Raw genomic sequence first — 72,089 nt, 5'->3', positions numbered from 1 at the left:
TTGAGGCAATATTTTTTGGTTTAGACATCCCTTGAAGAAGACTTATTCCGTCCAATACAGCATTTTAATGTATAGTTTTGAGTTACCTCAGGATTGACCTTCATGAAGGGTAGATGATGGTATAATCCAGACCACAGTGCATAGTTATCAGCCCACATTCTTTCCGGGTAGTTGTATTGACATTCTATGATCATTGACATGAGGCAAACATCACTGATCTCCCTCACGGTTGATGTGTCACATTACACAGAGACAAAGTGGTTGGGTAAGTGCTATTTATTATAAAGTGCTGTAGTGCTATATTTACATCGTCCATGAATGTGAGTCCATTAGTGTGACACCTTCCATTGTGATCCAACACAAGTGTAAAAGGACATGTCATTGGACATGCTGGGGTGAAGTGTCATACAGTGCAGAGGGACAGGATTTATCAATGAGTTAGTGAGAGACAATCACAGGGCAGAGTGACAAGATGAACAGTGGGTTGGAGAACAGTGCTTGAAAGCAGCTGTTGCAAGACTAGCATGTTACAAAGCACAGGACCTTGGTTATAAGTGGCCAGGTGGCAGGGACTAGTGCTACCGGGTACTCTTTTGGTGTGAAGGTGATCTGTTCCACGTCTTCATCTTCTGATGTGTCTGTTGTCTCCTCTACCCTTGGTGGTGGTGAGTGTGAAGGCGCAACACACACCTCAGTGTTTGAAGACGTGGAGTCAGACATCCCGGTAGCTGCCAACTGTGGGGCTATTAAGGGCAGTACTGCAGCAAGGAGGAGTTGCTGGTTCTTAAGAATAGCAGCCACATCACTTTGGTCGGCAGCTAGGTCGGCCCTGAGGGGGTCAATATTGCATTCGTGCACGCGTTGAAAGGTTTGTTGTTGGAGGTGTTGTGTCAACTCTCTTACAGCTATGCTGATTTCCTTCACACTTTGTTGAAGTTCTTGCAAGATTGATGTTCGCCCTTGCATGGCTGCTGCCTGTTCTGCAGTTGACATCATGCACGAACGCACCCCCTCTAGGTTGGCTGCCATATTCTCCATACCCACCAGCACCTCTTGGCCAGCTCCTGCTGTACTCCAACTACAGTTCTCTCAAAGCTGGTGCCAGTGTCCTCAGAGTCCTCAGCTGGGTTGGAGCTGGCAGGTTGAACAATTGTGGTGGTGGGTGGGTCCTCTGGGATGGCTGCTGTATCTGTGCTCCTCCTTGCAACTGAAGGTGGGATCTGGAGGGTTCCAAGGACATCTTGGAGGGTCTGCTGGCTGATGTTTGTCAGCTCGTCATCCATGTCATCAGGGAAGTCCAGGACAGGCATATCCCCAGGAGAGCCATCGTCCTCTGCAATGAGATATTGTGCAATTAGTCTGTGTTGTGGCATTTGTAATGTGACGTGCCTGCCTTTCTATTTGTTGCACATTGTGATATAGGTCCCTGTTCATTGTTCCTGTCTATAATATTAGCATTCTCCCAAGCCTCTGCCCCACCTGCATGTCACTTGTAGTGTGGTCAGTTTGGGGACTTGTCAGCATCACGTCCTCCAGGTGTTGGTTCTGGCCAAATTGTGTATTGCCACCTTCTTGTCCTACTCAACCCTCCGTCTACTTCCATTCTCATGGTGAGGCCTTGCACTGGCTGTGAGTGTTCTGATGCCACTTCCACCACACTTAACAATCTGGAACTGAGCCAGTCTCAGATATTTCACATCCAGCTATATGTTGCTGAGGCATGGCATCACTATGTATAGCATTGGCATGGCACACTACATATGTCCGCATTGGTAGTGTGTAATGTTGATGTTGGGGAATGTTTGCTACATTGGATTGCACTGATGGTCCTAGCAGTGTTCCATTTCCTCTTCTGTCTGTGAGGGTGTATTTCACTAGCCGGTGACATATGTCCTCCCCCTCAATGCTGTTGTCTGAGCAGTATGACATTTGGGATGTTGCATGGTGTCATTGGAGCTATTGTGACCCAGGCACAGGGTGGACCCTGACATATGCAGCATGGGTATGACATTAGTGCTGTGTACCTCATAATGTTTATGACAATAGCTGATGTTTATAGCAACTATGGACATTCACATTTGACAGGAATAAAACATTTGTATTGATTTCAGGGGATTGATAACATTGTCATCCTGAACCCTCTAATTTGGGTGTGTTTGATCCATGGGGACGTTACTGCCATGAGCTACTTGACCTGCACACACAGCAGAGGTGGTAGTGGCAACTGTTGTCAATATTACATTCCACTTGTGGATGTGGCCTGAGACTGTTCTTTAAGCCCTAGTTCATGTAGGGAGAATACCAGCTGTCGTGTGACAGCTGGCCAGTTTTACGTTGTACCCTACCCACCTGGACTGGCTATACCTTTCCAACCTCCTTGGCATGGCAGCATACCCCCATGCAAAGGTTGTTGGTGTTGTGTATTACTCTGAACAGCCCATGCCCCGTGCCGTGCCCCTTTACCCATGCCGCTCCCTGAATATCATGATTTCCATGCATTGTGTAGTAGGTATGTACCCCCCCAGTTGCAGTTAACCATTAGGCATTTTAGTTCCCCATGAGACTTACCCTGCATCTGTGTTGTCTCCTGGTAGTCTGCGCTGTCCTGTACTTGAATCCCTGTGACAGCATTTCTTGCACTCGATGACTGTTCTCCGTACTTCTGCCACACTGTTAATCTTGTCAACAATTTGTTGCCAAATTGACGCTCTCCTACTAATTGGCAATTTAGAGGTGACAAACAGTTGGTGCTGGTGTTCCATCACCTCTTTCACCAGAATTTCCTGCTCCTCTGCACTGAAGCGACACTTTCTTTTCTTCTTCTCCCTCTCCTGGGTCTTGTGTGGGTCCTCCTTCCTGGTTCCTGGTCTGTTGTCATCTGCCCAGGGTCTGTCCAAGCATCTGGGATCCATTTTGGCTCTCCTTAGCACATTTTGCAGTGTTTGCGCTGTTTTTTTAAGAAATTGCGTCAAAAAAAGATGCGGTGTGTGACGTCGTAAACCGGTTCACAGACATTTTTGCCACGTTAACGTCATTTTTCTTTATGACGTGATGCATTGGAATGAGTAAAAAAAAAAGACTCACACCTCTGGTGTGCGCCACCATGCATCAAAGTATATTTTTGACGCCCGAGCGGTGCAAAGAAGTGGCGTTAGCCGGCGGTACATTTTTTTATGTAAAACTGCATTGGCGCAGTTTTGCGTCAAAAAGTATAAATATGGCCCAAAGTGTTTAGTTTAGTTTGGTGTTCCAACAGAGGCATGTGATGTTCAGCCTTCTGGATCTCTCTGTCCAAGGTATGCCGGACCCCAACAATCCCCTGCAAGCAATTTCCACGTGTGACAACCTAGAACACATTCTACTTAAATAGTTGGTTGGAAGTAGCACCATTGTTTTCATTGAAAAAGGTTCCGCTGTGGGAGGCCTGGGAGGCCCGGAAGGCGTGGGTCCCCTAAGCAATCACAAGGAAGATGCCAGAAGGAGATAAGGGGCTGAGGGGTTCCCCAGTGTAAGTCAACAACGTGGTCATAATGATCAGAAACCACCCCACTAAAATAGTCTGCAGTTTGGAATGATGCTGTGAGCACCTGAGAACACAATATACGATCCAGTCGGACATATAAGTCATAGGGCGGGGAATACAAAAAAGAGATCCGTGACATGGGATGAAGAGCTCTCCATGCATGCATCAGCGCCCAATGCTGTACCCAGTCTGTGAATCTAGTAGTCTGACTGTAAAGAAGGGAGCGGAGAAGGGGTTGGAGCGTTCTATTTGGATATCGAGGACACAATTGTAATCTCACCCTAAAGTCCACAGAAGGTGGGTTTTATTGGTTAAAATTCCAGAGAACATCATCCAAAAGGTACCTTGATGAACGTTGGGTGTGTATATGCTCCTGAGCAAAACTGAGATGTCGTTAAGATGACCTTCTAGAAAAGCATAATGGCCACATTCATCAATTAAAGGGGCATATTTACAAGCCCCTTGCACCTCCTTGCGCCACATTAGTGTCATTTTTTTACGCTAATGTGGCGTTAAGGAGGTATTTTCTTCACACCATATTTACAAAGTGGCACTGTGCATGCATTGCACCACTTTCCAACCCCTTGTCTCACATTATGCCTGCGCCAGGCATAATATATGCAAGAGGGGGCGTTCAGGCGCTGAGAGGTCCGAAAAAATGGTGCAGTGAAATTTACAAGATTTCACTGCACCATTTGTTCCACCATTTTTAACACCTGTTCAGAGCAAGTGTTAAAATGACACACCCATTATAGTTAGAGGGCCTCCCTGTACTTTGCTGCACTAGTAAGAGCATTTAGCAGGAGGACATGGCAGGGAAGTGGCAAAGTGTCTATCCAACCATTCCCAGTTCTCTTCGGGTTAGTAAAAAATGGGCTCCGCCCTGATGCATGATCTTAAGCCTAGTGGGGAAAAACAGTGAGTATTTAAACCCTAGCTGTCTGAGGCATCTCTTGGCTTCTAGGAAAGAGGTCTGTTGGCATTGCACTGCGATTGTGTAGTTCGAGAATATCATCATGTGTTGATTCTTCAGTAGAAGAGAGCCTTTCAGTTGGGCTGCACAAAGAATGGCATTCCAGTCCCAGTAGTGGAGGAGCTGCACCAGCATAGGCCAGTGTGTCACCCCCAGTTAAGCATCGCACCAGGACGTGGCGCGCTCTTTTCAGTGAAAAAAAGGCAGTGAAGTCCGCGGCAAGGACAAATGAACAAAACCAAGGGGCATATTTATACTCTGTTTGCGCCGGATTTGCGTCGTTTTTTTTTACGCAAATCCGACGCAAAACTAACCCCATATTTATACTTTGGCGTTAGACGCGTCGAGCGTCAAAGTTCATGGAGTTTGCGCCATTTTTTAGCGTGGACACCTTCCTTGCGTTAATGATATGCAAGGGAGGCGTTCCCTACTAAAAAATGACTCCGAGGCATGTGCGTGGTATTTATACTCCCGGGCCAAAATGACGCCCGGGAGTGGGTGGGTCAAAAAAAATGACGTCTACCCTCGTTAGCGTCATTTTTTAACGCCTGCTCAGGGCAGGCGTTAAGGGACCTGTGGGCTCGGAAGGAGCCCAGAGGTGCCCTCCCATGCCCTCCCATGCCCCCAGGGACACCCCCTGTCACCCTTGCCCACCCCAGGAGGACATCCAAGGATGGAGGGACCCATCCCAGGAAACTTAAGGTAAGTTCAGGTAGGTATTTTTATTTTTTTTTTTGGGTGGCATAGGGGGGCCTGATTTGTGCCCCCCTACATGCCACTATGCCCAATGACCATGCCCAGGGGACATAAGTCCCCTGGGCATGGCCATTGGGCAAGGGGGCATGACTCCTGTCTTTGCTAAGACAGGAGTAATTTCAATGGGGGTTGGGAGTGAAAAAAAATGACGCAAATCGGGTTGAGGCGAAAAATTTGCCTCAGCCTGACTTGCCCCATTTTTTCACGCCCAAACTCCATTTTCCCCTACGCCGGCGCTGCCCGGTGTAAGTCATTTTTTTGGACGCACACCACTCCGCAGCGCCGGCTAACGCCAGCTAACGTCATTGAATAAATACGGCGCCCGCATGGCGCTTTGGAATGGCGTTAGCCGGCGTTACATTTTTTGACGCACAACTGCGTTGGCGCAGTTGTGCGTCGAAAAGTATAAATATGGGCCCAAGTATCTAGAAATTGGGATAGGATCTTTCCCCTCTGTCCCCTCCAGCAGGCCAATTATCCATACATTACTCCTACAGGAACGGTCCGCAGCATCATCAGCTTGGTCCTGAAGCACACGGACCCGCTCCTGAACGTCTTGAACGGCTTGTGCATTATCAGAAGTTTGAGGTCGAAGTTTGGCTAAAATTAATTCCCCCTTAGTCAATCGATCCTTAAGTTTGAGATGGTCATCTCTGACAAAAGTCAATTCTGTGACTAACGACCTTAGAGCAGTCTCCATGAATTTGCAGGAGTCCTCAATAACAGCCAGAATTTAGTCCAGGTATTTACATGGAAGTTGTGAGGTTGTGGCTCATGAGTCCTGATGTAGAGTATCAGGGACTGTGGAGGGTGGGGTCAGTCTGTGGATTCTTAGAGGCAGATGCTGAGGTTTTAGGGTGCCCCATGGTCCAAAGCAGGGTGAGCTCACTCCTTAACCCAGGCAATGGCGGTCTGAATGGAATCAAGGATAGTGTCTGGGCGATGTAGTCCCTAAAGATGCAAGTCTGGATGCCCCGTTCCAGGTATTGATCTGCCATGATGCAGGAAGGACAGGATAGGGCGGCGCATGTGATATTACAACCAGGCGCCCAGGTGATGCAGCAGCAGTGCCCCAGAGAAGACTAGGCTTTGAGCAGGCGATGCGGCCAGTATGGTGAGAGCAGGGCGGCCTGCACCGCAGGGGAAGTGCTTGTGCTCCCCACCAGGACTTTGTACAGCAGGGCAGTTCAGGTCCACCCACAGCATGTTCTATCCAACAGTGATGTCCCCTGTGCAACCAGGGAGCTCCAGGAGCGACACCAGAGTCCATGTGTACAGTCTGGGCCCCACCGGTGCAAGTGAGGGATGTGCCATCCAGTCCAATTAACCTGAAGAATAGTTCCTGTAGATGTGAGTCAGCATGTCCTAACTTGGGCACTGAAGCCATCAGGGGTGTTTCTTAGAGCTATTTGTGATGAGAAGCAGCAAGATATCAAGGTGGTGCAGCAGGAGAGTGCCTCAGGGTAAACTATGCCCTGGTCTCCAAGCCAGGAGGTGAGGGCCGTAACGTAGCTGATAATGTGGCCCATTCCACTGAGGTGGGGTGGTGCACGGCTCCCCCATAAAGTGGACTTCAGTTCAGCACAGGGCTTTCAGGAGGAGCACCATAGCCCACACAAATGCAGACAGACAGAAAAGTGTTGGGACCTCAGCGGTATGAGTCACACAGAAGCTACTTGGTAAGTGGGCTGAAATGGATTGAGCTCATACCATAGTACAATGGAGTAGCACCCTCCGAATGCTGTCTGCGCCCAGCTCCCAAGTGATGCAGGGGCATATTTATACTCTGTCTGCGCCGGATTTGCGTCGTTTTTTTTTACGCAAATCCGACGCAAAACTAACTCCATATTTATACTTTGGCGTTAGACGCGTCGAGCGTCAAAGTTCATGGAGTTTGCGTCATTTTTTAGCGTGGACACCTTCCTTGCGTTAATGATATGCAAGGGAGGCGTTCCCTACTAAAAAATGACTCTGAGGCATGTGCGTGGTATTTATACTCCCGGGCAAAAATGACGCCCGGGAGTGGGCGGGTCAAAAAAAATGACGTCTACCCTCGTTAGCGTCATTTTTTAACGCCTGCTCAGGGCAGGCGTTAAGGGACCTGTGGGCTCGGAAGGAGCCCAGAGGTGCCCTCCCATGCCCCCAGGGACACCCCCTGCCACCCTTACCCACCCCAGGAGGACACCCAAGGATGGAGGGACCCATCCCAGGAAACTTAAGGTAAGTTCAGGTAGGTATTTATTTTTATTTTTTTGGGTGGCATAGGGGGGCCTGATTTGTGCCCCCCTACATGCCGCTATGCCCAATGACCATGCCCAGGGGACATTAGTCCCCTGGGCATGGCCATTGGGCAAAGGGGCATGACTCCTGTCTTTGCTAAGACAGGAGTCATTTCAATGGGGGTTGGGAGTGAAAATAAATGACGCAAATCGGGTTGAGGCGAAAAATTTGCCTCAGCCTGACTTGCCCCATTTTTTCACGCCCAAACTCCATTTCCCCCTACGCCGGCGCTGCCTGGTGTGTGTCATTTTTTTTGCCGCACACCACACCGCAGTGCCGGCTAACGTCATTGAATAAATACGGCACCCGCATGGCGCGTTGGAATGGCGTTAGCCGGCGTTAAATTTTTTGACACACAACTGCGTTGGCGCAGTTGTGCGTCGAAAAGTATAAATATGGGCCGCAGTGTCTAAATCAGGGAACAGTCACGTGAGGCTGTATGCGCTGTGGCTTGGTTTACTGAGCAGTCATCGAGGCGAGGAAGGGGGCCAAACGCGGGCTATGTGGGTCTAGGCAGGCCGCAGCAGAGTGGGGAAACCCTGGAGAGCGTGAGATGTGTTGTTCCATTGGAAACTTCGGCATACAGGGCTTACCAGTTTGGTGGGCAGTGTAGCACTGTCGTTCTCCCTCTGGGTCTGAAACAGAAGCAGGATTCAGGCCAACAGGAGCTGCCAGCCCGGGCCCTTGCCGATCCAAAAGGCCCCAGTGAATCTTCGGAGCAGGCCTCTTGGCAAGTGACAGAGGGCAATGAGTTCTGGAGGAGGATAGAGGTTGGGGGCAAGAGAAATTCAAATCCCTCTGCAAGCCCCCACGCCAGACAACAGTAGCAGCCAAAGCCCCTAATGGCCAGAGGTATCAGTCAAAAAGTGAAGTCAGTGGGCTGCCATGTTGGTCCCACAATGTGCACTGCGGCGGAGTGATGTACCCGGGTCCATCACCGCCAGCAGTCAAACAGGTCCCAAACGTGATGTGTTGTGGTGTCGTAGAATCGTGAGTATGTTGCACAAATAGTTGCTGGGGATGCCGGGCACCAGGCAGAACTGTGGAATGATAGCAGGGTGGATGCACGAAGCGCTGTTAAAACACGTCCGCCATCGTTGCCTGCCTGGCCGCGCACCATCAAGCCTCCTTTTTTTCATTATTATATGTGAGAGCACCTTCAAATACATGAGTTCAGGATATGAAGTGTACAAACCCCTCTTGTATTTAATTCAATTTACCATAATGTTGCTTCATGCATAATAAGAATCTAAGCTACATATATGGTACACGTGACTCCTGACTTGCCTCATACTTCAGTAATGACATTTTCGGGTCGTGATGTACAAGAATGTTTCTTAGTTCAAGTTTAAAGACTTTCACCTCTAATAAATTCCCCTCAATGCAGCTCTATATTCTGACGTATTAAGGTGAAATGCTTCTGCATGTTTAAAAATGCATTTTTCTCAAGAATTTTGACTAACACCATGGGGCATATTTATACTCTGTTTGCGTCAAATTTGCGTCATTGCTTTTTTATGCAAATTTGGCACAAACCAAACTCCATATTTATATTTTCACGTTAGACACGTTGAACGTCAAAATATAGGAGTTTGCACCATTTCTTGGATGCGTGCACCTACCTTGCGTCAATGAGATGCAAGGTAGGCGTTCACATTTAATGACGCACGGGTGGGAGGAGGGGCTAAATAATGGTGCAAAGCTTGCTTTGCACCATTATTTAACACCTGGGTCAGACCAGACGTTAGGGGGCCTGTGGACCCATTTCCATGGTTAAACAACATGGAATGGGTCCACAGGTGCCCTCCCCAAGCCCCAGGAACACCCCCACCACACACCAAAAGATGGGGGACCCCGTCCCAGGTAAGTAGGGTAAGTATTGGTAAGTATTTTTAAATTTCTTTTAAAGTGCCATCGTGGCCCTAACTTGGGCCCCTGCATGGCACAGGCTGCAATGGCCATGCCCAGGGGACACTTATCCCCTGTGCTAGCCATTGGGGTGGTGGGCATGACTCCTGTCTTTCCTAAGACAGGAGTCATGTTTTTGGTGATTGTGCACCAGGAAATGGGGCTGGTCTGGTTAGAGGCATTTTTTTTGCTTCTAACCAGGCTAGCGTCATTTTTTGACGCACAACCCCCTCCTTCCCTACTGCCACCCCCACCTGGCTAGTGTCTTCTTCTAAGACGCTAGCCCAAGTTTAGCGCCGGCTTGCGCCATTCCATAAATATGGCGCCTGGCTGGTGTTGTTAAATGACGCAAGCCTGTGCTAAACTTTTTGCCACAAAAATGCGTTATCTCAGTTTTGAGGCAAAAAGCATAAATATGGGCCTATATTTACATATGATACCTGTTGATTTACATGGCAAATATTTCCAAGGCTCTGTTCATGCAGGGGCTCTTACAGGCAAGCCAGGCCATTGGCTCAGCTCTGGCTCGGCTCTCCCTGTTAATCTGTTGGCTCACCCACCTCTGATAGAATGCCTACAGTACACCATGCGTGGGACATCATGACAAGTCTATTATGTTGAGTGTGAAGCCCCAGCTTGAACCTGCGGCCTCTCTGCTGTGACAGAAGGTGGAGCCCAGCACAGCTGCTTCCAGGTTCAGAGGGCACGACCTGCAGCGTGGGGGTGTTTCTGAACCTCACAGTATGGATGTTACTGTAGTGTCATGCTGGACACACTCCAGTGTTTGTTACACAGGCAACCCTTGAGGGCTGCACTTTACACCCACCGCACACCTGTCCACCACAGCCTCACTTTTCAGGTGACCCTGCCAATACAAGAGCCAGAGTGCAGGTGCTTGTGGCCAGTATCACAACCATGTGTCTTTTAGCCTTATCTGCATAGTGTGTGGGTCCAGGGCCCAGGACACTACAGTTGTTGCCCTTCATAAAATAATGAGGCCTCTGCCCGCCCCACCATTCATCTTACATGTGCAGCCTTCTCTATTTAACCCCTCACCTGCTTTATGGGGGAGAATCCACCCACTCCCTGTTTCACTGCCTGCTCTAGAAGGAACAGTGCAACCTCTTCTGTCCCGTCTGCTTTACAAAGAGGAAGCCCTGCTCTGACCCTCTGTGTGGAAATGAATACAGCGACAAATTTTATCTTTCATTTATAGAAAGAACAATGCACTTGTTGTATTGCGCGTGGGCATCAGCAATCGTTCGCTGTGCGCCCTCCCAATGAGAAATACCCACAGTATTCTGGCTCTCAGGGAGCTGGGCAGATACCTCTCTCCTGCTCCCGCCTTTATTATATATTCCTCGCTTCCCCGGAAACCTCCCCCACCTTCCAGGTCAGGTCTCAGGGGTCCAGGCATGAAAACCACTAGACTGTTACACAACATTACATCCCTCCCCAACTAGATCTAAACATTTACGTCATTAATGCACACACAAAGGACCATATTTATACTTTTTGACGCAAAACTGCGCCCGACTCAGTTTTGCGTCAAAAATATTACCGCCGGCTAACGCCATTACTGTGCGCCGTGGGGGTGTCAAATTATACTTTGACGCACATCGGCGCAAACCACAGGTGTAAGTCATTTTTTTTATGCACACCGCAGCGTCACGTCGTAAAGGAAAACTACGTTAACGTGGAGGAAATGACTGTAAGCCGATTTACGACACCACAAACCGGATATGCAGTGTTTTTTTATGCAATAGCGGCCAAATTCTCCGCAAACACAGCCATTTCAGAAGAGGAGAGCCAAAGTGGATCCCAGATGCCTGTACAGACCCCAGGAAGATGACAACAGACTAGGAACCAGCCAGGAGGACCCACACAAGAACCAGGACAGGGAGAAGAAGAAAAGAAAGTGTTGCTTCAGTGCAGAGGAGCAGGAAATCCTGATAAAAGAGGTGACGGAATACCAGAACCAACTGTTTGTCACCTCAAAGTTGCCAATCAGTAGGAGAGAGGCAATATGGCAACAAATTGTTGACAAGATTAACAGTGTGGCAGAAGTACGCAGAACAGTCATTGAGTGCAAGAAACGCTGGCATGACTGAAAGCGCAGGACCAAGGAAAAGATGGCCAGGAACAGGAAGGCAGCACTGCAGACTGGAGGAGGGAGTCCAGTACACCAGGAGCCCCTGGACCACATGGAGGAGATGGTCGTAGCCGTCAACCCTGAGGAGATCGTCACAGGGATTCAAGGACTGGACAGCCCAGACTACCAGGAGACAACGCACATGCAGGGTAAGTTGCTTGGGAAACTAAAATGCACTAATGTTAACTGCAACCGGGGTGGGAATACCTACTACACAATGCATGTAAGTCATCATATACATGGAATGGCATGGGTAAAAGGGTACGGAACGTGGGCATGGCCCGTTCAGAGAAAAGCTGGGGCACACCATAACACAACACCAACAACATTTCCATGGGGGTATGCTGCCATGCCAACAATGTAGCAAAGGTAAAGCCACGCCAGGAGGGAAGGGCACAACGTCAAACTGACATCCCGTCACACGTCAGCCACCATACTCCCTACATTAACTAGGGCCCAATTAACGACCTCTAGCCATACTGACAACTGGAATGTAACATTGACAACAGTTGCCACTACCACCTCCGCTCTGTGTGCTGGTCAAGTAGCCAATGGCAGTAACGTCCCCATGGATCATATACACCTAAATTAGAAGGTTTAGGATGACAACATTAACAATCACCTGAAACAAGACAAATTTTCCAGTCCTGTCAAATGTGAATGCCCATAGTTGCCGCAAACATCAGCCAATGTCATCAACATTAGGAGCTGCACAGCACTAAGGACATACCCATGCTGCATATGTCAGGGACCGTCCTGTGCCTGGGTCACAATGTAACATCCCAAATGTCATACTGCTCAGACAACAGCATTGAGGGGGAGGACACATGTAACTGGTCACTGAAATACACCTGCACAGTCAGAGGAGGAAATAGGACACTGCTACGATTATCAGGGCAATCCAATGTACCACACATTCCCAACATCAGCTGTACACATTACCAATGCCAACATCCATATTGTGCCATAACATTGCTATGCATAGGATATGCTACATGTCAACTACATTTAAGTGGATGTGAAAGATCAGAGACTGGGGCAGGTCCAGATTGTCAAGTGTGCTGCCAGTGCCATCAGAACACCCACAGCCAGTGAAAGGTCTCACCATGAGAATGGATGTAGATGGAGGGTTGAGTAGGACAAGAAGGTGGCAATTTACTATTTGGCCGAAACCAACACCTAGAAGGGATGATGCCGACAAGTCTAATAACTTAATACCATACATGTGACATGCAGGTGGGCCATAGGCCCGGGAGAATGTCCATCTGAAATACTGGAGCAATAAACACGAAACAAGATCACAATGTGAATTCATCACAAGGCAGGCATGTCACATCAATAATGCCACAACACAGACACACTAATTGTACCCCGTTTCATTGCAGAGGACAATGGATCTCCTGTGGATATGCCTGTCCCAGAGTACCCTGATGACATGGATGACGAGCTGATAAACATTCCCCAGGAGACCATCCAAGAGGTCCTTGAAACCCTCCAGACCCCACCTTCAGTCACAAGGAGGAGCACAGAACAAGCAGCCATCGCAGAGGATCCACCCACCACCCCATTTGTAAGACCTGCCAGCTCCAATACAGCTGAGGACTCAGACGACACAGGCACTAGCTAGTGTAGTTGGGGTACAGCGGGAGCTGGCCAATGAGGTGCGGGTGGGGATGCAAACTATGGCAGCCAGCCTAGAGGGGGTGCGTTCGTGCATGATGTCATCTGCAGATCAGGCAGCAGCTATGCAAGCCCTAACATCCATCCTGAAAGGACTACAAGAAACTGTCAAGGAATTCACCACTGGAGTAAGGGAGTTGCCACAACACCTCGCACCCCAAACCTTCCACTGCATGCACGAATGCAATCATGACCCCCTCAGGGCCGACCTGGCTGGCTACCATTGTGATGTGGCTGCTATTTTTAAGAATCAGCACATCCTCCTTGCAGCAGCACTGCCCTTAAGACCTTCACAGGTAGCAGCGACCGGGAAGTCTGACTAACACTGAGGTGTGTGTTGCCCCATCACAACCGCCACCACCAAGAACAGAGGAGGCAACACACACATCAGAAGGAGAAGACATGGAACAGATCACATTCACACGCAAAGCACCCAGAAGCACTAGTCCCTGCCACATGGCCAACTATTACCAAGGTCCTGCGCTTTGTAACATACCAGTCTTACAACAACTCTACTTAATGACTGTTCTGCTTACCACTGTATATCTTGTCAGCCTGCCCAGTGACTGTCTCTCTCTTACTCATTGGCAAATCCTGTCCCTCTGCACTGTCTGAAACATCACCCCAGCATGTCAAAAGCATTTCCGTAACCCCTTGTGTAGGATCACAATATAAGATGTCACTATAATGGACTCACAATCATGGACAATGTACATAGAGCACTACAGCACTTTTCAATAAATAGCACTTACACAACAAATCTGTCTCTGGGTAATGTGACATATCAACTGTGCAGTAGATAACTGAAATGTGCCTACTGTCAAATAACGTAGATTGTCAATACAACTGTCCTGATATCATGTAGTCAGATAATTCTGCACAGTGCTCATGATTGCATCATACTCTGCCCATCCTGAGGGACATATCTGATGAAGTGAGAAACCATACACCATCATGCTGTGTTGGACAGACTAATGCTTCCTCAAGGGATATCTAAGTCATCAAATAGTGGCTGCAAAATGTTGTCACCATGCAATACTAACACATATAACAGTGCACACTAATCTAAGCAAACACTACAAAAACTGCATGAATGAAGCTGTCTGAGTTTACATACAAATAGGCACTCATGCTGAACTGTGTCACAAATGACGTATGTGAGTCATGAAGACAAGAATACAAGAGTGCCTACGAGAACTCATCTTAGAAGGGTTTCCTTGATCATCACACTGCAGTCAGACCTTAAACTGTTCCCCCAATACCAAGTCTGGAAGCACTGTTTGTGACTTAGAGCACATACTTATCGACAGAAACACATTGGGATCCATATTAACAGTGATTGCTGGTTGCAACGAATGGTGGAAACTTTGCAAGGTAGCTCTGGGGTAGCTGCCAATCTTACAGCTCAGTTGGGATTTGTTTGTAGCATAGGACACAAATGTAATAGAACAACATTCATGTACACTAATTCCAAGCCCATGATCAAGTAGCATTTAACACATACTGTTAAGGGTTAACTATATATTTATTAAATGCTAATCACAGAAGAGGAAACTGAGGGAAAAGTCTTACCTACCCTAATCTACCCTGACTACTCATTACCCACAACTGTCCCTAACTAACCTAAGCTAAACGTACTTATCACATGTAACAAAACGTTCTAAACATCCACCCCCCGCCCCCATTATGAGACGGGACACATGGGGGACAACACATACTAACCTAAACACATACTATGCTATACTGAACAAATATATATTTTTTTGTATTTTTTAATTTTTTTTATTTTATTATTGAACACACGAACACCCCAACATAGACAACACACACGTAATAAGTAAAAATAGTAAGAATCAGGACCCCCTACCAACTAACACTAACTAAACTAACAGCCTGTACTAACCTAACACTAAGGGGCATATTTATACTCAGTTTGCGCCGAATTTGCATCGTTTTTTTCGACGCAAATTCGACGCAAAACTATCTCCATATTTATACTTTGGCGTTAGACGCGTCTAGCGCCAAAGTTCATGGAGTTAGCGTCATTTTTTGGCGTGAACACCTTCCTTGCGTTAATGAGATGCAAGGTAGGCGTTCCCATCTAAAAAAATGACTCCCAGGCATGTGCGTGGTATTTATACTCCCGGGCAAAAATGACGCACGGGAGTGGGCGGGGCAAAAAACCCTGCATTTGCGCCTGAATTTAACGCCTGGGTCAGGGCAGGCGTTAAGGGACCTGTGGGCTCAGAATGAGCCCAGAGGTGCCCTCCCCTGCCCCCAGGGACACCCCCTGCCACCCTTGCCCACCCCAGGAGGACACCCAAGGATGGAGGGACCCACCCCAGGGACATTAAGGTAAGTTCAGGTAAGTATTTTTTTTTTTTTTTTTGGTGGCATAGGGGGGCGTGATTTGTGCCCCCTACATGCCACTATGCCCAATGGCCATGCCCAGGGGACATAAGTCCCCTGGGCATGGCCATTGGGCAAGGGGGCATGACTCCTGTCTTTGCTAAGACAGGAGTCATGTTAATGGGGGATGGGCGTCGTAAAAAAATGGCGCAAATCAGGTTGAGGCGATTTTTTTGACTCAACCTGACTTGCCCCATTTTGAGACGCCCATACGCCATTTTCCCCTACGCCGGCGCTGCCTGGTGTACGTGGTTTTTTTTCACGCACACCAGGCAGCGCCGGTCGGCTAACGCCGGCTAACGCCATTCTATAAATACGGCGCCCGCATGGCGCTTCAGAATGGCGTTAGCCGGCGCTAATTTTTTTGACGCTAAACTGCGTTAGCGCAGTTTAGCGTCAAAAAGTATAAATACGGGCCTAAGCCCCGTAAGCCCACTAAGTATGAGAACAAGGAAAGAGGAGGGAGGGGAGGGAATCATGTCCATATCAAAAAGTCTAGAGGTTGGCCCTCCAGAGGGTCCTCTTGATGGACTTCACACGCCTGTTGATTTGGCGAATATCCCGGTTCAGATGGCTTAACTTTCGCAACACACGGTCCATCTTCTGTTCCATGTTGTGGAATGCTGCAGGGTCAACAGATGGAGCTGGGGCAGTCTGGGTACCGGTGGAGGAGGTCTGTGTGTGTGTGTAGCCAAGGCCATTGGGCTGTCCTGCACCTGTAGCAATGCTGGGGCCTGGAAGTCCGGCAGATGTAGGGACAACAGCCCCAGCTGTGGGTGGGGCTACCTGGCTTGAAGTGGTGGTTGTGCTGGTGGTGGCTGTGGTGGGCAAAGTAGGGCCACCCTGTGGGAAGTCCCTCCATGCCCCGGAGGCCCGTTCATGGCGGTATCGACGGGCCATCCTCCTGAACCCCGACTCCACCAGCAGGATGTGCTGGTATCTCATGGCCCGCCGCTGGAACTCACGGACCTGGTCTGGAGTCACGTTTGCAGCTGTGAAAACATATGCAAATAATCAACATTAGGAACTGCATTGTGTGAAACGGCACAAGAAGTCAATCAGACAATACATCTACTGTACTTGTAACAGCTCATATCACAATACAGATCATTGAATGTCCCTGAGTACGTACATGGCAGGCCAGCCTGCAAAGGTCACATCACACAAAGCACATCCATAACCTACAAGATGGGTAATAACTGGCTTTGACTTGCCATCTGAGTTCTGCCAGTTATCAGCTAACAATCATGCTGCATATCCTCCGCCAATACCTGGGCTACAAATGTCAGTGTACGGAATGCAAAACTAAAGCCACATGGTCTGCAAGTTGTAACTGGACTTGCCAGTATAGTACCCATGTGCCAAACCTGAGTGTGTATACTAGGTTCCGACCAAACAGTCACTTATTCACATGTATGTGTAACATACTGGTAGCATCAGTCCTAGATACCCTATTCACAAACCCATGCCTGTGTTTGAGGGTGGGGGTGGATAAACAACTATCAATTCCAAACAACATGGACACCGAGGAGTGTATAGAAAACTCCACACGTGTTTGGCTCTACACACACACCACAGGTAAGGTCTATCAACAATTAGGAGTCTGCAAACTCTAGACCAATCATATCGCCACACATGTAAGGAAATGCAGAGCTTGGTACACAACAAATACTTCCAGTAAGGCCTGACTTACATCAGACACAGAGTTGCAACAACACCCATGATCATGATTAGCATGCACACCTAGGGCATTGCACTCAAGTTCCATATACTTGTAGCACTACATGTGGAAGTACATGCTGCTAGGAAGTTCTACCTACAGTTTAATAAGTACCTTGGTAAATAGGGAAGCAGAAAGCTGTTGGAAAGCAATTTGTTGTACCAATCTTGGAGAATGTGGGTCTGGCAGGCTGACTAAATCTGAGCTGACTTCCAGTGCGACTCTTGTTGATACAAGTGTCATCCACATGACTCACCCCAGTACTCACTGTGATGCCTACAGGAATGGCCTACAATCCCTAGATAATACAATAGGATATGCATTGGCCAACTCAAAACATTTGAGAAACTGAAATCCCACTCATGGAACAAGACAAATGATTGCCCAACGCATCACACCTTGCTATGCGTTCATCACACAGGAGTCCATAACCAGCAAACACAACACATAACAGACATATCAACACTTACTGGAGTGGTCGGGGTCCTCAAATGTAGCCACCTCTCCCACAGTGTAGGGTGCTGGTCCACCTGTAAGCCATGGAAGGAAGAAATGTGCTCAAAATCTGTGCACTGACCAACAATTTCATAAACATATACAATGTGTAGGCTGAATAATGAAATGGCAGCCATTCAGACATGATGATACTGCATCTGACATATCACGGCCAACATGTACATAGCATGGGTCTCCTGTGACAGTTACACACATATCTGCACACATGCAGTGGCCCTAACTATCATATGGTGGCAAACATGCCCCGTCATTAGTGACCAGAAAAAAATAGAGACATCCAAAGCCTGGTTACTTGAGGACTGCATTACCAGTCAAACAGCCTATGTAGCCATGACACATTTATTACACATAGGTACAATGTACAGAGGGACAGGGACTTTTGTAAGCCCTCATGTTGTTACAGTTTCTTCATTTGATGTGGCCCAGCTATGGTGATTTGCTCCAACCATGGAGATGTGAACCCATGTGCATACCTTTGGACTGCCATCCCTAATTGGAATGTGGCACAACTAACTCCAAAAAACATTCTAAGATGTTAGCTGAGGGCACCTTACACCTTTTCACAATGTTTTCAAATCCAGATCTGACATGTATCCAAAAGGAGAAAGGACCACAATACTCCCTAACATTCATAGAACTTCCGTGAACGCTTTCCTTCCACACTCACCAGACTCACATGAGACATATGTCTGGGCCACTTTGCTATCATCAATTAACGTCAAGCCAGCACACATTTTCTGCATCATGTAGTGATTCTAAAGTCAGTCTATCAATTGCGTCAACAAAGTTAGCCAATATGTTAGTACATCTTTACTTCTCTGGCAAATGTGGCCTATATAGGCATGATTGGCTCCTATTTTGTTTGGTTGTCTGACACAAAGGCAGCACCAATTTACTTAACGGAAAAGTATCCTGTAAGTTTGCTGAGCACGTGCTACCTGACAGCTAGCAATTGTGATCCTTCCCATAGTGCATCAATTACCCAGTATGTTTCCCCAGCATTACACACAGTCAGCGACTTAGCTGGCAGATATTGTACAGATCATCTGATGTCACTACAATGCATTTAATCATGCACATTTACATGATCAGTACTCACCAACAGGGCCACCAATCACGATTCCCAGGTGGTCCAAGAGATCCTGCTCCCTGGTGATGAGGTCAGCCCACCGGTGCTTCAGCTGGTGGTCACTCCTCTGGCTGGCATACACACGCTGCAGGTGATGCAGCACCTTTCACCACCGGATTCCACGCGCCTCAGTGTGATACCCCTGTATCACCCTGCCTCGATCATCAGTGGCAAGAAATGGCACACAAACCATATGAAGCCCCCCAACTCCTCTTCACCCATTCTGCCAAGATGTGGCCTACCAGACATTGTACAAATGTGAAAGGGAATAGGGGTTAAAGAAATAGAAAGGAGAAAAGGAGGAAAGTAGGGGTCCAAATACAGAAGAAAAGTAAACTTAACCACTAAAAGAGCCCAACTATCCCCAAACTACCACTACCCACAACAGACTCCCACAACCAACAAAAACACTAGAAAAATGGACAAATGTACACAAAACACAGTAGGACACTATACACCAACAATATTTATTTCACAAATTGACAAGAGACACAGCACACAGGACACAAAAGCACAAAATCAATGGACACCACTCTCAACACAGCCACACAGTCTAGAAGAATCACAGACTTCAAAGTGAAAGTGAAAGTACACCCACTGCACGTGATCTGTAAACAGGATATCCTATCACATCACTTCCTGAATAAAATGTCCGCCCTTTTTCGTGTTATGCGTCATATTATTTTCACGCATACAGGGCCTTATTTATACTTTTTGGTGCAAAACTGCACTAAGGCAGTTTTACCCCAAAAAGTTTTGCACCGGCTTGCACCATTTTTTAGCACCAGCTGGGCACCATATTTATGGAATGGTGCAAGCCGGTGCAAAGGGTAGGCTAGCTTAAAAAAAAATGACGTTAGGCAGTTTTGAGTCAAAATAAATGATTATGACCAGATTAGCATCATTTTTTGACGCTAAGGGACATATTTATACTCTGTTTACACTGAATTAGCGTAATTTTGTTTTTACTCTAATTCAGTGCAAAACTAACTCCATATTTATACTTTGGTGCTAGACCCGTCTAGCACCAAATTTATGGAGTTAAAGTCATTTTTTGGAAGTGGAAACCTACCTTGCCTTAATGAGATGCTAGGTAGGCGTTCCCGTGCAAAAAAATGACTCTATGGCCTTAACACCATATTTAGGCCCATATTTATACTTTTTGACGCTAAACTGCGCTAACGCAGTTTAGCGTCAAAAAGTTTTGCGCCGTCTAACGCCATTCTGAAGCGCCATGCGGGCGCCGTATTTATGGAATGGCGTTAGACGGCGCAATCAGACCGGCGCTGCCTGGTTTGCGTGGGAAAAAACCACGTAGACCAGACAGCGCCGGCGTAGGGGGAAAATGGCGCATGGGCGTCTTAAAATGGGGCAAGTCAGGTTACGTCGAAAAACTCGTCTTAACCCGACTTGCGCCATTTTTTAACGACGCCCATCCCCCATCAACATGACTCCTATCATTGTAAAGATAGGAGTCATGCCCCCTTGCCCAATGGCCATGCCCAGGGGACTTCTGTCCCCTGGGCATGGTCATTGGGCATAGTGGCATGTAGGGGGGCACAAATCAGGCCCCTCTATGCCACCAAAAAAAAATATAAAAAATAAAAAATTATACTTACCTGAACTTACCTGAATGTCCCTGGGGTGGGTCCCTCCATCCTTGGGGGTCCTCCTGGGGTGGGCAAGGGTGGCAGGGGGGTCCCTGGGGGCATGGGAGGGCACCTGTGGGCTCATTTTGAGCCCACAGGCCCCTTAACGCCTGCCCTGAGCAGGCGTTAAAAAGTGGCGCAAATGCGCCGTTTTTAGCCACGCCAACTCCCGGGCGTCTCTTTTGCCCGGGAGTATAAATACCACGTAAAGGCCTGGGAGTCATTTTTTAGACGGGAACGCCTCCCTTGCATATCATTAACGCAAGGAAGGGGTTCACGCTAAAAAATGACGCACATTCCGGGAACTTTGGCGCTATTCGCCTCTAACGCCATAGTATAAATATGGCGTTAGTTGGCGTTAGTTTTGCGTCGAAATTGCGTCAAAAAAAACTACGCAATTTCGGCGCAAACGGAGTATAAATATGGCCCTTATACTCCCATGTAAAAATGGTGCAAGGGAGGGAGGAGGGGTCAAAAAATGGTGCAAAGCTTGCTTTGCCCCATTTTTTAAGACCAGGGTCAGGGCAGGCGTTAGGGGACCTGTGGCCCTATTTCCATGGTGGAACACCATAGAATAAGCCCAGAGGTGCCCTCCCTAGGCCCTAGGGGCACCCCCACCCACACTAGAGGGACTGCGAGGATGGGGGACCCCATCCCAGGTAAGTACAGGTAAGTGCATTTTATTTTTTAAAGTGCCATAGGGGGCCCTGAAATGGGCCCCCATACATGGCACAGGGTGCAATGGCCATGCCCAGGGGACCCCTGTCCTCTGTGCTGGCCACTGGGGTAGTAGGCATGACTCCTGCCTTTTCTAAGGCAAGAGTCATGTGGCATGGTAGGTTTAGCACCATAAAATGACGCTAATCTGGTTAGAGTCATTTTTTTTTACTCTAACCTGCCTAAAGCCATTTTTTGGTGCTAAACCCTCTTCTTCTATACTGCCAGCCCCACCCGACTAAAGTCATTTTTTTAAACTCTAGCCTACCCTGTGCACCGACTTGCACCATTCCATAAATATGGTGCCCGGCTGGTGCACAGAAATGGTGCAAGCCGGTGCTAAACTTTTTGGTGCAAAACTGAGTTAGTGCAGTTTTGCAGCAAAAAGTATAAATAAGGGCCAATATTTTGTAAGTTTGCGCCACTTTTGCGTCATAAAATGACGTTAATGCGGTGCAAAAAAAGTTTAAATCAGGGCCATGGTGCTAGATGGGTCTAGCACCAAAGTATAAATATGGAGTTAGTTTTGCACCGAATTAGAGTAAAAAAAAAATGACACTAAGGCCCATATTTATACTTTTTGACGCTAAACTGCGCTAACGCAGTTTAGCGTCAAAAAGTTTTGCGCCGGCTAACGCCATTCTGAAGCGCCATGCGGGCGCCGTATTTATTGAATGGCGTTAGCCGGCGCAAGCAGACCGGCGCTGCCTGGTGTGCGCGAGAAAAACCACGTACACCAGACAGCGCCGGCGTAGGGGGAAAATGGCGCATGGGCGTCTTAAAATGGGGCAAGTCAGGTTACGTCGAAAAAATCATCGTAACCCGACTTGCGCCATTTATTTTCGACGCCCATCCCCCATCAACATGACTCCTATCATTGTAAAGATAGGAGTCATGCCCCCTTGCCCAATGGCCATGCCCAGGGGACTTCTGTCCCCTGGGCATGGTCATTGGGCATAGTGGCATGTAGGGGGGCACAAATCAGGCCCCCCTATGCCACAAAAAAATTATTTAAAAAAAATAAAAAAATACTTACCTGAACTTACCGGAATGTCCCTGGGGTGGGTCCCTCCAGCCTTGGGTGTCCTCCTGGGGTGGGCAAGGGTGGCAGGGGGGGTCCCTGGGGGCAGGGGAGGGCACTCTGGGCTCATTTTGAGCCCACTTGTCCCTTAACGCCATGCCTGACCCAGGCGTTAAAAAGCGGCGCAAATGCGCCGTTTTTAGCCACGCCCACTCCCGGGCGTCTCTTTTGCCCGGGAGTATAAATACCACGTAAAGGCCTGGGAGTCATTTTTTAGACGGGAACGCCTCCCTTGCATATCATTAACGCAAGGAAGGGGTTCACGCTAAAAAATGACGCACATTCCGGGAACTTTGGCGCTATTCGCCTCTAACGCCATAGTATAAATATGGCGTTAGTTGGCGTTAGTTTAGCGTCGAATTTGCGTCGAAAAAAACGACGCAAATTCGGCGCAAACGGAGTATAAATACGGCCCTAATTCGGTGCAAACAGAGTATAAATATGTTGCAGAGTATAAATATGCCCCTAAATATGGCGTTAAGGCCATAGAGTCATTTTTTGCACGGGAACGCCTACCTTGCATTTCATTAAGGCAAAGTAGGTCTCCACTTTCAAAAAATGACTTTAACTCCATAAATTTGGTGCTAGAGGGATCTAGCACCAAAGTATAAATATGGAGTTAGTTTTGCACCGAATTAGAGTTTAAAAAAATGACACTAATTCGGTGCAAACAGAGTATAAATATGCCCCACAGTTTGTACGTCATTTTTTTTGACGCACAGTAGTGGAAATTAGCCCGCATCCAAATAATAGTAAATAGCCTGTACAATTATCTGGATGCGGCCTAATTTTCACTCCTGTGCGTCAAAAAAAATGACGCAAATTCTGTATTGGTGTACAAAAAATGACGCATAACGCCAGCAACGTTAAAATTTCAGTGCATGAACTGGTTTTGGGCTTTCTTTCTGTTTTTATGTTATGTTACATTTGGGACACATCAGAGATAGGCTGATGGCACCCACTATGGTGTTGATGGTGTATGTTCACATGTGTGACATCATACTGCAGCGGACCATGATCCGCTACTTCCTTCACAGTATTTTGACGGTTGGCTGACGCACTAGATGGCCATATGTATGGCCTACATATATGTATTGCACAAATTGGGCATGTTTGGCATACGGAGAGTATAGCAATGTGAAGCACATAGGTACAATATCTAAATGCCTTTGGCTCAATGTGTGTGCTCTGGCAACTAATGTATTTGTTGACCAATTGTGTGTGTACCACATGATGCATTATTGCACATATGCTTGTATGAATGTGAAGTCCATGTGTCCAAACCTTAGATGCAAGTCATTGTGGAAATGAGAGAGCTTGTTCATGTCAATGGTCCACATTTTCAACATCCTATGTCCTAGAGTTTTGGTAACAGCTTCCTTGGCACTAGTTGGTAAATCCCACAGTGAGTCATACACATGCATTGAGGAAGTGGGTACCATGTTGTTTTCCCAGACAGACAAAGGTGAACCACAAATGTATGATGACACCACAGTTGAGGTCATATAACTGAGCCACAACTCTCAAGTGGCTGTGGTGGACCAGCAGACGAGGCAGCACGTGTCCACATTCTTCCAGTGATCAATTGCACATTGGTGTCTTGTTCATGTGTGTGGTCCAATCTTGAGCCTGTATATTTTTTGGGCTGTAATCTGTCACAGTTAGGTCCAGGACTCATCATGAGTCAGTGGCAGCTATTCCTGTATCTACTGAGTATCCTTTGTTGATCAATGTGAGTAAATTGGATGTGGACATAAGAACCTACATGGGGATGGTCCCACCCTGTCACTAAAGACGTGTAATGAGACAGTCAGCAGGGCAATCTTGGGGCCATATTTATACTTTTTGATGCAAAACTGCGCTAACGCAGTTTTGCGTCAAAAAAATTAGCGCCGGCTAACGCCATTCTGAAGCACCATGCGGGCGCCGTATTTATTCAATGACGTTAGCCGGCGTTAGCCGCCGGCGCTGCCTGGTGTGCGTGAAAAAAAACGACGTACACCAGGCAGCGCCGGCGTAGGGGGGAAATGAAGTATGGGCGTCCAAAAATGGTGGAAGTCAGGCTGAGGCAAAAAAATCGCCTCAACCCGATTTGCGCCATTTTTTTACGACGCCCAACCCCCATTGAAATGACTCCTGTCTTAGCAAAGACAGGAGTCATGCCCCCTTGCCCAATGGCCATTGGGCATAGTGGCATGTGGGGGGCACAAATCAGGCCCCCCTATGCCACAATTTTTTTTTTTTTTTTTAAATACTTACCTGAACTTACCTTAATGTCCCTGGGGTGGGTCCCTCCATCCTTGGGTGTCCTCCTGGGATGGGCAAAGGTGGCAGGGGTGTCCCTGGGGGCATGGGAGGGCACCTCTGGGCTCATTCTGAGCCCACAGGTCCCTTAACGCCTGCCCTGACCCAGGCGTTAAAAAGAGGCGCAAATGCGGGGTTTTTTGCCCCGCCCACTCCCGGGCGTCATTTTTGCCCGGGAGTATAAATCCGACGCATATGCATCGGAGTCATTTTTTAAGACGGGAACGCCTACCTTGCATATCATTAACGCAAGGAAGGTGTTCACGCCAAAAAATTACGCTAACTACATGAACTTTGGCGCTAGACGCGTCTGACGCCAAAGTATAAATATGGAGTTAGTTTTGCGTCGAATTTGCGTCGAAAAAAATTACGCAAATTCGGCGCAAACTGAGTATAAATATGCCCCTTGGTGTGCTGAGTGAGATAATGTCTCAGGTGTCATGTTCCGGCAGGTGTCATTACAACATTTGTACACAGGTTAGCCTCTGCAATTCCCACTGCATCTGGGAACATCATAGCCTCTGTGCTGATTATTCTCGCAGTTATTCACCACACACGGCCCATCAATATGTTGTGAGCAATGTAATTCTGTGTGTGAACTATCATGGTCCTGATGTGTGTATTTTTCATGGACATTATCAGAGGTTGCTGGTTCTGCTGAAGGCCCCATAACCAATCCCTGCATACGGCTCTGGGACACTGTCACACTTTGTCATTCATGCATAAATGAGACCCAGACAAGGGATGGGCCATGAATTTTGGTTTTCACAGAGGATTTAACTCATATGGTACAGTTAAAAGGCAGATGATGCTATACAATGTATTTGGGTATGCATTGAAGAAGCACATGCCCAAATACCCTCTGATGAATGAGAGGTTTGCTAACGCAAGCGTGGTACATATATAGACACAGGGATACTTTAGTGTGACGCACAGACAGATGCCAGTCAGGCTGACAGAATGCAGGGTGAATCAGGATCCAGCAATTTGAAAAGTTACATAATCAGTGGTCTGACTAAGACTGTTTGGAGGACGAATTAGACAGTTGACATGTCAAACTGTGTATGTCCTGTGTTTTTGAAGGTGACAAATGAACCCAAGGGCTGTGTTACACGGCTTAATTAGTATCAATGCTTAACGGTGTATTTGACAAAATGGCAACTCCTATGCTGTACCAGGCATCAGCAGGGGCAGTGCTTGTTGAAATGGGTGGTGTGCATGGAGGTGATCACAGGTGTGGGCTGCATCTGTTTCTCACAAGTCCTGTAGGTGAGATTTGCATTCTAATGGCCAACAGACATTTTCACACGGGAAGCAATCTACAGGTGCTAACAGGGCTTGGAAACTAGAAGCCAGTGTATTAATTGACCTGACGTCCATGCAGTCAGATGTTCTATGACAATGATATACCATAGGAAAGGGTGTAGCACACTGGATTGCTATTGACACGCTGTGTTTGTAGAGGAGGGAATATCAGGGTACACATCTTACTATTCCAGGGACCTCTTCAGACAGGTGGGTTGTGACCAGCTGCATGGGTGTGTCAGGAGTTAGGAAATGGGCTGACATGTACATGGAATATCATGTGCACAATGCTGCTCATATGTGTGGCACTTGTGCTGTCTATGTACTGCTTCAATGGAACTCTGGCAACAGATAGTCCTTGCAAATATTGGATGCAGTGGGACTTACTGCTGTCAAGGGTCTGGTCAGACCTTCCTGTTACTGATGCAAAAGCACATCCACTGCCTCATGTATGAGGCTTGTTTTCCCCACTGAGTGATGGTGTCTTAGTTGTGTGCCATATGCTGCGTTGAACCATGATTTCAACATGTATGTGTGAAATAGGTGTGGTCCTCTGCTATTGCCCTTGAAAGGTGAAATGTACAGGATATATGTCATTTACAGTGTGTGTGTATGTGACCATTGTATGATACGCATCACATTAGCTCTGGGATTTTCAGGCCCATATTTATACTTTTTGACGCTAAACTGCGCTAACGCAGTTTAGCGTCAAAAAGTTTTGCGCCGTCTAACGCCATTCTGAAGCGCCATGCGGGCGCCGTATTTATGGAATGGCGTTAGACGGCGCAATCAGACCGGCGCTGCCTGGTTTGCGTGGGAAAAAACCACGTAGACCAGACAGCGCCGGCGTAGGGGGAAAATGGCGCATGGGCGTCTTAAAATGGGGCAAGTCAGGTTACGTCGAAAAAATCGTCTTAACCCGACTTGCGCCATTTTTTAACGACGCCCATCCCCCATCAACATGACTCCTATCATTGGAAAGATAGGAGTCATGCCCCCTTGCCCAATGGCCATGCCCAGGGGACTTCTGTCCCCTGGGCATGGTCATTGGGCATAGTGGCATGTAGGGGGGCACAAATCAGGCCCCCCTATGCCACAAAATATTATTAAAAAAAATAAATAAAAAACTTACCTGAACTTACCTGAATGTCCCTGGGGTGGGTCCCTCCAGCCTTGGGTGTCCTCCTGGGGTGGGCAAGGGTGGCAGGGGGGGTCCCTGGGGGCATGGGAGGGCACCTGTGGGCTCATTTTGAGCCCACAGGCCCCTTAACGCCTGCCCTGAGCAGGCGTTAAAAAGTGGCGCAAATGCGCCGTTTTTTGCCACGCCAACTCCCGGGCGTCTCTTTTGCCCGGGAGTATAAATACCACGTAAAGGCCTGGGAGTCATTTTTTAGACGGGAACGCCTCCCTTGCATATCATTAACGCAAGGAAGGGGTTCACGCTAAAAAATGACGCACATTCCGGGAACTTTGGCGCTATTCGCCTCTAACGCCATAGTATAAATATGGCGTTAGTTGGCGTTAGTTTTGCGTCGAAATTGCGTCAAAAAAAACGACGCAATTTCGGCGCAAACGGAGTATAAATATGGCCCTCAGTGTCCTAATCGGTATATCAGCAATGCTCCATGAGGCAACACTCTTATTCTGATAGTTAAAGATGAAGGTGTGCAAAAATAAATAGCCAAACGATGATATGGTGATTATTATAGGTGTCTATTTAAATTAGTTCATAAAATGGTGATGGTGATTATATTTAAAAGAAATTGTTTATGATATGTTGCCGCCTGCGTAAACCAGCGGCCGTGTTCTGTTGTTCCCCCTACTGTTGCAGGCCACCATCCTCCTCTTCCTCTTATTCAGGTATGTGTGGCTCGGGTTCCAGGAGGGGAATGTTCCTTTTTATGCAAATGTTGTGCAGAATAGCACATGTTAGGATGATCTTACAGACCATCTCCGGAGAATATAGGAGGCTACCACCAGTGATGTTGAGGCACCAGAACCTCGACTTGAGGATGCCGAAGGTCCTCTCGACTATGGTGCGTGTCCTCCTATGTGCGTCATTGTAGGCAGGCTCTGCTGCAGTACTCGGGTTGCCAATAGGTGTCATTATCCATGGCTGGATGCCATACCCCTGATCAGCTGCAAGAGAAAACGAAGGGGATCATGTTGATGTAGCTAGCCCTATTGAAATGACCTTTCATGGCAGTAGTTGTCTTGTGTTGTCTGTGACTCTTTTGTGTTATTATGTCGCATCCTAGGCTTGTAGGATGTACCATCTGCATTGTGTTGTTTCCTTGGCTGAACGAGTGTTTGGCTGCTAACTGGTTGTCAGCCGTATGTTTTGGGATTTGCAGTACAGTGTGCCTTCCCTAGCTTTGTGACTTGTGATACAGGTGTCCCTGTGTCTTCACTGAGAGTGCGATGATAGTTCCATACACAGGTTAAATTTGACAGTGTTGTTAACACGTTCATATCAATGTACCCTGGACATCCCATACCTTTAGACTTATGCAATGGATTAATGTCAATGTCATTGAGACACTTACAATTTGCAAGGTGACATTTAGGCAACCCACTCCAAACGTTGTGATCATTGACGTCTTAACATTAGACTGTACATTAATTTCAGATGTGTGACAAGTTCAATGGTGACCTAAGAAACATGCCTAACGGTGTAACGACCTCAGTGTGTTCATGTCGACATGTTGCTGTTGTGGAGAATCTGTTGTGTGTCCTAGAGGGTTGCTGTGCAATGTGTATATAAGTAGGTTTCTGTACTTACCAACAAGTAGTCCATTGCCATACCGTCCATCCTGGAAGTGCTGATTGATGGTAGAGTGTCGGAAGATGAATGAGTCATGGACACTCCCAGGATATTTGGCCACAATGTTGGTGGTCAATCCTTGGTGATCCACAATGGCCTGCGCATTGATGGAATGTGTGTGCTTCCTGTTGCGGTAGAGGTGTTCAGTTGCAGCAGGTGGCACAAGGCGTACATGTGTGCAATCGATTGCACTAAGGACGTGTGGGAAACCACTAATGTGGTAGAACCCCTGTTTTGTTTCCTGCTGCTTCTGCAGTGTGTTAGGGAAGCAGATGTGGCGGGTGTAAGTCCAATGATGGCATCCAGGGGCATATTTATACTCCGTTTGCGCCGAATTTGCGTCGTTTTTTTCGACGCAAATTCGACGCAAAACTAACTCCATATTTATACTTTGGCGTTAGACGCATCTAGCGTCAAAGTTCATGGAGTTAGCGTCATTTTTTGGCGTGCACACCTTCCTTGCGTTAATGAGATGCAAGGTAGGCGTTCCCGTCTAAAAAAATGACTCCCAGGCATGTGCGTGGTATTTATACTCCCGGGCAAAAATGACACCCGGGAGTGGGCGGGGCAAAAAACCCTGCATTTGAGCCTGAATTTAACGCCTGGGTCAGGGCAGGCGTTAAGGGACCTGTGGGCTCAGAATGAGCCCAGAGGTGCCCTCCCCTTCCCCCAGGGACACCCCCTGCCACCCTTGCCCACCCCAGGAGGACACCCAAGGATGGAGGGACCCACCCCAGGGACATTAAGGTAAGTTCAGGTAAGTATTTTTTTTTTTTTTGTGGCATAGGGGGGCCTGATTTGTGCCCCCCTACATGCCACTATGCCCAATGGCCATGCCCAGGGGACATAAGTCCCCTGGGCATGGCCATTGGGCAAGGGGGCATGACTCCTGTCTTTGCTAAGACAGGAGTCATGTGGGCATGACTCCTGTCTTTGCTAAGACAGGAGTCATGTTAATGGGGGATGGGCGTCGTAAAAAAATGGCGCAAATCAGGTTGAGGCGATTTTTTTGACTCAACCTGACTTGCCCCATTTTGAGACGCCCATACGCCATTTTCCCCTACGCCGGCGCTGCCTGGTGTACGTGGTTTTTTTTCACGCACACCAGGCAGCGCCGGTCGGCTAACGCCGGCTAACGCCATTCTATAAATACAGCGCCCGCATGGTGCTTCAGAATGGCGTTAGCCGGCGCTAATTTTTTCGACGCTAAACTGCGTTAGTGCAGTTTAGCGTCAAAAAGTATAAATACGGGCCCTGTACTTTGGGCAAAAAGGCAGAGAATGATGGCTGTGATATTCCGGCAACCAGGGCACCAGTTGTTTGACAAGAGCCACTTGCCAGCATGTGAAGTACAGCAAGCAGCTTGGTTTCTGTTGGGATGGTGCGGGGTGTCAGCAAGGTGGGTGCCAACTGCGGCTCAATGATGCGCAGCAGCTGCTGAATGGCCTGCCAGTTCAACCTGTACCTCTGGATGATGTTGTGTTCCCTGAGGCCATGAAGGGTTGTTCTGGAGCGGAATATTCTCTCCTGCCTTCTGCGCTGCCTTTGGGGTCTCTGCTGGTGTTGTGGTAGCTGCTGGGCTCTGCGTCTGCGTGCACGCTGGATAAGAATCACCTCCATGTCTTTCTTCTGCTGCTCTGCTGCTCTGCTGCTCTGCTGTTGCTTCTGTCTGTTCTGATTAAATACAGGTGTGTTTGCCCATTTTAACGCCTGCCTGACCCAGGCCTTAAATTTTGACGCAAATCGTGCTGTGCGTCATTTTCCGGGTCCGCCTCCCAGCCGTGCGTCATTTTTGCCCGAAAGCATAAATACCACGCACGGCTGTTTAAGTCATTTTTTGGACGGGAACGCCTACCTTGCATATCATTCACGCAAGGCGGGTTGCTGCATCCAAAAAAATGACACACACAGCGGAATTTTGTCGTCCGCGGGCTCGTGCGTCAAAGTTTAAATACGGGGCAAGGTTTGTGCTGAATGTGCGTCAAAATTTTTGACGCACATTCGGCGCGGACGGAGTATAAATATGCCCCAAAATCTTTTTACTCTAATCTGACTTGCACCATTCTTTGGCGCACAACCCGAAGTCTTCCCTTCGCCTCTGCTGCCCAGTTACCGTCATTTATTTTGACGCTAACCAGGCCGCAGCGCCGGCTAACGTAATTCCATAAATAAGGGCCCATATTTATACTTTTTGACGCTAAACTGCGCTAACGCAGTTTAGCGTCAAAAAATTTTGCGCCGTCTAACGCCATTCTGAAGCGCCATGCGGGCGCCGTATTTATGGAATGGCGTTAGCCGGCGCAAGCAGACCGGCGCTGCCTGGTTTGCGTGGAAAAAAAACACGTACACCAGACAGCGCCGGCGTAGGGGGAAAATGGCGTATGGGCGTCTTAAAATGGGGCAAGTCAGGTTACGTCGAAAAAATCGTCGTAACCCGACTTGCGCCATTTTTTTTCGACGCCCATCCCCCATCAACATGACTCCTATCATTGTAAAGATAGGAGTCATGCCCCCTTGCCCAATGGCCATGCCCAGGGGACTTATGTCCCCTGGGCATGGTCATTGGGCATAGTGGCATGTAGGGGGGCACAAATAAGGCCCCCCTATGCCACAAAAAATAAAAAATAAAATACTTACCTGAACTTACCTTAATGTCCATGGGATGGGTCCCTCCGTCCTTGGGTGTCCTCCTGGGGTGGGCAAGGGTGGCAGGGGGGGTCCCTGGGGGCAGGGGAGGGCACTCTGGGCTCATTTTGAGCCCACTTGTCCCTTAACGCCATCCCTGACCCAGGCGTTATAAAGCGGCGCAAATGCGCCGTTTTTGGCCACGCCCACTCCCGGGCGTCATTTTTGCCCGGGAGTATAAATTCCACGTAAAGGCCTGGGAGTCATTTTTTAAGACGGGAACGCCTCCCTTGCATATCATTAACGCAAGGAAGGGGTTCACGCTAAAAAATGACGCTCACTCCGGGCACTTTGGCGCCCGAAGCGTCTAACGCCATAGTATAAATATGGCGTTAGTTGGCGTTAGTTTAGCGTCGAATTTGCGTCGAAAAAAACGACGCAAATTCGGCGCAACCAGAGTATAAATATGGCCCAAGGTGCGTTGGAATGACGTTAGCCGGCGGTACACTTTTTAACGCAAATCTGACTCCGCAAATCTGACGCAAATCAGCGTTTGCGTCAAAAAGTATAAATAAATATGGGCCACAGTATTCTGCCTCTCAGGGAGTCGGGCAGATTCCTCTCTCCCGCTCCTGCGAAAATCGTTCCGCCTTCCGGGTAAGGTCTCAAGGGTCCGGGCATCAAAATCCCTAGAATGTAACACCACATCACAGCACCCACCCACATTACACTCTTCTGCCTTAGGAATAGCGCGGTTTCACTTTTTCACCCTCCTACACCCCTCGCAGGGGCTTGAACAGACAACCCAAAGCGGGAGCATCTTTCAGTACCAGGCGGGGGCATGTGCGAAACCCAATTCTGATCCTATTGTACTGAGGGAGCCTGACCTCTAGCGACGGACCTGAGCACTGCACCCCCTGTATGGACTGAGGGGGCCTGACCTCTAGCGACGGACCTGAGCACTGCACCCCCTGTATGGACTGAGGGGGCCTGACCTCTAGCGACGGAACTGAGCTCTGCGCCCCCGCCCCTAAAATGGATCAAAGTAGAAGTGAGTAGCACGTATGTGCGTGGCCCAAACACCGCGTAACAAAAACAGATCTAAATATAAAACTTATCACAGTCTAGACCTGAACCAACATAAACTCCATAACGCTTCGACAGCGATAACTCATTACTGCAATGTTTTGTTCAGACTGCTTAATCTTGAACATAACTATAGAAAAAAAGCAATACAAACAATCATTTTCAGGCATGCTAGGTCACACAACTTCTATCGACCATCTTATTTAGACTTAAGAAACAACAGACGCTTCATGAAACGTCCTCAAAAAATTAATCCACATTCGATCTATCACTGCCACACAAAGTGCAAGTGAGTCGACCAAACTCTTTTTTTTGAACTACATATACCAAAAGATATTCTTAAGCCTCTTAATAACTCATACGTACCTCGCAATGTTGTGGCGAGACACAAGAGTTGTTACTGGACAATAACATTTATGGTCACAAACGTTTAAGAATTTTATTACACAATTGGCATTTAAACATTTCTTTACTCCCATGAAAATGAAATAGAAGGGTCCGGGGAGAGCATATGCAAATACTGAGGAAAGGATTGTGGGAGATCACTTTCTGATTACAGTTCCCCCATTGGGCCTCACCCTGAGTTGAGCTGCACTGAGACCGATGCATCCGCCATGTTAAATATTCCACAGGTCTTCACGTGTCCATTTACAGTGATGAGATCAAACATTTCTAATCAGTTAGTGACATAGAAGTAAGCAAATAATGGCCCGTATTTATACTTTTTTTGCGCCGCATTTGCGTCGTTTTTTTACTCAAAAACGGCGCAAACTTGGAAAATACCATTGGGGCCATATTTATACTTTTTGACGCAAAACTGCGCTAACGCAGTTTTGCGCCAAAACAATTAGCGCCGGCTAACGCCATTCTGAAGCGCCATGCGGGCGCCGTATTTATTGAATGGCGTTAGCCGGCGTTAGCCGACCGGCGCTGCCAGGTGTGCGTGAAAAAAAACGACGTACACCAGGCAGCGCCGGCGTAGGGAAAAATGGCGTTTGGGCGTCCCAAAATGGGGCAAGTCAGGCTGAGGCAAAAAAATCATCTTAACCCGATTTGCGCCATTTTTTTTGGGCACCCAGACGCCATTAACATGACTCCTGTCTTAGCAAAGACAGGAGTCATGCCCCCTTGCCCAATGGCCATGCCCAGGTGACTTCTGTCCCCTGGGCATGGTCATTGGGCATAGTGGCATGTAGGGGGGCACAAATCAGGCCCCCCTATGCCACAATTTTTTTTTTTTAAAAATACTTACCACAACTTACCTTTTCTTCCCTGGGATGGGTCCCTCCATCCTTGGGTGTCCTCCTGGGGTGGGCAAGGGTGGCAGGGGGTGTCCCTTGGGGCAGGGGAGGGCACCTCTGGGCTCATTCTGAGCCCACAGGTCCCTTAACGCCTGCCCTGACCCAGGCGTTAATAAGAGGCGCAAATGCGGGGTTTTTTGCCCCGCCCACTCCTGGGCGTGATTTTTGCCCGGGAGTATAAATACCACGCACATGCCTGGGAGTCATTTTTTAAGACGGGAACGCCTACCTTGCATCTCATTAACGCAAGGAAGGTGTTCACGCCAAAACATGACGCTAACTCCATGAACTTTGGCGCTAGACGCGTCTAACGCCAAAGTATAAATATGGAGTTAGTTTTGCGTCGAATTTGCGTCGAAAAAAGCTACGCAAATTCGGCGCAAACGGAGTATAAATATGCCCCATTGTATTTTGTAGGTTTGCGCCGTTTTGCGTCAAAAAGCGGCGCAAATGCAGCGCTAAAAACGTATAAATACCGGCCAATATTCTTAATATTCACGCATTAAAATGCATAACCGAGAAACAGAGAATGAAATGTAAAATTTTCGTGTTTTAAAGTGATGGCCACCATCCTAGAACACTGCGTGTGATTTTATTAGATGTCATGCAATATCAAACAGACTAACATTGGAATTTACTAACGCAAACAATGAAGAATAATGTTAAGACTATATTACAAAGATTAAAATTGATTAATGATTTAATAGTACTTAAATGGTTCATATGATTATATTACTGTCAAGACAAAGTGGGTATGAAAAATTAAGGGGCATTTCTGCGCCGATTGTGCGTCCAAAAATTTGACGCACAATCAGCACAAACATTGCCCCGTATTTAAACTTTGACGCCAGAGCCCGCGGACGACAAAATTCCGCAGTGTGCGTCATTTTTTGGATGTGGGAACCCGCCGTGCGTTAATTATATGCAAGGTAGGCGTTCCCGTCCCAAAAATGGCTTAAAGGGCCGTGCGTCGTATTTATGCTTTCGGGCAAAAATGACGCACGGCCGGGAGGCGGAGCCAGAAAATGACGCACAGCCCAATTTGCGTAAAAAATTAACGCCTGGGTCAGGGCAGGCGTTAAAATGGGGCAAACACACCTGTATTTAATCAGAACACACAGAAGCAACAGCAGAGCAGCAACAGGGAGCCATGGAGGTGATACTAATCCAGCGTGCACGCAGACGTAGAGCCCAGCAGCAACAACAGCAGCTACAACAACACCAGAAGGGACCCCAAAGGCAGCGCAGAAGGCAGGAGAGGATATTCCGCCCAAGAACAACCCTTCAGGGCCTCAGGGAACACAACCTCATACAGAGGTACCGGTTGAACTGGCAGGCCATTCAGCAGCTGCTGCGCAACATTGAACAGCAGTTGGCCCACACTTTGGTGACACCCCGCACCATCCCAACAGAAACAAAGCTGCTTGCCGTACTTCACCTGCTGGCAAGTGGCTCTTTCCAAACAACTGGTTCCCTGGTTGGCGGAATATCACAACCATCATTCTCCGCCTTTTTGCCCAAAGTACTGGATGCCATCATTCGACTGACACCCGCCACATCTGCTTCCCTAACACACTGCAGAAGCAGCAGGAAACAAAACAGGGGTTCTACCTCATCAGTGCCTTCCAACACGTCCTTGGTGCAATCGACTGCACACATGTACGCCTTGTGCCACCTGCTGCAACTGAACACCTCTACCGCAACAGGAAGCACACACATTCCATCAATGTCTGCCTTTCACCTTGGCTGCTAGCTCAGGAAGAAGGCACTGTAATGTCAGAACTCGACTGTAATAACACTATCATAGTCATTTTCTGATGTCTTTTCTTCAGAGACTTGGTGCATCACAAGCAGCTGTTTCTAAAGAAATTAGTGACTGCAGTTTACACAGAGATTAGAGAATCCATGTTTATATAGCCTGTAACTGCAAGAGCTTCTTCAGTTGAAATGCTTCTAGTTATGACTGATGTGGAGCTGAGCTGCCCAAGATCACACACAGGAGTAGAAGTGTTATTAGAACTATGGTTTCCGAGCACAGTTTACAACTCTTGTACATAATTGCTTTTGATATTTCCAGTGCGGTTCCAATTGGCATGAGCCAAAGTACATGGTGGGTGTGGGGCGCAAAGGATATGTTCTTCCTTTTCACCCTCCTGCCTTTATTTGCTTGGTGCATGAAGATGCAAGGTTAATCAACATGTTATTTTCACATTTGAGCTAATTACTTTGTGAAGGTAAATAACAATTAAAGATACTTTCAGACTGTGAAAACATGCCTTCCTTTCTCCCTATTTCACTTCCAATATATATGATTGTGTATAGGGTTGATTGAAAGTCCCAAAACGGCGCAAACCTCCAAAATACAATGGTATTTTGCAAGTTTGCAAAATTTTTGCGTCAGAAAACGACGCAAATGCGGCGCAAAAAAAGTATAAATACGGGCTATACTGTCTCCTACGCCCCTGCGGTTACCGTCATTTATTTTGAAGCTAACCAGGCCGGGCTAACATCATTCCATAAATAAGGCGCCCAGCTGGTGCGTTGGAATGACGTTAGTGACGCCGCCCTGGCGCTGATTTGCGTCAAAAAGTATAAATAAATATGGACCACAGTATTCTGCCTCTCAGGGAGTCGGCAGATTCCTCTCTCCCGCTCCCGCGGAAATCGTTCCGCCTTCCGGGTCAGGTCTCAAGGGTCCGGGCATCAAAATCCCTAGAATGTAACACCACATTACAGCACCCACCCACATTACACTCTTCTGCCCTCAGGAATAGCGCGGTTTCACTTTTTCACCCTCCTACACCCCTCGCAGGGGCTTGAACAGACAACCCAAAGCGGGAGCATCTTTCAGTACCAGGCGGGGGCATGTGCGAAACCCAATTCTGATCCTATTGTACTGAGGGAGCCTGACCTCTAGCGACGGACCTGAGCACTGCACCCCCTGTATGGACTGAGGGGGCCTGACCTCTAGCGACGGACCTGAGCACTGCACCCCCTGTATGACTGAGGGGGCCTGACCTCTAGCGACGGAACTGAGCTCTGCGCCCCCGCCCCTAAAACGGACCAAGGGTTTTTCCCCGTACAAGGCTAGAAGTGAGTAGCACGTACTTGCGTGGCCCAAACACCGAGTAACAAAAACAGCTATAAATATCACACTTATTACAGTCTAGACCTGAGCGAACATAAACTCCATAACGCTTCTACAGCGATAATTAATTACTGCAATGTTTTGTTCAAACTGCTTAATTTTGAACATACCTAAAGAAAAAAAGAACAATAGAAACAAACATTGTCAGCCACGCGAGCTTCTATAACTTCGTTTGGTTTTTATATTTGGACATAACAATAACAGACGCTTCTTACAACGTCCTCAAAAAATTAATCCACATTCGATCTATCACTGCCACACAAAGTGCAAGTGAGTCGACCAAACTCTTTTTTTTGAACTACATATACATGGCATTATTCTAAAGCATCTTAATAACTCATACGTCCCTCGCAATGTTGTGGCGAGACACAAGAGTTGTTACTGGACAATAACATTTATGGTCACAAACGTTTAAGAATTCTATTACACAATTGATATTTAAACATTTCTTTACTCCCATGAAAATGAAATTGAAGGGTCTGGGGAGAGCATATGCAAATACTGAGGAAAGGATTGTGGGAGATCACGTCCTGCTTATAGTTCCCCCATTGGGCCTCACCGTGAGCTGAGCTGCACTGAGACCGATGCCTCCGCCATGTTAAATTTTCCACAGATCTTCACGTGTCCATTTACAGGGATGAGATCAAACATTTCTAATCAGTTAGTGACATAGAAGTAAGCAAATTATGGGCCATATTTATACTCCGTTTGCGCCGAAATTGCGTCGTTTTTTTTGACGCAATTTCGACGCAAAACTAACGCCAACTAACGCCATATTTATACTATGGCGTTAGAGGCGAATAGCGCCAAAGTTCCCGGAATGTGCGTCATTTTTTAGCGTGAACCCCTTCCTTGCGTTAATGATATGCAAGGGAGGCGTTCCCGTCTAAAAAATGACTCCCAGGCCTTTACGTGGTATTTATACTCCCGGGCAAAAGAGACGCCCGGGAGTTGGCGTGGCTAAAAACGGCGCATTTGCGCCGCTTTTTAACGCCTGGGTCAGGCATGGCGTTAAGGGACAAGTGGGCTCAAAATGAGCCCAGAGTGCCCTCCCCTGCCCCCAGGGACCCCCCCTGCCACCCTTGCCCACCCCAGGAGGACACCCAAGGCTGGAGGGACCCACCCCAGGGACATTCAGGTAAGTTCAGGTAAGTATTTTTTTATTTTTTTTTAATAATATTTTGTGGCATAGGGGGGCCTGATTTGTGCCCCCCTACATGCCACTATGCCCAATGACCATGCCCAGGGGACAGAAGTCCCCTGGGCATGGCCATTGGGCAAGGGGGCATGACTCCTATCTTTACAATGATAGGAGTCATGTTGATGGGGGATGGGCGTCGTTAAAAAATGGCGCAAGTCGGGTTAAGACGATTTTTTCGACGTAACCTGACTTGCCCCATTTTAAGACGCCCATGCGCCATTTTCCCCCTACGCCGGCGCTGTCTGGTCTACGTGGTTTTTTCCCACGCAAACCAGGCAGCGCCGGTCTGATTGCGCCGTCTAACGCCATTCCATAAATACGGCGCCCGCATGGCGCTTCAGAATGGCGTTAGACGGCGCAAAACTTTTTGACGCTAAACTGCGTTAGCGCAGTTTAGCGTCAAAAAGTATAAATATGGGCCTATATTCTTAATATTCACGCATTAAAATGCATAACCGAGAAACAGAGAATGAAATGTAAAATTTTCGCGTTTTAAAGTGATGGCCACCATCCTAGAACACTGCGTGTGATTTTATTAGATGTCATGCAATGTCAAACAGACTAATATTGGAATTTACTAACGCAAACAATGAAGAATAATGTTAAGACTATATTACAAAGATTAAAATTGATTAATGATTTAATAGTACTTAAATGGTTCATATGATTATATTACTGTCAAGACAAAGTGGGTATGAAAAATTAAGGGGCATATTTATACTCCGTCTGCGGCGATTGTGCGTCAAAAAATTTGACGCACAATCAGCGCAAACGTTGCCCCGTATTTATACTTTGACGCCCGAGCCCGCGGACGACAAAATTCTGCCGTGTGTGTCATTTTTTGGATGCAGCAACCCGCCTTGCGTTAATTATATGCAAGGTAGTCGTTCCCGTCCCAAAAATGGCTTAAAGGGCTGGGCGTTGTATTTATGCTTTCGGGCAAAAATGATGCACGCCCGGGAGGCGGAGCCAGAAATTGACGCACAGCCCAATTTGCGTCAAAAATTAATGCCTGGGTCAGGGCAGGCGTTAAAATGAGGCAAACACACCTGTATTTAATCAGAACACACAGAACAAACAGCAGAGCGGCAACAGGGAGCCATGGAGGTGATACTAATCCAGCGTGCATGCAGACGCAGAGCCCAGCAGCAACAACAGCAGCTACAACAACACCAGCAGGGACCCCAAAGGCAGTGCAGAAGGCAGGAGAGGATATTCCGCCCAAGAACAACCCTTCAGGGCCTCAGGGAACACAACCTCATACAGAGGTACCGGTTGAACTGGCAGGCCATTCAGCAGCTGCTGCGCAACATTGAACAGCAGTTGGCCCACACTTTGGTGACACCCCGCACCGTCCCAACAGAAACAAAGCTGCTTGCCGTACTTCATATGCTGGCAAGTGGCTCTTTCCAAACAACGGGTGCCCTGGCTGGCGGAATATCACAACCATCATTCGCCGCCTTTTTGCCCAAAGTACTGGATGCCATCATTCGACTGACACCCCGCCACATCTGCTTCCCTAACACACTGCGGAAGCAGCAGGAAACAAAACAGGGGTTCTACCTCATCAGTGGCTTCCCACACGTCCTTGGTGCAATCGACTGCACCCATGTACGCCTTGTGCCACCTGCTGCAACTGAACACCTCTACCGCAACAGGAAGCACACACATTCCATCAACGTGCAGGCCATAGTCGATCACCAGGGATTGATCACTAACATCGTGGCTAAATATCCTGGGAGTGTACATGACTCATGCATCTTCCGTCACTGCACCATCAATCAACACTTCCAGGATGGACGGTATGTTTTGGGATTTGCAGTACAGTTGCCCTCCCTAACATTGTTTTTGTCCTGTGTGCTATCTGTAAAGTCCTTTTGTGAAATAAATATTTTTTGTGTATACTGTAGTACTGTGTTTTGTCTACATTTGTCCATTTATCTTGTGTTTTTCTTGTTTGTGGGAGTCTGTTGTGGGTAGTGTTAGTTTGGGGATAGTTGGGCTCTTTTAGTGTTTAGGTTTACTTTTTTTCTGTCTTTGTACCCCTACTTTCACCCTTTTTCCCCTTTCTATTTCTTTTACCCCTATTCCTTATCGTCACTTATAAGTATGTCTGGTAGGCCACGTCTTGGCAGGATGGGGGAAGAGGAGTTGGGGGGCTTCATCTGGCTGGTGACGCATTTCTTGCCGCTCATGATCCAGGCAGGGTGATACAGGGGTATCCGACAGAGGCACGCAGAATCCGGTGGGGAAAGGTGCTGCATCACCTGCAGCATGTGTATGCCAGCCAGAGGAGTGACCACCAGCTGAAGCACCGGTGGGCTGACCTCATCACCAGGGAGCAGGATCTCTTGGACCACATGGGAATCATGATTGGTGGCACTGTTGGTGAGTACGACTTATGTTAATGTGCATGATGAAATGTTCTGTAGTGACATCAGGGGATTAGTACAATGTCTGCCAGCTAACTTGTTGACTGTGTGTAATGCTGGGGAAATATAAGGGGATCATTGATGCACCATGGCAAGGATCACAATTGCTAGCTGTCAGGTAGCACGTGCTCAGCAAACTTACAGGTTACTTTTCCATGAAGGAAATTGGTGCGGCCTTTTTGTCAGAACAGCTAACAAAATAGAAGCCAATCATGCCTATATAGGGTACTATTGACAGAGAAGTACAGATGTACCAACATTTAGGCCAACTATGTTGACGCAATTGCTAGACTGACTTTAGAATCACTACATGATGCAGAAAATGAGTGCTGCCTTCACGTAAATTGATAATAGCAAAGTGGCTCAGACATATGTCTCATGTGAGTCTGGTGAGTGTGGAAGGAAAGCGTTCACAGAAGTACTTTGAATGTCTGGGATTATTGTGTTCCTTGATCTTTTTGGATACATGTCAGTTCTTGATTTGAAAACATCGTGAAAAGGTGTAAGGTGCCCTCAGCTAACATCTTAAGATGTTTGTTGGAATTAGTTGAGCCACAATCCAAATATGGATGGCAGTCCAAGTGTATGCACATGGCTTCACATCTCTATGGTTGGTGCAAATCACCATAGGTGGGCCACATCAATTGACTACACTGTAACAACAGGATAGCTTACAAAAGTCCCTGCCGCTCCCTCTGTACATTGGGCCTATGTGCAATAAATGTGTCATGGCCACAAGGCATGTTTGACTGGTAATGCAGTACTCAAGTAACCAGGCTTTGGATGTCTCTCTTGGATGCACATGATGAGACGATTACACTCCATATTTCTTAGTGCTCACCAATTATGGGGCATGTTTGCAACCACGTGATAGTTAGGGCCAATGTATGTGTGCAGATATGTGTGTAACTGTCACAGGAGACCCATGCTATGTACAAGTTGGCCGTGATATATCAGATCCAGTACCATCATGTCTGAATGGCTGCCATTTCATTATTAAGCCTACATATTGTAAATGATAATAAAATTGTTGCACTGTGCACAGATTTTGAGCACATTTCTTCCTTCCATACCTTACAGGTGGACCGGCACCATACACTGTGGTAGAGGTGGCGACATTTGAGGACCCCGGCCACTCCAGTAAGTGTTGATATGTCTGTTATGTGTTGTGTTTGCTGGTTATGGACTCGTGTGAGTTGGACGCATAGCAAGGTGTGATGCGTTGGGCAAGCTTTTCACTTGTTCCATGAGTGGGAATGCAGTTCTCACATGTTTTGAGTTTGCCAATGGGTATTCAATGATAGCATGTAAGGATTGTAGGACATCCCTGTAGGCCCCACTGTGAGTACAGGGGATAGTCATGTGTATGACACTTGTATCACCAAGAGTCGCAATGGACGTCAGCCCCAATTTAGTCAGCCTGTCAGACCCACATTCTCTAAGATTGGTACAGCAAATAACTTTCCAATAGACATCTGCTTCCCTATTTACCTACGTAATTTTGAAACAGTAGGTAGAACCTCCTAGCAGCATGTACATCCACATGTAGTGCATCAAGTCTGTGGAACCTGAGTGCAATGGCCTAGATGTGCATGCAATTCATGATCATGGGTGTTCTAGCAACTCTGTGTCTGATGTAAGTCAGGCCTCACTGGAAGTATATGTTGTGTACTAAGTTCTGCATTTCCTGACATGTCTGACCCTATGAGTGCTCTAGGGTTTGCTGAGTCCTAATTGTAGATAGACCTTACCTGTGGTGTGTCTGTAGAGACAAACATGTGTGGAGTTTCCTATACACTCCTCGGTGTACATGTTGTTGGCAAATTATAGTTGTGTATCCACCGCCCCCCCTCAAACACGGCCATGGGTTTGTGAATGGGGTACCTAGTACTGATGCTACCAGTATGTTACACATACATGTGAATAAGTGACGGTTTGGTTGCATACTAGTATACACACTCAGGTTTGGCACTTGGTACTATACTGGCAAGTCCAGTTACAACTTGCAGACCATGTGGCTTTAGTTTTGCTTCCCTACACTGACATTTGTAGCCCAGCTCTTGGCGGAGGATATGCAGCATGATTCTTAGATGATAACTGTCAGAACTCAGATTGCAAGTCAAAGCCAGTTATTACCCATCTTGTAGGTTATGGATGTGCTTTGTGTGATGTGACCTTTGTAGTCTGGCCTGCCATATACTTCCTCAGGGACATTCAATGCTCTGTATTGTGATATGAGCTGTTACAAGTACAGTAGATGTAATGTCTGATTAACTTGCTGTGCCGTTTCACACAATGCAGTTACTAATGTAGCATATCTGCATTTGTCTTCACAGCTGCTAACATGACTCCAGACCAGGTCCGTGAATTTCAGCGCCGGGCCATGCGATACCAGCACATCCTGCTGGTGGAGTCGGGGTTCCGGAGGATGGCCCGGCGATATCGCCATGAACGGGCCTCCAGGGCATGGCGAGCCTTCCCACAGGGTGGGCCTACTTTGCCCACCACAGCCACCACAAGCACAACCACCAATCAGAGCCAGGTGGCCCCACCCACAGCTGCCACTGTTGGTCCAACATCTGCAGGACTTCCTGGCCCCAGCATTGCCACCGGTGCAGGACAGCCCATACAGACCTCCTCCACCGGTACCCAGACTGCCACTGCTCCATCTGTTGACCCTGCAGCCTTCAACAGAATGGAACATAAGATGGACAAAGTGCGGCGCAAGTTGAGCCACCTGAGCCGGGACGTGCAGCACATTAAACAGCAGGTCAAGAATATTAAGAGGACCCTCCGGATGGCCAACCTCTAGACACTTTATTTGATGGACATGATTCCCTCCCCTCCCTCCTCTTTCCTTGTTCTTATAGTTAGTGGGCTTAGGGGGCTTAGTGTTAGGTTAGTATAGGCTGTTAGTTTAGTTAGTGTTAGTGGGTGTGGGGTGGGGGGGCCTGCTTGTTTCTTTTTTTACTTATTACATGTGTGGGTGGGTGGGTGGTGGGCTATGTTGGGGTTCTTGTGTGTAAAAAAAAAGAAAATCACCAAAAAAACAAAAATAAAACAAAAAAATACCAAAAATTATATATTTGTTTAGGATAGTATAGTATGTGTTTAGGTTAGTATGTGTTGTCCTCCATGTGTCCCGTCTCATAAGGGGGTGGGGGGTAGATGTTTAGAACATTTTGTTACATGTGATAAGTAAGTGTAGCTTAGGTTAGTTAGGGACAGTTGTGGGTAATGAGTAGTCAGGGTAGATTAGGGTAGGTAAGATTTTTCCTTCAGTTTCCTCATCTATGGTTAGCATTTAATAAATATTTGGTTACCCCTTAATAGTATGTGTTGAATGGTACTTGATCGTGGGTTTGGATTCAGTGTACATCAATTTGGTACTATAACATCTGTGTCCTATGCTACAAACAAATCCCAACTGAGCTGTACGATTGGCAGCTAGCCCAGAGCTACCTTGCAAAGTGTCGACCCTTTGTTGCAACCACCAATCACAGTTAATATGGATCCCAATGTGTTTCTGATGATAAGTGTGTTTTCAAAGTCACTAACAGTGCTTCCAGACTTGATATTGGGGAAACAGTTTTAGGTCTGACTGCAGTGTGATGATCATGCACACCCTTTTAAGATGAGTTCTCATTGGCAATCTTGTATTCTTGTCTTCATGACCCTCATACATCATTTGTGACACAGTTCGGCATGATTACCTATTTGTATGTTAACTCAGACACCTTCATTTGTGCAGTTTTTGTAGTGTTTACTGCATGGTGACAACATTTTGCTAACACTATTTGATGACTTAGTTATCCCCTGAGGAAGCATTCTTCTGTCCAACACAGCATGATGGTGTATGGTTTCTCACTTCATGAGATTTGTCCCTCAGGATGGGCAGAGTATGATGCAATCATGGGCACTGTGCAGATTTCTCGGACTACATATTATCAGGACAGTTGTATTGACAAGCTACGTAATTTGACAGTAGGCACATTTCAGTTATCTACTGCATAGCTGATATGTCACATTACCCAGAGACAGATTTGTTGTGTAAGTGCTATTTATTGAAAAGTGCTGTGGTGCTATATGTACATTGTCCATGATTGTGAGTCCATTATAGTGACATCTTACATTGTGATCCAACACAAGGGTTTACCAAAATGCTTTTGTCATGCTGGGGTTGCTGTTTCAGACAGTGCAGAGGGACAGACTTAGCCAATGTGTAGGAGAGAGGCAATCACTGGGCTGGGTGACAAGATATACAGTGGTTTGCAGAACAGTGCTTGAGTACAGTTGTTTCAAGACTGGCAAGTTACAAAGCGCAGGGCCTTGGTAATAGTTGGCCATGTGGCAGGGACTAGTGCTTCTGGGTCATTTTCCTTGTGAATGTGATCTGTTCCATGTCTTCTTCTTCTGATGTGTGTGTTGCCTGCTTTGTCCTTGTTGTTGTTGGTTTTGAAGGGGCAACACACACCTCAGTGTTAGAAGACGTGGAGTCAGACATCCCGGTCACTGCTCCCTGTGAAGGTCTTAAGGGCAGTACTGCAGCAAGGAGGGCCTGCTGGTTCTTGAGAATAGCAGCCACATCACGATGGTAGGCAGCCAGGTCGGCTCTGAGGGGTTCAATGTTGCATTCGTGCACGCGTTGACAGGATTGCTGTTGTAGGTGTTGGGTCAACTGTATTACAGCTGTGCTGATTTCCTTCTGGGTTTTCTGCAGTTCCTGCAAGATACATGTTAGGGCTTGCATAGCTGCTGCCTGATCTGCAGATGACATCATGCACGAACAGGGAGTCGGCAGATTCCTCTCTCCCGCTCTCGCGGAAATCGTTCCGCCTTCCGGGTCAGGTCTCAAGGGTCCGGGCATCAAAATCCCTAGAATGTAACACCACATTACAGCACCCACCCACATTACACTCTTCTGCCCTCAGGAATAGCGCGGTTTCACTTTTTCACCCTCCTACACCCCTCGCAGGGGCTTGAACAGACAACCCAAAGCGGGAGCATCTTTCAGTACCAGGCGGGGGCATGTGCGAAACCCAATTCTGATCCTATTGTACTGAGGGAGCCTGACCTCTAGCGACGGACCTGAGCACTGCACCCCCTGTATGGACTGAGGGGGCCTGACCTCTAGCGACGGACCTGAGCACTGCACCCCCTGTATGACTGAGGGGGCCTGACCTCTAGCGACGGAACTGAGCTCTGCGCCCCCGCCCCTAAAACGGACCAAGGGTTTTTCCCCGTACAAGGCTAGAAGTGAGTAGCACGTACTTGCGTGGCCCAAACACCGAGTAACAAAAACAGCTATAAATATCACACTTATTACAGTCTAGACCTGAGCGAACATAAACTCCATAACGCTTCTACAGCGATAATTAATTACTGCAATGTTTTGTTCAAACTGCTTAATTTTGAACATACCTAAAGAAAAAAAGAACAATAGAAACAAACATTGTCAGCCACGCGAGCTTCTATAACTTCGTTTGGTTTTTATATTTGGACATAACAATAACAGACGCTTCTTACAACGTCCTCAAAAAATTAATCCACATTCGATCTATCACTGCCACACAAAGTGCAAGTGAGTCGACCAAACTCTTTTTTTTGAACTACATATACATGGCATTATTCTAAAGCATCTTAATAACTCATACGTCCCTCGCAATGTTGTGGCGAGACACAAGAGTTGTTACTGGACAATAACATTTATGGTCACAAACGTTTAAGAATTCTATTACACAATTGATATTTAAACATTTCTTTACTCCCATGAAAATGAAATTGAAGGGTCTGGGGAGAGCATATGCAAATACTGAGGAAAGGATTGTGGGAGATCACGTCCTGCTTATAGTTCCCCCATTGGGCCTCACCGTGAGCTGAGCTGCACTGAGACCGATGCCTCCGCCATGTTAAATTTTCCACAGATCTTCACGTGTCCATTTACAGGGATGAGATCAAACATTTCTAATCAGTTAGTGACATAGAAGTAAGCAAATTATGGGCCATATTTATACTCCGTTTGCGCCGAAATTGCGTCGTTTTTTTTGACGCAATTTCGACGCAAAACTAACGCCAACTAACGCCATATTTATACTATGGCGTTAGAGGCGAATAGCGCCAAAGTTCCCGGAATGTGCGTCATTTTTTAGCGTGAACCCCTTCCTTGCGTTAATGATATGCAAGGGAGGCGTTCCCGTCTAAAAAATGACTCCCAGGCCTTTACGTGGTATTTATACTCCCGGGCAAAAGAGACGCCCGGGAGTTGGCGTGGCTAAAAACGGCGCATTTGCGCCGCTTTTTAACGCCTGGGTCAGGCATGGCGTTAAGGGACAAGTGGGCTCAAAATGAGCCCAGAGTGCCCTCCCCTGCCCCCAGGGACCCCCCCTGCCACCCTTGCCCACCCCAGGAGGACACCCAAGGCTGGAGGGACCCACCCCAGGGACATTCAGGTAAGTTCAGGTAAGTATTTTTTTATTTTTTTTTAATAATATTTTGTGGCATAGGGGGGCCTGATTTGTGCCCCCCTACATGCCACTATGCCCAATGACCATGCCCAGGGGACAGAAGTCCCCTGGGCATGGCCATTGGGCAAGGGGGCATGACTCCTATCTTTACAATGATAGGAGTCATGTTGATGGGGGATGGGCGTCGTTAAAAAATGGCGCAAGTCGGGTTAAGACGATTTTTTCGACGTAACCTGACTTGCCCCATTTTAAGACGCCCATGCGCCATTTTCCCCCTACGCCGGCGCTGTCTGGTCTACGTGGTTTTTTCCCACGCAAACCAGGCAGCGCCGGTCTGATTGCGCCGTCTAACGCCATTCCATAAATACGGCGCCCGCATGGCGCTTCAGAATGGCGTTAGACGGCGCAAAACTTTTTGACGCTAAACTGCGTTATAAAATATGGGCCTATATTCTTAATATTCACGCATTAAAATGCATAACCGAGAAACAGAGAATGAAATGTAAAATTTTCGCGTTTTAAAGTGATGGCCACCATCCTAGAACACTGCGTGTGATTTTATTAGATGTCATGCAATGTCAAACAGACTAATATTGGAATTTACTAACGCAAACAATGAAGAATAATGTTAAGACTATATTACAAAGATTAAAATTGATTAATGATTTAATAGTACTTAAATGGTTCATATGATTATATTACTGTCAAGACAAAGTGGGTATGAAAAATTAAGGGGCATATTTATACTCCGTCTGCGGCGATTGTGCGTCAAAAAATTTGACGCACAATCAGCGCAAACGTTGCCCCGTATTTATACTTTGACGCCCGAGCCCGCGGACGACAAAATTCTGCCGTGTGTGTCATTTTTTGGATGCAGCAACCCGCCTTGCGTTAATTATATGCAAGGTAGTCGTTCCCGTCCCAAAAATGGCTTAAAGGGCTGGGCGTTGTATTTATGCTTTCGGGCAAAAATGATGCACGCCTGGGAGGCGGAGCCAGAAATTGACGCACAGCCCAATTTGCGTCAAAAATTAATGCCTGGGTCAGGGCAGGCGTTAAAATGAGGCAAACACACCTGTATTTAATCAGAACACACAGAACAAACAGCAGAGCGGCAACAGGGAGCCATGGAGGTGATACTAATCCAGCGTGCATGCAGACGCAGAGCCCAGCAGCAACAACAGCAGCTACAACAACACCAGCAGGGACCCCAAAGGCAGTGCAGAAGGCAGGAGAGGATATTCCGCCCAAGAACAACCCTTCAGGGCCTCAGGGAACACAACCTCATACAGAGGTACCGGTTGAACTGGCAGGCCATTCAGCAGCTGCTGCGCAACATTGAACAGCAGTTGGCCCACACTTTGGTGACACCCCGCACCGTCCCAACAGAAACAAAGCTGCTTGCCGTACTTCATATGCTGGCAAGTGGCTCTTTCCAAACAACGGGTGCCCTGGCTGGCGGAATATCACAACCATCATTCGCCGCCTTTTTGCCCAAAGTACTGGATGCCATCATTCGACTGACACCCCGCCACATCTGCTTCCCTAACACACTGCGGAAGCAGCAGGAAACAAAACAGGGGTTCTACCTCATCAGTGGCTTCCCACACGTCCTTGGTGCAATCGACTGCACCCATGTACGCCTTGTGCCACCTGCTGCAACTGAACACCTCTACCGCAACAGGAAGCACACACATTCCATCAACGTGCAGGCCATAGTCGATCACCAGGGATTGATCACTAACATCGTGGCTAAATATCCTGGGAGTGTACATGACTCATGCATCTTCCGTCACTGCACCATCAATCAACACTTCCAGGATGGACGGTATGTTTTGGGATTTGCAGTACAGTTGCCCTCCCTAACATTGTTTTTGTCCTGTGTGCTATCTGTAAAGTCCTTTTGTGAAATAAATATTTTTTGTGTATACTGTAGTACTGTGTTTTGTCTACATTTGTCCATTTATCTTGTGTTTTTCTTGTTTGTGGGAGTCTGTTGTGGGTAGTGTTAGTTTGGGGATAGTTGGGCTCTTTTAGTGTTTAGGTTTACTTTTTTTCTGTCTTTGTACCCCTACTTTCACCCTTTTTCCCCTTTCTATTTCTTTTACCCCTATTCCTTATCGTCACTTATAAGTATGTCTGGTAGGCCACGTCTTGGCAGGATGGGGGAAGAGGAGTTGGGGGGCTTCATCTGGCTGGTGACGCATTTCTTGCCGCTCATGATCCAGGCAGGGTGATACAGGGGTATCCGACAGAGGCACGCAGAATCCGGTGGGGAAAGGTGCTGCATCACCTGCAGCATGTGTATGCCAGCCAGAGGAGTGACCACCAGCTGAAGCACCGGTGGGCTGACCTCATCACCAGGGAGCAGGATCTCTTGGACCACATGGGAATCATGATTGGTGGCACTGTTGGTGAGTACGACTTATGTTAATGTGCATGATGAAATGTTCTGTAGTGACATCAGGGGATTAGTACAATGTCTGCCAGCTAACTTGTTGACTGTGTGTAATGCTGGGGAAATATAAGGGGATCATTGATGCACCATGGCAAGGATCACAATTGCTAGCTGTCAGGTAGCACGTGCTCAGCAAACTTACAGGTTACTTTTCCATGAAGGAAATTGGTGCGGCCTTTTTGTCAGAACAGCTAACAAAATAGAAGCCAATCATGCCTATATAGGGTACTATTGACAGAGAAGTACAGATGTACCAACATTTAGGCCAACTATGTTGACGCAATTGCTAGACTGACTTTAGAATCACTACATGATGCAGAAAATGAGTGCTGCCTTCACGTAAATTGATAATAGCAAAGTGGCTCAGACATATGTCTCATGTGAGTCTGGTGAGTGTGGAAGGAAAGCGTTCACAGAAGTACTTTGAATGTCTGGGATTATTGTGTTCCTTGATCTTTTTGGATACATGTCAGTTCTTGATTTGAAAACATCGTGAAAAGGTGTAAGGTGCCCTCAGCTAACATCTTAAGATGTTTGTTGGAATTAGTTGAGCCACAATCCAAATATGGATGGCAGTCCAAGTGTATGCACATGGCTTCACATCTCTATGGTTGGTGCAAATCACCATAGGTGGGCCACATCAATTGACTACACTGTAACAACAGGATAGCTTACAAAAGTCCCTGCCGCTCCCTCTGTACATTGGGCCTATGTGCAATAAATGTGTCATGGCCACAAGGCATGTTTGACTGGTAATGCAGTACTCAAGTAACCAGGCTTTGGATGTCTCTCTTGGATGCACATGATGAGACGATTACACTCCATATTTCTTAGTGCTCACCAATTATGGGGCATGTTTGCAACCACGTGATAGTTAGGGCCAATGTATGTGTGCAGATATGTGTGTAACTGTCACAGGAGACCCATGCTATGTACAAGTTGGCCGTGATATATCAGATCCAGTACCATCATGTCTGAATGGCTGCCATTTCATTATTAAGCCTACATATTGTAAATGATAATAAAATTGTTGCACTGTGCACAGATTTTGAGCACATTTCTTCCTTCCATACCTTACAGGTGGACCGGCACCATACACTGTGGTAGAGGTGGCGACATTTGAGGACCCCGGCCACTCCAGTAAGTGTTGATATGTCTGTTATGTGTTGTGTTTGCTGGTTATGGACTCGTGTGAGTTGGACGCATAGCAAGGTGTGATGCGTTGGGCAAGCTTTTCACTTGTTCCATGAGTGGGAATGCAGTTCTCACATGTTTTGAGTTTGCCAATGGGTATTCAATGATAGCATGTAAGGATTGTAGGACATCCCTGTAGGCCCCACTGTGAGTACAGGGGATAGTCATGTGTATGACACTTGTATCACCAAGAGTCGCAATGGACGTCAGCCCCAATTTAGTCAGCCTGTCAGACCCACATTCTCTAAGATTGGTACAGCAAATAACTTTCCAATAGACATCTGCTTCCCTATTTACCTACGTAATTTTGAAACAGTAGGTAGAACCTCCTAGCAGCATGTACATCCACATGTAGTGCATCAAGTCTGTGGAACCTGAGTGCAATGGCCTAGATGTGCATGCAATTCATGATCATGGGTGTTCTAGCAACTCTGTGTCTGATGTAAGTCAGGCCTCACTGGAAGTATATGTTGTGTACTAAGTTCGGCATTTCCTGACATGTCTGACCCTATGAGTGCTCTAGGGTTTGCTGAGTCCTAATTGTAGATAGACCTTACCTGTGGTGTGTCTGTAGAGACAAACATGTGTGGAGTTTCCTATACACTCCTCGGTGTACATGTTGTTGGCAAATTATAGTTGTGTATCCACCGCCCCCCCTCAAACACGGCCATGGGTTTGTGAATGGGGTACCTAGTACTGATGCTACCAGTATGTTACACATACATGTGAATAAGTGACGGTTTGGTTGCATACTAGTATACACACTCAGGTTTGGCACTTGGTACTATACTGGCAAGTCCAGTTACAACTTGCAGACCATGTGGCTTTAGTTTTGCTTCCCTACACTGACATTTGTAGCCCAGCTCTTGGCGGAGGATATGCAGCATGATTCTTAGATGATAACTGTCAGAACTCAGATTGCAAGTCAAAGCCAGTTATTACCCATCTTGTAGGTTATGGATGTGCTTTGTGTGATGTGACCTTTGTAGTCTGGCCTGCCATATACTTCCTCAGGGACATTCAATGCTCTGTATTGTGATATGAGCTGTTACAAGTACAGTAGATGTAATGTCTGATTAACTTGCTGTGCCGTTTCACACAATGCAGTTACTAATGTAGCATATCTGCATTTGTCTTCACAGCTGCTAACATGACTCCAGACCAGGTCCGTGAATTTCAGCGCCGGGCCATGCGATACCAGCACATCCTGCTGGTGGAGTCGGGGTTCCGGAGGATGGCCCGGCGATATCGCCATGAACGGGCCTCCAGGGCATGGCGAGCCTTCCCACAGGGTGGGCCTACTTTGCCCACCACAGCCACCACAAGCACAACCACCAATCAGAGCCAGGTGGCCCCACCCACAGCTGCCACTGTTGGTCCAACATCTGCAGGACTTCCTGGCCCCAGCATTGCCACCGGTGCAGGACAGCCCATACAGACCTCCTCCACCGGTACCTAGACTGCCACTGCTCCATCTGTTGACCCTGCAGCCTTCAACAGAATGGAACATAAGATGGACAAAGTGCGGCGCAAGTTGAGCCACCTGAGCCGGGACGTGCAGCACATTAAACAGCAGGTCAAGAATATTAAGAGGACCCTCCGGATGGCCAACCTCTAGACACTTTATTTGATGGACATGATTCCCTCCCCTCCCTCCTCTTTCCTTGTTCTTATAGTTAGTGGGCTTAGGGGGCTTAGTGTTAGGTTAGTATAGGCTGTTAGTTTAGTTAGTGTTAGTGGGTGTGGGGTGGGGGGGCCTGCTTGTTTCTTTTTTTACTTATTACATGTGTGGGTGGGTGGGTGGTGGGCTATGTTGGGGTTCTTGTGTGTAAAAAAAAAGAAAATCACCAAAAAAACAAAAATAAAACAAAAAAATACCAAAAATTATATATTTGTTTAGGATAGTATAGTATGTGTTTAGGTTAGTATGTGTTGTCCTCCATGTGTCCCGTCTCATAAGGGGGTGGGGGGTAGATGTTTAGAACATTTTGTTACATGTGATAAGTAAGTGTAGCTTAGGTTAGTTAGGGACAGTTGTGGGTAATGAGTAGTCAGGGTAGATTAGGGTAGGTAAGATTTTTCCTTCAGTTTCCTCATCTATGGTTAGCATTTAATAAATGTTTGGTTACCCCTTAATAGTATGTGTTGAATGGTACTTGATCGTGGGTTTGGATTCAGTGTACATCAATTTGGTACTATAACATCTGTGTCCTATGCTACAAACAAATCCCAACTGAGCTGTACGATTGGCAGCTAGCCCAGAGCTACCTTGCAAAGTGTCGACCCTTTGTTGCAACCACCAATCACAGTTAATATGGATCCCAATGTGTTTCTGATGATAAGTGTGTTTTCAAAGTCACTAACAGTGCTTCCAGACTTGATATTGGGGAAACAGTTTTAGGTCTGACTGCAGTGTGATGATCATGCACACCCTTTTAAGATGAGTTCTCATTGGCAATCTTGTATTCTTGTCTTCATGACCCTCATACATCATTTGTGACACAGTTCGGCATGATTACCTATTTGTATGTTAACTCAGACACCTTCATTTGTGCAGTTTTTGTAGTGTTTACTGCATGGTGACAACATTTTGCTAACACTATTTGATGACTTAGTTATCCCCTGAGGAAGCATTCTTCTGTCCAACACAGCATGATGGTGTATGGTTTCTCACTTCATGAGATTTGTCCCTCAGGATGGGCAGAGTATGATGCAATCATGGGCACTGTGCAGATTTCTCGGACTACATATTATCAGGACAGTTGTATTGACAAGCTACGTAATTTGACAGTAGGCACATTTCAGTTATCTACTGCATAGCTGATATGTCACATTACCCAGAGACAGATTTGTTGTGTAAGTGCTATTTATTGAAAAGTGCTGTGGTGCTATATGTACATTGTCCATGATTGTGAGTCCATTATAGTGACATCTTACATTGTGATCCAACACAAGGGTTTACCAAAATGCTTTTGTCATGCTGGGGTTGCTGTTTCAGACAGTGCAGAGGGACAGACTTAGCCAATGTGTAGGAGAGAGGCAATCACTGGGCTGGGTGACAAGATATACAGTGGTTTGCAGAACAGTGCTTGAGTACAGTTGTTTCAAGACTGGCAAGTTACAAAGCGCAGGGCCTTGGTAATAGTTGGCCATGTGGCAGGGACTAGTGCTTCTGGGTCATTTTCCTTGTGAATGTGATCTGTTCCATGTCTTCTTCTTCTGATGTGTGTGTTGCCTGCTTTGTCCTTGTTGTTGTTGGTTTTGAAGGGGCAACACACACCTCAGTGTTAGAAGACGTGGAGTCAGACATCCCGGTCACTGCTCCCTGTGAAGGTCTTAAGGGCAGTACTGCAGCAAGGAGGGCCTGCTGGTTCTTGAGAATAGCAGCCACATCACGATGGTAGGCAGCCAGGTCGGCTCTGAGGGGTTCAATGTTGCATTCGTGCACGCGTTGACAGGATTGCTGTTGTAGGTGTTGGGTCAACTGTATTACAGCTGTGCTGATTTCCTTCTGGGTTTTCTGCAGTTCCTGCAAGATACATGTTAGGGCTTGCATAGCTGCTGCCTGATCTGCAGATGACATCATGCACGAACGCATCCCCTCAAGGCTGGCTGCCATATTTTGCATCCCCACCCGCTCCTCCTTGGCCAGCTCCCGCTGTACTCCAACTACAGTTCTCTCAAAGCTGGTGCCAGTGTCGTCTGAGTCCTCAGCTGTATTGAAGCTGGCAGGTCTTACAATCGGGGTGGTGGGTGGTTCCTCTGCGATGGCTGCTTGTTCTGTGCTCCTCCTTGTGACTGAAGGTGGGGTGTGGAGGGTTTCAAGGACCTTTTGGATGGTCTCCTGGGGAATGTTTATCAGCTCGTCATCCATGTCATCAAGGAAATCTGGGACAGGCATATCGGCAGGAGATCCATCTAGCTCTGCAATGAAACAGGGTACAATTAGTGTGTCTGTGTTGTGGCAATTTTGATGTGACGTGCCTGCCTTTTGATGAATTCACTTTGTGATCTTATTTTGTGTTAATTTTCCCAGTCCTTCAGATGGGCATTTTTCCAGGCCTATGGTCCACCTGTGTGTCACATGTATGTTATTGAGTTATCAGACTTGTCAGCCTCATCTCGTCTAGGTGTTGATTTATGCCAAATAGAGAATTGCCACCTTCTTTTCCTACTCAACCCTCCGTGTACATCCATTCTCATGGTGCGACCTTTCACTGGCTGTGGGTGTACTAATGGCCCTGGCAGCACACTTAACAATCTGGACCTGCCCCAATCTCAGATCGTTCACATCCACTTAAATGTCATTGACATGTGGCATATCCTATGCATGGCAATGTTATGATCCAATATGGATGTTGACATTGTTAATGTGTCCTGCTGATGTTGGGGAATGTGTGTTACATTGGATTGCCCTGATAGTCGTATCAGTGTCCTATTTCCTCCTCTGACTGTGCCGGTGTATTTCAGTGACCAGTTACATGTATCCCCTCCTCAATGCTGTTGTCTGAGCAGTATTACATTTGGGATGTTGCCTTGTTACCCAGGCACAGGATAGACCCTGACATATGCAGCATGGGTGTGTCCTTCGTGCTGTGTAGCTCCTATTGTTGTTTACATTGGCTGATGTTTGTGACAACTATGGGCATTGACATTTGAGAGTACTGGTGCCTTTGTCTTGTTCCTGGGGATTGTTGCAGTTGTCATCCTCACCCCCTAATTTAGGTGTGTATGATCCATGGGGAGGTTAATGCCATTGGCTAATTGAGCTGCACACAGAGCAGAGGTGGTAGTGGCAACTGTTGTTGTAGTTACATTGCAGTTGTCGGTATGGCTAGAGGATTGCTAATAGGGCCCTAGTTAATGTAGGGGGTATGTTGGCTGACGTGTGCCAGGATGTCAGTTTGACGTAGTGGCCTTCCCTCCTGTCGTGGCTTTCCCTTTGCTCCATCGTTGGCATGACAGCATGCCCCCATGGGACTGTTGTTGGTGTAGTGTAATGGTGTGCCCCAGCTTCTGTTTGTGCAGGCCATGCCCCCATGCCGTGCCCCTTTGCCCATGCCACTCCATGTATATGATGACTTACAAGCAATGTGTAGTAGGTATTCCCCCCCGGTTGCAGTTGACATTAGTGCATTTCAATTCCCCATGCGACTTACCCTGCATGTGTGTTGTTTCCTGGTAGTCTGCACTGTCCTGTCCTTGAATCCCTGTGACGATCTCCTCAGGGATGACGGCTGCGACCATCTCCTCCATGTGGTCCAGGGCCTCCTGGTGTGCTGGACTCCCACCTCCAGTCTGCAGTGCTGCCTTCCTGTTCCTGGACATCTTTTCCTTGGTCCTGCGCTTACAGTCATGCCAGCGTTTCTTGCAGTCGATGACTGTTCTGCGTACTTCAGCCACACTGTTAATCTTGTTGACAATTTGTTGCCATATGGCCTCTCTCCTACTGATTGGCAACTTTGAGGTGACAAACAGTTGGTGCTGGTGCACTAAAGCGACACTTTATTTTCGTCTTAAATGTGTCCTGGTTCTTGTGTGGGTCCTCCTGGCTAGTTCCTGGTCTGCTGTCATCTTCCTGGGGTCTGTAGTGGCATCTGGGATCCATTTTGGCTCTCCTCTGGTGAAATGGCTGTGTTCGCTGGTTTTTGTTGACGCTATTGCGTCTTAAAAAATGACGCATATCCGGTTTGTAGTGTCGTAAATCCACCCACAGTCATTTCTGCCCCGTTAACGTCGTTTTCCTTTACGACTTGACGCTGCGGTGTGTGTAAAAAATAATGACTCCCACCTGTTGTTTGCGCTGCGTGCGTCAAAGTATAAATATGACGCCCACATGGCGCACCAAAATGGCGATAGCCGGCGGTAATATTTTTGACACAAAACTGTGCTGGCGCAGTTTTGCGTCAAAAAGTATAAATATGGGCCTAAATGTATGCCCTAGCTATACTTAAAGACATGCAGTAATATTGGTTATTTATAAATAATTTGCTTATGCATATGTGATTTAAAATTCGAATGTACGCTGTAGGCCTTAGTTACATTGACTTCTCATTGAAATGTATTAATTATTAACTTATGAATACAATGCCTTTAGCTCAATTTGTAGTCATGAAGAAGAAAATGCTGTTTTATCATGTCCCCTTTGACCTGAATTCTTTCCTATGCTTGTTCTTATATTAGTCAATCTGCCATTGTATTCTTTGCTGAAGTCAGGGTCTAGTGACCTTGATCACCTTAGCTCATTTTGTTCATACTGCTGTATTCACAAAGCCCGTTCATTCTGGGTTGGGAACTGTGAAATCATCTTTCTTTCTATCCCCCGGGAAAATAGAGTATTGTTTCAAATATGTAGGTGAAAATGGGGGTTGTGCGTCAAAAAATGGTGCAAGTCAGGTTTGAGTCCAAAATCATGGCTCAAACCGGAGTTGCGCCATTCTTTGATGCACAACCCCCATTGAAATGACTCCTGTCATACAAGGGACCACTACCTGCCCTTAAAAAATCAGAAACAAAAGGTTTCGTTTTTTTTTTAAGTGCAGCTCGTTTTCCTTTAAGGAAAACGGGCTACACTTGAAATAAAAAAACTGCTTTATTTAAAAGCAGTCACGGACATGGAGGTCTGCTGACTACAGCAGGCCTCCATACCCGTGAGTGCCCATAGTCGCTATGGGGCCGCAATTTGCGACCCACTTCATTAATATTAATGAGGTGGGTCTTTGCGACCCCATAGCAATGCGACATGTCTGAGACACCGTTCTGCATTGCAAATTGCGAGTTGCAATTTGCGAGTCGCTCGGACTCGCAAATTGCAAGTCGCAATTTGCAAAGTTGCTACATCTGGCCCTTAGTTCTGTGCAGCATTTATGCCACCTTAGAATTGTGGTTATAGGGACTACAGTTTTTAAATTTTAATCTGTTTGGAGTTATACTGCTGTTGCCAAATAGATCATGGTGTGTTCAAATTCTTGACTCATTGATTGATAAATTGTCATTTTTATGCGATTGGTGATTAATGAATTTGATTACAACATTCCTCGCTGAGTCAAAAGATCAGATCGACCTCTAAGGGTGGTGGATGGTAGCTGCCCTTGTACGCATTTCTGAATCCTCAGTAGGAGGAGGTGACGCACTCGCAGATTTTGGTACCAGAGTAATGGTTTCACCCCATGAGGAGGGGAATCAAGCTAGGCCCATGTTGTGAGTTGTCCATGTTGCACTTTAGGGATTGATGAAATTCCAGCGTTGTGTTGCAAATGTATGGTATGAATTTTGAGTAAAGTTTGAGCTTGTGGTGTCTTGGCTAAAAATCCCGGTGAAGTGTATTGTGTGGAATGTGTGAGGAGTCGTCATACTCCAAGTGAGGGTTTCGCCTTGTGCTAAAAAACTGCCCATGTGGTTGTTGATGACGAGTCCTTCGAGGCTTAAGAGTCCGGAGTATTATACAAGTGCTTGAGACACTTGGAGCCACATTTATGGAGCCCTTGCGCCATTCCAACCGCGCCACATTAGCGTGCTTTTTTTACACTAATGTGGCGTTGGAAGGGGAAAAACGGTGCACCATATTAACAAAGTGGTGCAAAGCATGCATTGCACCACTTTGTAACCCCTTGCGCCACATTATGCGTGTGCCTAACATAATGAATGCAAGGGGCACTAGAGAGGCAATAAGCAGATAAGTTTGGTTTTTGTGCTCGCTATATTTTGCATTTAGTTGTTTGCATGAATTGTTTATGAGATAGGCTGTGAGGCAGTCGCTGAGTGCAGTGACTGTGATGTCATTTGGTCTGCGAGGGATAGGTTGGTTAGTGAGAAGAGCTGCACACAGATTGGTGGACAAGCCTGTGCAGCTATTGGTTGAGGACAGCTTGCAGAAAGGATTATGGGATTCAAATTACTTTCTGATTATATAGAATTTGTGTAGTGAATTAGAATTAAGTTCAAAATTAAATTGTTTAGAGCCTTAAAGAGTGCAATGAGAGGAGATATTTTTACTCCAATTAGAGAGGGTGAACCTGCCCCACCTGAGGGTACGCCAGCATACCTAGTAATTGAAGGGAGAGGACCTTCAGCATGCCTATGGCTAAAACAGTGGTGCAAACTTACAGAAAAGGAGGGTTACTTAGCTTTTCCCTGTTACAGAACATTCAATATGAATATTTTAGAGAATCTGAGGACTGTACTGTATGATTCAAAGCCTCTTCTGCGACCTGCACAATTCAAAGCACTTGCCATGTGGAAATTGGTAGCAAGAAAACAGTAGAGTCTGAAATTTGAGAGGAGGATGAGAAAGGCAGAAAAGACACTAGCAGAAGCTAGATGGGATGAGCAGCAGATCATTTGGAGGGTAGACCTGCTACAAGGAGTGAAACTGAACGCTGCCATTACACAAGAGAGTGATGAAAGTGTCAAACTCAAGACTAAAAAGAAATCCTCAGAAGAGTCAGAGCAGAAATTAGAGGAACACAAAAAAGCAGCAGCAAATGATAGTGATACAAATGATAAGTTTATAATTCAGCTTTTAAAAAAATCGTCCCCTGCTAAATCATGCAGTTGAACCAGCAAATCATGGGGTTACCCCAAGTGCACCTATAGCTTCAGTTACCCAAAGCCAGGTTCAGGTAACTACAAATGTACCAACTGTTACAGTGTTCCGGACACTCGTAATCCAACCTGTAGGTCAGCTTGTGGTTTAGTCTGTGGTTACACCTGTAGTCCAATTTGAAACCCCATCCGTATTTCAGCCTGCAGTGTACCCCACAGTTCCCATTGTCAGTTCCAGTTATGCTACAGTCAGCTCAGAATTCAGGAATGGCACAAATGGAGTCCACACCAAATCCAATGACTCCTATGCAGATTTTGAATCAGTGACAGATCATGCCCATGCCCATGCCCATGAATGTTCCTACTGGAACAGGCCAAATGCAAATCCCACAAAAGCAAATAAAGATTCCTCAGCAACAGATTCAAGTTTCCTAACAGAAAATGCATGTTCCACAGCAAATGCAAATTCCACAAGCTCTGATAGCACAGCAGCAGGTAATGTTTCCTCAGCATGAACCACTGAACGAATGATCAAAACCAGTTAATTACACAGCTACAGTGATGAAGAGCTGAGTGAAGGATACCTGTTGAGTGAAGGATACCTGAGTGAAAGTTTGGATGAAGAAGAGTGTGTGTTGGCTGCCTCCTTGGAGGTAGATCAGAGTGGTCCCTATGTGAATGCTACTGTCATGGGTCAGGATTTTTCATTCTTGGTTGATACAGGAGTGACTCACTCCACTGTCAGAAGAGCAGATGTTCCCAATGTGTTCCTTTCTGGAAGAACAGTTCAGGTAGTGTAAGTAGCAAATCAGCACCTGGCAAATCCTATTACAGAATTAATCCCTTTTAAAATCGGAACCTTTGAAGGTTTACACAGGTTTGTAAGCACAGTGTGCTTGTTAGGCAGAGACTTGTTATGTCAATTGAGGTGTTCCATAACCTGTACAAATGAGGGTATAGCCATTCAATCCAACAGTGATGATGAGGAAACTTGCAGCTCAGTAACAGACGTACCCACTAATATAATTGTTTCCTGTGATCACAATTAGAGATCTGCCTGGTGAAATACAAGACACCATAGTACTAAGAGTGTGGGATCCTTTAGGAGAGGACATTGGACTCATCCAAGGTGTTGAACCAGTCAAAGTCACCATTAAGCCCAATACAGTGTTTCCTAAAATGCCTTACTATAACATGGTTCCAGAAGTGATTGAAGGAATCACCTCAATATATGCAGATTTTGTTTAACAGGGAGTTATAAAGTAAATGATGAACAGCCCATGTAATTCTCCTAATATGGGACTGCAAAAGCCACATAGTTCACGACTTGAGAAAAGTGAACAAAATTGTGGTCATGTTGCCCTATTGTGCCAAATCTCGCAGTAATTCTGTTTCAAATTCCTTGTGATGCTGATTGGTTTTCGGTCATTGATTTGATCTCAAGCCCTTTTCTCAGTGCGTTTGCATGAAGAGAGTCAGTTCATTTTCTCCTTTAAACTGCATATATTTATTGTGTCGACCTCCACAGGGGGTTTCAGAATCGCCATTTATTTTCAACCAGATCCTGAAAAAGAACTTGGAATTGTTGAGAATGCCATTTCCGTCTGCCTTGGTCCAATACATTCATGACCTAATGGTGGCATCAAAAACATTGTGAGGCTTGTAGGCAAGATACTATAGCCTTACTGAATCAATTAGGCAAAAATAGGCATAAAGCCTCTCCAACCAAATTACAGTATTGTCAGAAAGAAGTGAAATATTTGGGTCACCAAATAGAGAAAGGTGCAAGGAAAGTATCCAGAGAATGTGATGCAGTTATAATGCAGATGAACCCCCCAGTCAGGCAGAGAGATGTCAGGATGTTTTTTTATGGAATGGTGAGGTACTGCCGCCAATGGATTCCAAATTTATTTCACTTTCTAAACCTTTGCAGAGGTTGACATACAAGGATGTTATTGACCTGGCCTCGTTTGATAAAGGGTGTATGAAAGCTTTTACTGAGTTGAGAGAAAGTCTGTGCAGACCCCCAGCTCTGGGAATGCCTGTTTACACTAAATACTTTTTACTGTTTTATCATGGACATGATGGTTGTGCATTTTCTGTTTTTACATAGTTACATGGAGGCATAAACAAACCGGTTATATTTTTCCACCACACTGCATCAGCTCTGCCCGACTGCTTAAAGAATGTGGCAACAGCTGGTGTAAGTATCAGCCAATGTGAAGGCATTGTGATGGGCCACCCTATGACTGTTTTTGTCCCTCACTCCATTGAAGTCCTTTTGATCCGAACCAAGACCCAATACGTGACCAATGCTCGTCTTACCCGTTATAAGTTATTAAATCTTGGTTTTCCCCACATTACCATTAAGAGATGTAGTGCCCTGAACCAAGCCTCGTTGTTACCTATTAATATTGATGCCTCAAATGATACAGGTGAAGTGGAACATGAATGCCTTAATGTCACTGAATTGATGGCTCAAATGATGCAGATGAAGTGGAACAAGAATGCTTTACACTGAACTGTGCACCAAACTCAGACCTGATATTCAGGACACTCCTTTAGAGGAGAATGATCACGTTGTATTTGTTGATGGCTCCTGCTTGAGGGACAGTGCAGGAATCCTGAGAGCTGGATACACTATGTGCACCATCTCAGGAGTAGTCGAAGCGTCCTGGCTTCAGATAGTCTTTTCCTCACCAGTGGCTGAATTGATCACTCTTACAAGAGTATGCTGTGTTTCTCCATGGCTTAAAACAACCATATTCACTCACAGCCAATATGGACTTGGTGTTTTTTCATGACTTTGGGCAGATGTGGCCCCAAAAGGGTTTCATGACCTCTTCAGGATCAGGTCCAATTTGGCAGATACTGTCCCCTCCATAGCATCCCCTTCAATGAACAGTGGGGTGGTGGAAGTTGCACTGATGAGACAAGTAAAAGCTGCCTACTATCAGTGGTTGACACCTGGGAAGAGGTTAAAAGGTTGCAGGATGAAGCCTCAGAAGATGAGGGTAGAAGCTGTGGTAGAGTAGGTTGTGCCCAGAGGGAAAATTATGAAATCTGAATTTCAAATGAAGGACAAGCTGTATTGCCAAACTGTCTACTGACACCAATGGCAAGACCCATCTCAGCATAGATGCAATGGTTCCTACCTTTAAACAGTCATGGTTCAATCCTAACTTCAGACAACTTGCAGAAGCAGTGTGCCACAGATGTGTAACATGTCAGCAAATTAATGTGGGAAAGCACACTGTGGTCAAGTTGAGCCACATAGGCCGTTCAGGCGGTATGTTTAACAGAATGCAACTTGATTTAATTGAAATGACTGCTTGCAATAGTTCAAGGTATGTGCTTGTTGTGGTGTGTATCTTTTCTCACTGGATTGAGGCTTACCTTACACACAGAAATGATAGTGTTACTGTAGCTAAGCAGCTTCTCAGAGAGCTAATACCGTGCTTTGGATTCCTGGCCTCTTTGGAATCAGATAGAGGATCTCACTTTAATAATGAGATCATAAAAATTTTGTGTGCGGCCTTAAATATTGAGGAAACATTGCACTGCAGTTACAGACTTGAAGCATTGGAATTGGTGGAGCAAATGAAAGGTACAGTGAAAGCTCAATTGGCGAAGGTGTGTGCGTCAACAACATTGAAATGGCCTGATGCATTACCTCTTGTACTGATGATCATGTGTAGCACCCCGAAAGGACAAATGGACTGTCCCCCCTTGAGATTCTAATGGGACGAGCAATGAGACTGCCAGCTGTACCTGCAAATGCACTCATGAGCTTCACAGATGACTTAGTGCTGGACTATTGCAAAGGATTAGGTGATGTGGTTCGCACATTGTCTCATCAGGTTAAAGCCGCAACAGTGCCACCCACTCAGGATCAGTCTCAAAGCCTGAGGGCTGGCGATTGGGTGGTAGGGAAGAAACACATGCAGAAGTCTTGCCTTGAACCAAGGTGGAAAGGCCAGTATCAAGTGATCCTGGTGACAACAACTGCTATGAAGTATGCTGGTCTTCCAAACTGGATCCATGCAGGCCACGCACACAAAGTTCCCTGCCCTCCTGATGATGAAAAATCTGTCCCCCTGAGAGTGCCATCTGAAAACATGGGGGTGCAGGACGCCCAAGCGGAGAGGACTGAACAAGTGGCTGAAGCCAAAGTTGTGCAAACTGGTGAAGATCCAGGTACTCCAGTAACTGAAATCGCAGGAGAGTCCAGTCAAAGACAATTGACTCTCCCTGACACAATCGTGTGTGAACGGGAGCAAAGCCAGATTCAAATAACCCTTCCTGAAGCAGCTGAAAGTTGAGGTGAGTCAAGTCAAAACCCACTGACTCCTTCCGAAGTGGTCAAAAACACTGGAGAACCAAGTCAAAGCGGGCTGACTCGTGCCAGACCAAGAAATGTAGTAAGTCCAGTTGCACATACAGAAAGATATGTGAGAGGAGATAAATGGCCTACACCCACCATTGAACAAGTTCCTGATGTGCTTCCGACCATAACTGAAGCGACTGAAGGAGCAGACTTGAGTGCTGGTCGAAAGTCAAAGAGAAAAAGAGAGGCAAGTTGCAGATACTCAGCACCTGAATGGACTAATGTTGTGCATTTGTATTTAGTAGAATAAAGATGACAATTACTAATATAATAATATTTTATAACATGAAAAGTATATTATCGGTACTAAATGAACATTCATTTAATCAAACTTATACTGATTTATATGAATTTATTAACATGGAGTTATATAATGTCCTATTATATTAGAGACTGAAGCAAGGGTCTCAATGCCCTTGAAATTGCTGCAAAGTGTGTTCCTGCTACCAGTCTAACAACAAGTATTCATAATTTATATGAGAACTGTTGAATTCATCCTTTGACTCACGGGAAGAAATCACAATGTTTCAAATGTAGTATAAAATGTACGTTTTCAATTTAAACAGGTGAAATTAATTGTGATGACTTCGCACCATCCCTGAGAAAATCAGGAACCTGATGGACGTCAATAATTTCTACTGGATATTGACCATCTTGCGCGAGGTGAACCAACTCCTTAGACCAATCAGAGAGTAAATCACATTTCTAGTTAGGGAGAGACTTTTGGAACTTTAGTTAGGCTGCTTTTGACAGTCCCCAGAACTAGTCTTCCCTTGCCCCTCTCCGAAGTTTTGCCTCTTTGAATTAATCTGTCCTTTGTCATTATCAGAGGTTGTTCCTTTAAACCGTACTCGATGTTAGAACCTTAGTCACCCATTATATTCCCACATTGCTCATGCTGTTTAGTACTAATGTGCCACACTTATTCTGAACTGCTTCTTGCTCTATGTGCAGCGCGTGTTCTGCACTGCCCCTGGATTCTGCTGTCTACTGATGCTGTGAAGCTGTTGGTGCTCTGGATTGATGAACCTTCCTGCCTGCTGTCTCATGAGGAGAGGTATAATTGACCTGCAATGTGATATTTCTTGTGTTTTTACCTTTCAGCTTAGAAAACTCACACCAGTGCATTTTTATAGTGAGTTACCCTAGTTAGATGATCTTCCAGTTTATTTTTGTCTTCCTATGTCTTTTGCTTTTTGTTGCATGTGCCAGTCCTTCCCCAGACATGCCATTCCAAATTCGTGATAGTAGTAGGGATGACCCAGCCTGGAAATTAATTGCCCTTGTTTGAGACTGACTATTCAGATGTCACCATCTGCTGCTTTGAAATCTGTCTCTGTTGCGCAAATAATTGCCTTATTAGTTTGCGCCATATTGTTATAGTGTTTAATGGTGTTGATGTTTAGTAGGCTTAACTTCTTTAGACCTTTTGGTCTTCATGTATGTTTATCATTTAGTTGTGCGCACCATTTATATTACTTTAGCATTGTGGTTGTAATAAAGCTTTGAGATTTAAATCAGCTTGGAGTTTCGTTTCCATAGCCAAATTCGCCATGGTGTCTCATTTGTCCCATATGTTCACATTGGCATACATTGTTATGATTATTGGTTGGCATTTGATTGATCCGATTCCCACACTCCTTTCTGAGTCAAAAGATCTCATCGGCCTCATAAGGTGGTAAGTGATGACTGCCCTAACACACCTCTGAATCCTAACTAGGAGGAGGAAACGTGTTCACTGTGCCCCAATGGACTGCATAGCGTTAGTGCACTTCAGGGGCTACTGGAGAAGAGAGAGAGCTGAGGCTGTTTGGGCTGGCACAGGACAGGGGAAATGGTTGTGCAGGACCCTGAGAAGTTGGGGAGAGTGAACTAAACCTGTGAGTTGCTGCCATAGAGAGGGTAGGTAGGAGACTTTTTTGGAAGTGGGCCCACATGCTATGACTGCAACAAACAGCTGTTGGAGCTCCAAAGAGGGTGGGTGTGTTTTCTGCATGCCACAAACGTAAATGGGGACTAAAAAACATAAACATGTGTTATCCTCTAGGTCACAGGACAGGTCCAGGGTTTCAGTGATGTCAAGTGGCAGCCAAAATTGGATACCAGATACTCACAGTCGGGCCCTCGGGACTGGGCAACATGACTGTACACCGTGTAGGGTACACTCTCGGCCATAACAGCATGTTCAGACAATGGTATATTTTTCTAAAATTTATAATAGCTAAATTAATATGGCTTCTTTTATGATCTGCACATTGTGCACCAGTACTGCTAAGAGACAGGAATGTGTTATATAATGTTAATGACCGCGCATTCCTGCCTTTTCCGTGTCATGCAGCGAAGTGGAGTAAGGTAGCTTAGGCCCATATTTATACTTTTTTAGCGCCCCATTTGCGCCGATTTTTTACGCAAAAAACGGAGCAAACTTGCAAAGTACAATTGTATTTTGCAAGTTTGCGCCGCTTTTGCATCACAAAATGACGCAAATGCGGCGCAAAAAAAGTATAAATATGGGCCTTAGTGCGCTCCGTGTCTTAATGATAAATATGCCTCTAAATATCTTACAAAGAGACCTCCCAAAAGCAATCATGCCTTGAACCAAGTGATCCTTCTAACTTCTGACCAATAACAGACTGTTTTCATAAGAAAGATAGAAAGATTGAAATATCTGCTTTTAGCCAAATCTCTGCACCGGAGTACCAGCATGGTTATTACAGGAACGCTTCCTTGCCTTTGATACTGTTCTTCATCCTTTCTTCTACAGAGACTTGAAAACGTCAGGGAGCGAACTGAAGCAGATTACATCTTTTCTATCAGACAGATCATCATCTCGCTTTACTACTTCTGGTCAGCGCCATTCAATTCACAACTAACATCCCTAACAGCCCTACCTCCTCTCTGACATTTGCCTTGGCCCTCTACCGGACCTAATCCCTTCCCTCAATCTCAACTGTTACTGTTATGCAGACAATACACAAATCATAATTAAGTATGAAATCCCATCTGACTTTGACTCATACTTAAATGGACATTGCCTGAAGGGGACAAATAAAGGATGATCTTAATCACATCAAAATAAACATATCACAAATTGAAATATTCCTCTGTGGCAAATGGATGAAACACCACTCATGAACAATATGGCCTCAGCAACCAGGTCACCACCAAACAGTTCAGCCCAAGTGAGCAATCTAGGACTTCAATCCTTCATTCTTAGTCAGATGGAGTTTGTCCCATATATTTGTCACTTCTTTCCCTCATATTGGCTATAAGGATAGCTTTGCCCACGTTGCTTGAAATGCTTGTCACACATCACTTGCTGGCAGTGTCAGCCCCCCCCCACCCACCAGAGGGGGTCAAGTCTAGTTGAGCCTCTAGGCCTGATGTACTAAGATTCCTATTAAAAAATCATAAATTGCATCAAATAATGATTTGCAATTTACGATTTCTTCTAAGGAATCAATTAAAATAATTCTGTAGAAGTGGGTGCAATTTGCACGGCAATGTCAACTGAATGCATTGGTAATGTGTGAACCAACCTACACATTAATAAGTTGATTCACAAAATACCAATTTGTAGTCTGTGACAATTTGAACTACCGAATTAGTATGCATGAGGTAGGTCATAAATTGAGACCCGCTATGATTGGCTAGTCACAGGCATGCGGACCTGCTGGGGTCAGCAGACCACCATGTCTGTGCTTATTTTTAAATAAAGCAATTTTGTTTAATGCAGACCATTTTCCTAACAGGAAAACAGGATGCATTTAAAAAAGAAAATTAATACTTTTATCAAAACTGTTTGGGAGCAGATCGTGGTCCCAGGGACAGCTTCCGCATTGCGAATATAAAATAAAATGTTTGTTTAAGAGGAGGCAGTGGTCCACGGAACAAGTGCCTCTTATTAAACAAAACAACAAAGAAAGAAGCTTTTCTTTTTTAAATTTGATTCCATTTCCTTTGAGGTAATTGGGCTGCATTAAGAAAAGTCTGCTTTATTATAGCCTTAGAACCCGCTGTAGCGGGCTCTACCAGCTATTAAAGGCCTGCTCCTGCGTTAAATGCCCGAGCCGAAGGCGAGGGTATTTAACAAGGGAAAGGGCCTTTAATAGCCGGTAGAGCCCGCTACGGCAGGTTCTAAGGCTATTAGAACATTCTGCCACTCAGGGCAGAATGTTCTATGAAATAAAACAAATTGCTCACGGAGTCCGAGGGGATTAAAGTCCCCTCGGGCTCCGTGAGGCTTTGTTCACAGCTGTTGCTGTGAACAAAGCGAACATTGGAATGTTGGCGCTGCGGGCTTTTACTGGCCAGTAAAAGCCCGCAGCACTCCATTGTCTTCAATGGACATGCCAACATTCCAATGTTCTAATATAAAGAAATCGCCAACATGGCGGTTTGCTGACCCCAGCAAGCTACCATCCCTGTGATGGCTGTGATTCCTAGTAGGATGCAAATTGCAAACTACCTTATTAATATTCATGAGGTAAGTCAATTTGTGACCCACTAGAAATTGCTATTTTAAAAATAAAACAGTCATACATTAGGAATTGTAATTTCCAAATTTCTATTTTTTAAGGATCTCAGTTTGAAAATCACAATTCCTAATGTTATGCATTTGGTCATATGTTATCTCAAACAAAGGAGTATATGTGCCACCTCTCAGATTCAATGGCCTAATTAGGAAAGCACCTGTGCTGATGCCACACACTTGAATCCCCAACTGTTGCAATGTACCAATAAATGAAAAGCAGGTGAAAGCAGTGATTTCATTCTTGGCTTCATTCTTTAAGTGAAGGCACAACAGGATTGCAATATCAAAAACTGTTTATCAGTGTCCCTCTTGAGTCAGCAGCACAAGGGTGTCCCTACAACCTGGACAATAATTCTATGATTTTTTCCAGGAAAGGTAGCTATTTACCTGGCACCATAATTAGCAAGCGCCAGGTCTGGCCTTGAGAAGTCTCCAACTTCTTTGAATTGTTTTATTTGTTGCGAACGTGTAATGTGCAATAAAATCTAAAAGGTAATAAAAAGTAAAAATGCCAGTGTCACAAGGTGCCGTGCATATGTTTGTAAATAAAGAACGTAAAAAATGATCTATGGCTAAAATAAACAAACATGAACTGAAAGTAGAGATTGGCACGTCCGCCTTGGCACTGGACTACTCTTTAGGCGGATGTGCACACTTTGACAAACAAAAACTGTTCACTCACGGTGAACAGAATTAATGAGTGAAGCACACTGAACCGTTGCCATATGCTGTATTATGGAGTGAGCGGAAGCAAAATATGAATGACATCTGAGCAGTCCAATGCATGAAGAGAACCAAGAGCTTCTGTATGTATGTATTCGTTTATGTATTTCTATCCTTCATTGTTTGGTAAAAATGAGGCTGACAACACCGTTAAAGCTGTCCCAAGGCCGTACTTAAAAAGTTAAAAACACCAAGGGGAACACTTATCAACAAGTCATAAAGCATAGCACAGCATGTAACTTTGCTGAGTGTGTGACAGAGTAAGGGCAGGAATGTGCGGTATCTAACTTTATAAGGCATCTTCCTGCACAAAAACAATCCCCTGAGACTTTTTCCTCTTTCTATGTGTGCTGATGAATGCAGCACAATTAGAAAGAGGAAAAAACAAGGAGAAATAAACATATTTCTCCTCTTTAGGCCTCATGTAGGGGGACACGTAGCAGATTTGGTGCACTCTCTACCACTAATGTTAAATAAGGGAATGCATCAAGATCCATAGATGTTGTGTGGGAACACGCACATACCACCCATGGAACACCTTCTGGGGCAGAATAATGAAACATAGAGATTTGCGCTGTGCTGAATTACTATGGATTTATCAAGCCACTCAGGGCCACGCATGGTGGCCTTGTGTGGCTTGATAAAGTTGATTTTAAGAGTTGCGTCTCTTTTGCACTGCATTGCATGTTGCAAAAGCAACGCAACCCTTTGATGAATTTGCCCCAGACACACAGACCCAGATTTATTATTGGATTTTGTTGCCCTTGGATCACCCATGGTGTCCGAAGGGCAACACAATCCTTAAGGGTGATTTATCAAGCAACGCAAATCCACCTTTCGTGACTCTGCATTGTTTGGTAAATCTGGAATAACACAAGGCAGCACAAGCCTTGCATTACTCTACCCTGGGAAGGCCCATGGGTTCCATGGGTGGAGCATGGGTGTTCCCATGCATCTGCCTATGGATTTTGGTACATTCCCTGATTTACCAAGACTGGTAAACCTGGGAAAGCATGAACATGCTACATCTTATCATTAGAGGCGCAATGAGGAGGAGAATTTTTTTTTATTTTCTTTGTTTTTCTCTTTGAAGGTGTGCTGCATTTTGCAAGAGCAAAACACCTCTATGATTTGATTTTGTGCAAGAAAGTGCCTCCTTCCTGCACAACAACAATCCTTGCTACAATACAATCATCCTTGCACCATGACACATGGGTGCCTGCATTGGTGCTAGGCTGCACTGAGTGCACCAGCACAAGAAGAAAGCTTAGCTACACATTCCTGCCCTCTTGATTTGACGCAGCGCAGCTTGATAAATCTAAGCCATAATGACCAAATAAAGGAGCATATTTATGAAAAGTGGCGCAGCACCTTGTGTAGCGCCCCTTAGCGGCCCCCTAACACCACCATGGTAGCGCTGTATCTATAATACGGCACACCATGGCAGTAGTTAGGGTGACTGGCGTCATAATTTGTGACGCTAGTCCGGCGCTTTGCAGGGCTAGCATCACAAATTATAACCCTAATCCTGCAAAGCAGCCAGAGGCCTATTGTAATCAACGGGAGCCTCTTTTTAACCCCTGCACTAAACAGGCATTAAAAAATGCAGATAAAAATGGTGCAAAGGAATCTCATGGATTCTTTTGGGCCATTTTTATGCCCCCCCCAGCATCGGAATGACCCCCTTGCATACATTATGCCTGGTGCATGCATAATGTGGTGCAAGGGGTTACAAAGTGGTGCGTTGCACCACTTTTTAAATATGGCACGTGGGAAATGCCACCTTAACGCTACATTTGCATCAAAATAAATGCCAAAGTACGGTAGGATCTGTAAGCCATGCAGCATGGACCTCAATGAAGATGAAATACTTTTTCTTCACCTTCACAAAGTACGAAACAAATCACTAATTCAGAAAACTGGAAAAGAATGAATGAAGAACCATTTGTAAAGCACAGACAGCTGCTCCCAAAGGAAGCACCTTGACAACAAGCTAACTGAAGGGACTAATGCTCAACTACATTTCTCTAAAGAGAAGAGTCTTCAGGTAGAGTTTAAAAACAATTCCCCTTCGATCTCCCAATGAAATTGGGTTTTCCAAATTGGAGTGACGAAACTGCAGACTTTGCATCAGAATCACTGGCTGCTGTGACACCAACCTTTTGTGAGAGCAACTATGTCATTGTTGTGTTTGTCATGGGCTAATCCATGCAAGGCGATATGGCAGGGGATGCCTTTAACCTGCCCTGTGTTTGTAACGGGATGGAAGTGCTCGTGACCATCGAGGCTGGCCCTCTATGTAGTGCGTAAAACTAGGCACACTGTGCAGGGGTCCAGGCAACCACACGTTGGTTTCCAAATGTAGAAATTAGACCACCTAATGCTCCAATTTTTAAGGTAGCTGGTCGAGCAGTTAGGCTAATCCACGAGATGTGCTAAGCATTTGTAGTGCTCTCAAAATCAATCATGCACCACACACACTCAATGAATATCTCAAGGCCAGAATTTATAAAAATACTTCAGACTTTTATATAATTCTTAAGACCAAGATCTTTTAGATACGTTAAGTACTTTTTAAGTTATGACTTTTCAAAGTTTTAATAAAGTTAGGCCCATATTTATACTTTTTTAGCGCTGCATTTATGCCGCTTTTTGACGCAAAAGTGGTGCAAACTTACAAAATACAATTGTATTTTGTAAGTTTGCGCCGATTTTGCACAAATTTTTTTTACACAAATGCGGTGCTAAAAAAATATAAATATGGGCCTTAGTGTTTCTGTGTGTAATTATGCACCATAGGAATGAATAGGCAGTCACTTTTACAAATGCATTAAAAATCGTACAGTTGGGTTACCAGTCTCTTCTTTTGCAGGATGGTCAAAGAAGTTGGTGGGCAAGCTGTGCCAGCTGGAGAGCCTTGGGTGGCTTCTGGTTCAGATGAGAGCAGAGCTGGAAATTCTCTTGGCACAGGCACAGGGCCACTTGGAGAGGCCACTTGGAAAAGGAGCTGGTTTGGAAATTTAACGGTGGTGCCTTGGGGTCACCTTGGGCTGTCGAGATTGCAAG

Source organism: Pleurodeles waltl, chromosome 4_2 (assembly GCF_031143425.1).
Source record: "Pleurodeles waltl isolate 20211129_DDA chromosome 4_2, aPleWal1.hap1.20221129, whole genome shotgun sequence".
NCBI classification, from domain to species: Eukaryota; Metazoa; Chordata; class Amphibia; order Caudata; family Salamandridae; genus Pleurodeles; species Pleurodeles waltl.
This window is presented reverse-complemented; position numbering follows the sequence as displayed.